The following is a 72,089-nucleotide window of genomic DNA, read 5'->3' as shown; positions in this document are numbered from 1 at the left end:
ACCTATTTATAATTGAGATCTGGAAAACTGACCATTTATAAACCTATAGTATTAAAGAGGCCGAGAGACATGAAGGAAAATGTAATTATCCACATTATCCTTCTGCAGTGAGAAAAATGCTTGAGTCAAGCAAAGGCAATCTTGCTTGATCTAATAATAATCAATCGATCGCATTTATTGAGCGTTTACTGTGTGCAGAGCACTGTACTAAGCGCTTGGTAATAATAATAATCAACCAGTGGTACTTACTGAGTGATTTTTTTACCGTATTTCCTAAGTGCTTACTATGTGCCAGGCACTGTACTAAGTGCTGGGTGTTCTCTGTCTCTTCTCTGTCTCCCCCTTTTAGACTGTGAGCTCACTGTTGGGTAGGGACTGTCTATATGTTGCCAATTTGTACTTCCCAAGCGCTTAGTACAGTGCTCTGCACATAGTAAGCGCTCAATAAATACGATTGATGATGATGATAGAAGTTAATCAGGTTGGACACAATCCCTGTCCCACACAGAGCTCACTTTATTAATCCCCATTTTTACAGTTGAGGTATCTGAGGCACAGAGGAGTTAAGTGACTGGACCAAGGTCATACAGCCGACAAGTGGCGGAGCCGGGACTAGAACTCAGGTCCTTCTGAATCCCAGGCCTGTGCTATTTCCACTAGGCCATGCTGCTTTCTCAGTGGCTACTATATGTTGAACAATCACAGTCTTTATTAAGCATTTACTATGTGCCAGGCACTGTACAGATACAAGATTATCCGGTTGGACAAAGTTCCTCCTTCCACATGAGGCTCACAATCTAAGTAGGAGGAAAATTCATTCATAGGGAACCCAACCAACATCCAAAGCATTACTGGGCATGTCTAGAAGCAAGAGGAAATGATTTTTGTGCTTTGTGGCCATTTTTCCTTTGGATTCTGGGGGACCAGTCTGAGAGACGCTTGTTCCCAACATTTCCCTCAGCTGTTATTAAAACTCCATGTGACTTTCTGGCCCAAGGAAAAGCTGACAGTAGGAAGTATGGGAGCAGCAGTTGGCTTGTAGACACATTTGCCAAAACATTTGTCTGTCTTAACTGCCCCAAAACATTTGTTTATTTAACGGAAATGACTGAAACAAACATCTCCAAATGGAAAATATTTGCTGGCAAAACAAGCGATGGCTTTGAAATTCCCCACTTGAGCTGTTGGGGTGGTGACAGATTTTAAAGGTAGGTTGCCAGAACACACACACAGAATCATCTACACTATGAATGTAAGGCCATATCCACCCACTCCTAATTATCTGAATAAGTCAGGCAAAAAGCCATACTTTGCTTGAACTACTTGGAACACGAAGGAAAAGTGGGATCGTGGCCAATCCAGTTTCACAGTTGAACTACCACCTACGCTTATGTGCAAGAGTTTAATCCTTCTCATGTTCTCATCCGTGTAGCCCTGGCTTGATTCTACCTTTTCCTTCCAAATTTAGCTCAGCCCTTAATAGTAATAATAATAATAGTGGTATTTAAGTGCTTTCTATGAGCCAGGCACTGTACTAAGCGCTGGTATGGGTGCAAGAAAATTGGGTTGGACACAGTCCCTGTCCTAAGTAGGGGCTCACAGTCTCAGTCCCCACTTCACAGATGAGGTGACCGAGTCCCGGTGAAGTGAAGCGACTTGCCCAAGGTCACAAAGCAGGGAAGTGGCGGAGCCGGAATTAGAACCCACTACGCCATGCTGCTTCCCAATAGTAATGGTAATAATTGTGATATTTAATAATGATGGTATTTGTTAGGCACTTAAAGTAGCTACAGGATAACCAGATTTAACTGAGTCCATGTCCCATAAGGAGCTCACGGTCTAAGAAGGAGTGAGAGCAGATATTTAACCCCCATTAAACAGGTGAGAAAACTGAGGCATTGAGTAGTTAAGCGACTTGTCCAAGGTCATACGGCGAGTGGGAGAGTCAGGATTAGACTTTTAGACTGTGAGCCCACTGTTGGGTAGGGACTGTCCCTATATGTTGCCAACTTGTACTTCCCAAGAGCTTAGTACAGTGCTCTGCACACAGTAAGCACTCAATAAATACGATTGATTGATTGATTAGAATCTGGACTTTCAGATTCCCACTCCTGTGCTCTTTTCACTTCCTTAACTGGTGGGTACCCAGCCCACCTCCAATTTCAACCCTCCAGTTCTCTAGCCCTGACTGAGGGCATCAACTGGACCGTAGCTGATACAAGCACTTATTACAGTGCTCTGCCCACAGTAAGCGCTCAGTAAATACTATTGACTGACATAGCGAGCCTCTGCATCACTTCTCCATTATTTAGACCCTAGGAAGAGTTGAAGAGTTACCATAAATTAGGCACGAGTCCCACCTGATTGGGAATTTAAAATTCATTCATTCATTCATTCAATTGTATTTATTGAGCACTTACTGTGTGCAGAGGACTGTACTAAGTGCTTGGGAAGTACAAGTTGGCAACATATAGAAGCGGTCCCTACCCAACAGTGGGCTCACAGTCTAGAAGACTGTGAATTCAAGTCTGAGCCCGGAGGAAGTTTCATAGCCACCTGCAAATCTCTTCCTTTTTGGCATCCCATCACCAGTTGGGTATGATCCTTAATTTGATCTGCTATCACAACACCGATTTCTAAAAGCCTTCTTTCTGACTGAGTTCCTATGTACTGTTTTGTTTTGTTGTCTGTCTCCCCCTTCTAGACTGTGAGCCCATTGTTGGGTAGGGACCATCTCTATATGTTGCCAATTTGTACTTCCCAAGTGCTTAGTACAGGGCTCTGCACACAGTAAGCGCTCAATAAATGCGATGGAATGAATGAATGAATGCAAGGTTCTGTTGGTTCAATAAATCTTTCGCAGAAAGTAAGCTCTTAATTTCAAGTCTCATTTGCCCTGAACCAGTCTTGGTGATGCCATATCCAATGTCTGGATGAATAGTACACATCATTGTTACTTCCCAAGTGCTTAGTACAGTGCTCTGCATACAGTACGCGCTCAATAAATATGACTGAATGAATGAATGAACTCAGTTACATTGTACTCTCCCAAGCGCTTAGTGCAATGCTCTGCACACAGTAAGTGCTCAATAAATATGACCGATTAATCGATCGATAACTATTACTGCGACCACTACTCGTAACCCATTTGTCAATCTGCAGGTTCAGTCACTTCACAAGAATTTGAATGCCCGCAGAGAGCACGGCGAATTCCGAGGTGTCTATATTATTTGGTAAATGGCCAAGCTCCTGTCCTTCCTTCCTTAAATCATATTTATTGAGCGCTGGCTGTGTGCAGAGCACTGTACTAAGCGCTTGGGAGGTACAAGTTGGCAACATATAGAGATGGTCCCTACCCAACAATGGGCTCACAGTCTGGAAGACTCATGGACTCACTCCTGCCCTTCCCAAGCACTTAGTACAGTGCTCTGCGCATAGTAATCAATCAATCAATCAATCAATTGTATTTATTGAGTGCTTACTGTGTGAAGAGCACTGTGCTAAGCGCTTGGGAGGTACAAGTTGTAAGCGCTCAATAAATATGATTTAATGAATGAATGTTCCTTTGAGCAGCTTCTAATAACAGGGTGGAACTATAAAATGATAATCGTGAAAGTTTAGTCATTCCATGAATGAGTTGAGGTAAAGGATTGACTCCAGATCACGCGGGAGGGTTGAAAAATGGGTTGGGTCACCAGGAAAAGGTTCAAGTTTTTAAAAAGGGAAAAGATTTTGTGGAAGAAAGGAGGTTTATCCCATCCCTAATCTTGGGGTATTCATGGAAATCAGGATTATATTTCCCCTTTTTATACATTTAAATAGAGGAGGTCTCTGGAAAGATTCAGTTCCATAGAACAATGTGTAGGGTTGATTTCTCGTGCATTACTGGTCCTATCTATCTTTCCCAGCCTGAAGATCATTTGGCTTCCTGTGGTATGTAGGGAGCTCATATACCCTCTGATCAAGGACTGGTATTGGCTCAATACGTAGAGGGTGGCAGGATTCCAGATATCCCTATCAAAGGAGCTAAGGAATACTACACCCACCCTCCCACATAGGGAGAACACATTTGATCTATTACTCGATAAACAATATGGGAAATGAACCAAGTGTCACTAAATAGACGGGAACGGGTTTCTCTACCACTTGTATGGCGTCTTTCAATTTCATTCTTTCATTCATTCAGTTGCATTTATTGAGCGCTTACTGTGTGCAGAGCACTGTACTAAGAGCTTGGGAAGTACAAGTCGGTAACATATAGAGATGATCCCTACCCAACAACGGGCTCACAGTCTAGAAAGGGGAGACGGACAACCGAACAAAACGTGTAGACAGGTGTTAAAATCGTCAGAACAAATAGAATTCAAGCTATATGCACATCATTAACAAAACAAATAGTAAATATGTACAAGTAATAGAGTAATAAATCTATACAAAAATATATCTCCTCCCCCTCGTCCCCCTCTCCATCTCCCCCATCTTACCTCCTTCCCTTCCCCACAGCACCTGTATATATGTATATATGCTTGTGCATATTTATTACTCTATTCATTTATTTATTTATTTTACTTGTACACATCTATTCTATTTATTTTATTTTGTTAGTATGTTTGGTTTTGTTCTCTGTCTCTCCCTTTTAGACTGTGAGCCCAATGTTGGGTAGGGACTGTCTCTATATGTTGCCAATTTGTACTTCCCAAGCACTTAGTACAGTGCTCTGCACATAGTAAGCGCTCAATAAATACGATTGATGATGATGATATATATATATATATTCACAGGTGCTGTGGGGAGGGAAAGGAGGTAGGGCCGGGGGGATGGGGAGGAGGAGAGGAAAAAGGGGGCTCAGTCTGGGAAGGCTCTCATTAGGGCTTTGAAGGGAGGAAGTATAAGGGATGAAGATTGCTGCTGGGATGAAACAACCTGGAATAGTGGATATTAATCATGGAATGTCTTCTGGAGGTGGTGATTTTGGGGAGGGCTCTTGAAGGTGGAGAGAGGAATGGTCAGGGGGATTTGAAGTGGGAGATGATTTCAAACAGTATAACCAATCAATCATTGAATGGTGTTTATTAAGCACTCCTGGTGTGCAGAGCAATGTGCTAAGCACTTGGAAGGATGCATACATTTATCCACTTTTGCAGGCGTTCTTTGTGGGACAGGTGATAACTTCAGCTGAAGGAGGACTGCAGAAAGGATTAGGATGGCTGACTGGGCTAAGGTGCTGCGTTCAGATCACAGTCTCCTCTGGAGGCGTGGGTTCGAATCCCACTCCTGACATCCTGTTTTAGAGAAGCAGCGTGGCTCAGCGGAAAGAGCCCGGGCTTGGGATTCAGAGGTCATGGGTTTTAATCCCGGCTCTGCCACTTGTCAGCTGTGTGACTGTCAGCTCTGTGCCTCAGTGACCTCATCTGTAAAATGGGGATTGAGACTGTGAGCCCCACGTGGGACAACCTGATCACCTTGTATCTCCCCCCCAGTGCTTAGAATAGCGCTTAACAAATACCATCATTATTATTAAATGAGCATTATGCTCTGTAAAAAGCCACTGCATGAGGTCTTTAGTGGGGGTTTGGTTTGTAAAAATGGCAACTGCTTATTTGTGAAAACCTTTAAATTTGGCAAGTCAGCCATGAGATACATGAGATCCAGGTATAATAAGTAGTTTGGAATTGGAGGAGTGATGTGTGCGGGCTGAATTATAGTAGGAGAGCAGAGAGGTAAGGTAGGAGGGGGTAGGGTGATTGCAGCAAGGAGGAAAAAGCCATTGCATCCTTACCTATGACTACTATCTATGAGAAGCAGCCTGGCTCAGTGGAAGGAGCCCGGGCTTTGGAGTCAGAGGTCATGGGTTCAAATCCCGGCTCCGCCACTTGTCAGCTGTGTGACTTTGGGCAAGTCACTTAACTTCTCTGGGCCTCAGTTACCTCATCTGTAAAATGAGGATTAACTAAGACTGTGAGCCCCCCGTGAGACAACCTGATCACCTTGTAACCTCCCCAGTGCTTAGAAGAGTGTTTTGCACATAGTAAATGCTTAATAAATGCCATTATCATCATCATCATTACTTTGATTGATTTCATATTCGAGTTCCAATACTAGAGTCAATCAATCCGTTAATGGTACTTACTGAGCACTAACTGAGTGCAGGCCACTGTACTGAGAACTTAAAGCAGCATGGCTCAGTGGAAAGAGCCTGGGCTTTGGAGTCAGAGGTCATTGGTTCAAATCCCGACAGTGTGACTTTGGGCAAGTCACTTAACTTCTCTGCGCCTCAGTAACCTCATCTGTAAAATGGGGAGGAAGACTATGAGCGCCCCATGGGACAACCTGATCACCTTGTAACTTCCCCAGCGCTTAGAACAGGGCTTTGCACATAGTAAGCACTTAATAAATGCCATTATTATTATTACTGGGAGGGTAGAATATTACAGCGTGGGTGGAAACGTTCCCTGACCACAAGGAGCTTACAGTCTAGAGTCTAGACTTCCATCCGGAAAAGGTTATAACGCTCACCTTTCACTTATTTTGAAGGACAGTGTTGTCACGGCTTTGGAGATCTCTTCCGAGCCCTTCCTCTTTCAACACAAAAGTCTTTGAAAAATATGTAGTCTTCCACCTTCTCATCTATTTACTGCTCAATTTACTGTTTTAGCTGGGTCTCTTAGAGACATTGATGTGCACAATCAAACTCCTTTTAGCTGTTTCTTTATTGCCCTAATGTCTAAGTAAACATTTACTCATTTAAGTAATTAAACTATTAATTACTAATTAATACTGTGATTATTTCATTATTTAACAATTTCCGCTAATATGTACGATGAATCATCCTGCAACAGTATACAGGGCGTGTTGCCGGCTGTCCAACTAAGAGAAATCAGAAAACCATTCGCTTTTTAACCAGTGTTTTTATGCTAAAAATGAAATGGGTCAGAGTTCACCAGTGCCTATTTAAATCACATAATGGAGGGTATTCAGGGGAAATAACCAAATGCATGCATATCAACCATGCCATTCAGAACACAGAAGCGTTCACATGTGTGTGTTGTTGATACATCACTGTGGAGTGTAAGCACGAAGACCTTTGGTCACGTAATTGAATAATTGCAGCTCAGTCTCTGCCACAATACATCCTTACATTATGGAATAATCAACCAGGGGTTGTCTGTAGTTCAACTAAATCTTAGGCATGAGGTTACGGCCTTGGCAAATTAAATTATTGCTTCAGGCAACCTCTGGCTACTCTATAATTAAGCTATTGCATTAAACTGTATACTTTAGTTTTTCAGTGACTGAGATTCCAGACTGACATCTCCCAATAAATTAAGATTTATTGTGCTAGCCACACTTATTTGGAGAAAGTCACCCCAGAAAGAGCGATTCGATGCAAGAACGTTTCCTTTATATGAAAAGCTTTGCAGTGCAGTTTTTTTTAATACAATATTCTTAGAAAAATCAGTTTAAGGGGCAGCACTGGGGCCCAGTGGAAAGAGCCCACCGGCCTGGGAGTCAGAGGACCTGAGTTCTAAACCTAGGTCAATCAATCAATCAATCAATCAATTGTATTTATTGAGCACTTACTGTGTGCAGAGCACTGTACTAAGCGCTTGGGAAGTAGAAGTTGTCAACATATAGAGACGGTCCCTACCCAACAGCAGGCTCACAGTCTAGAAGGGGGAGACAGAGAACAAAACAAAACATATTAACAAAATAAAATAAATAGAATAAATATGTACAAGTAAAATAAATAACTAGAGTAATAAATATGTGCAAACATATATACACATATACAGGTGCTGTGGGGTAGGGAGAAAGTCACCCCAGGAAGAGTGATTCGATGCAAGAACGTTTCTTTTATATGAAAAGGTCTGCAGTGTGACCTTGGCAAGTCATTTAACTTCTCTGTGCCACAGTTACCTCATCTGTAAAATGGGGATTGAGACTCTGAGCGTTAAACAACAACATAAACAAACCGGGTTTATAAAGCAAATCAAGAAGGTATAAACTTTCGCCTGGGGGAAGGAGAGATTGGAAGTGTTTGAACAACATAAAGCTAGTGATGCTACACTAGCTTGGGAAAAATATGCTGTCTTCTCTCTCCCTGAATGTATGTGGCTCTGGGTAATAATGATGATGATGATGGTATTTGTTAAGCACTTACTATGTGCCAAGCACTGTTCTAAGCACTGGGGTAACCCCTGATTTGGCAACTGGGATCGCTCCCTATTTTCTCTAAGCTGCTTCAGTGACTCACATTTTCACAGCCAAAAAATCCTGCTTTCTAAGACAGATAGGATCTTAACGGGGACCGGTGTGGGAGGAATTTTTCAGGATGCTGGGGTTCCTCTTGGTTTGCGAGTACATTAATTCATTAATTAATTCATTCAGCCCTATTTATTGAGCACTTACTGTGTGCAAAGCAGTGTACTTCAGTGTACTTCTCGCTGCTTCAGTGAGAAGCAGCGTGGCTCAGTGGAAAGAGTATGTGCTTTGGAGTCAGAGGTCAGGGGTTCAAATCCCTGCTCTTGGGTAAATCACTTCACTTCTCTGTGCCTCAGTTCCCTCATCTGTAAAATGGGGATTAAGACTGTGAGCTCCACGTGGGACAACCTGATCACCTTGCATCTCCCCAGCACTTAGAACAGTACTTTGCATGTAGTAAGTGCTTAACAAATATTATTATTATTATTATTAGTATTAATATTAGTATTAATAGTATTATATTATTATTAATAGTAATAATAATAATAATAATATTACTAAGTGCTTTGAAAGTACAATTCAAGTGTACTGGAGTAGACCTAGGGAATGCTGTTTGGGGGTGGGGACGGTGTGTCCTTTGTTGGTCACTGGCTCTTTTCCAAAGGGCTCAGTTCCTAGTGGAGACACCATTTGTTCTATTCAATTGTATTTATTGAGTACTTACTGTGTCCAAAGTGCTGTACTAAGCGCTTAGCTGGAAAACATCTACTGCTGCTATTACTACGAGAAGCAACATAGCCTAGTGTCAAGAGCTGGGTGTCAGAGGACATGGGTTCTAATCCCAGCTCTGCCATTTGTCTGCTGTGTGACCTTGGGCAACTCACTTCACTTCTCTGGGCCTCACTGACCTCATCTGTGAAATGGGGATTAAGACTGCAAGCCCCATGTGAGATAAGGACTGTGTCCAACCCGATCTGCTTATATCCACCCCAGCATTTAGTACAGTGCCTGGTATATAGTAAGTTCTCCACAAATACCATAATTATTATGGAGAAGCAACATGGCTCAGTGGAAAGAGCCTGGGCTTTGGAGTTAGAGGTCATGGGTTCAAATCCTGGCTCCGCCACTTATCAGCTGTGTGACTTCGGGCAAGTCACTTAACTTTTCTGGGCCTCAGTTACCTCATCTGTAAAATGAGGATGAAGACTGTGAGCTCCTCGTGGGACAACCTGATCACCTTGGTAACCTCCCCAGCGCTTAGAACAGTGCTTTGCACATAGTAAGTGTTTAATAAATGCTATTATTATTATTATTATTACAAGTAGTACTACTACTAATAATAATGATTGTTCAATGCTTACGAAGTTCCAATCACTGTACTAAGCACTGGGGTAAATAAAATACAATCATATTGTATTTTGTACAATACAATCACAGTCTTTGTCCCATGTGGGGCTCACAGGCATTTATTTCCCACTTTACAGATTAGAGAATCAATCAATCAATCGTATTTATTGAGCGCTTACTGTGTGCAGAGCACTGTACTAAGCGCTTGGGAAGTACAAGTTGGCAACATGTAAAGACAGTCCCTACCCAACAGTGGGCTCACAGTCTAAAAGGGGGAGACAGAGAACAAAACCAACCATACTAACAAAATAAAATAAACAGAATAGATATATACAGGTAAAATAAATAAATAAATAAATAGAGTAATAAATATGTACAAACATATATACACATATACAGAACAGAATCCCCCCAAAATTGTGTTCGCACAGCAGACAAAGGGAAGAACCAGGAGTGGGAAGCAGTACTCCCAATCCTGTGCTCTGCATAAATACTTCGCTTACCATTTGAAGAACACAGTACTATGTACTTGGGAGAGGGCAAAATAATAGAGTTGGTGGTCAGTCCCTGACCACAACAAGCTTACACTCTAGAGGAGGATTTGGTAAATCCGTGCATTGGCTTTAGACTCTACTCAGAGATATTTAAAGTCCTCGTCGAGGTAGCTATTAGATGCCGATCTCATGAGGGAAGAAACTGTGTCTGCTTAACGCATCGCACTGGGTTCAACACCTTACCAAAATACCTGGAAATTCTCTTTGACTTCCAACTGACTCCTTCAATGAGTCCCATCTATTTTCCCCCAGCAGGTGCTTGAAGCATCCAATCATTCAACTTCTCGGGATATTCAATAGGCATAAAAGCTAGCATTTTTCTATAACTCCGAGTCACTCAAGCGAATTACCGGTAGTGGGTCCCAGGATCCCCAAGCTATGGCCCATACAGGTTTTCACCAATGAGGCATACAACCTCAAGAGAGAAGCCGTGACCCCAATCATCGACTTTAGGGGTGGGGATGTTGGTGGAATCTATTACTCTGCTATCCTTGGTGGGCAGCATAGCTGACTAGAAAACACAATGCATGGTGTTCGGTTTCCTTTATTCATTCATTCAATCATATTTATTGAGCTCTTACTGTGTGCGGAACACTGTACTAAGCGCTTGGGAAGCACAAGTCGGCAACGTACAGAGACGGTCCCTACTCAACCACAGGCTTTAATGATCCAGGCGTCAAACAATTAATGATTTTTTTTCCCTCTTTGAATTCAAGTCTGGACCATTTTATTCAAGGAGATGTAGCAATCAGTGCAGCGGGAGAAAGATAACCAGTGATCGGGATAGTCCTTTATAGTAATAATGGTGGCATTTGTTAAGCGCCTACTATGTGCCGAGCACTGTTCTAAGCGCTGAGGTACATACGAGGTGATCAGGTTGTCCCATGTGGGGCTCACAGTCTTCATCCCCATTTTGCAGATGTGGTCACTGAGGCCAAGAGAAGTCAAGTGACTTGCCCAAAGTCACACAGCTGATCAATGGTGGAGCTGGGATTAGAACCCACGACCTCTGACTCCCAAGCCCGGGCTCTTTCCACTATGCCACCCTGCTTCTCACGCTGCTTCTATGTGCCCGGCACTGTGATAAGCGCTGGGATGGTTACAAGGAAATCGGGTTGGACGCAGTCCCTGTCCCACACCAGGCTCACAATCCTAGTCCCCATTTTATGGATGAGGTAACTGAGGTCCAGAGAAGTGAAGTGACTTGCCCAGGGTCACACTGCAGACAAGTGGCGGAGTCAGGATTAGAACTCAGATCCTTCTGAATCCCAGGCCCGTGCCCTCTCCACTAGGCCGCACCGCTTTCTTAGAGGTAGAACTTCAGATAGTCGATTATATTCCAGATGCTTCCCAGCAACATATACTAAATAATTTCACAATAATGCGTGGAATTAGGATCTCGAGAAGCGACGTGGCAATGAGAGATCAGTGTCAAATAAGGAAAATACTTAAATGCTTTTCTGACTCAGAAGTGCTGAAGTGGAAGTAATGGAGGCTACGAGCCGTTAGAAATTAAGATAAATTAAATGAGAAGCAGCGTTGTTTAGTGGAAAGAGCCCGGGTTTGGGAGTCAGAGGTCATGGGTTCTAATCCCTACTCCACCACTTGTCTGCTATGTGACCTTGGGCAAGTCACTTCACTTCTCTGGGCCTCAGTGACCTCATCTGTAAAATGGGGATTTAGACTGGGAGCCCCACGTGGGACAACCTGATTACCTTGTATCTACCCCAGCGCTTAGAACAGTGCTTGGCACATAGTAAGCACTTAAGAAATACCATGATTAATGAATTAATTCAATAATCGGGGAAGGCCTCCTGGAAGGTGATTTGGACATGGGGGAACAGTGATTAAAAAGCAATGCATCTCTGTACTGATCGTGAAAAATTTCAAATTTAATTTTGTGGGACAAAAATGGAAACATAACACGCTATGAGCTCATTTTAGGTAGGGAATGCACTCTGTTGTATTGCACTCTCTCAAGCACTTAGTCCTGTCCTCTGAATACACTAAGTGCTCAATAAATAACACTGATTAACTGATGAGCCCCGGGTTATGTCCAAACTGATTATCTTGTAACTAACCCGGCATTCAGCAAAGTACTTGGCACTTAGTAAGCACACAAAAAATACGTTTCAGCCATTATTTTTATTATATTGCTTAACTTCCAAAATGTTGTTTTCAAATCTTATTCAGCAATAAGGCATTTTGGGGCTAACAAGCTAGAGATCTGCCATTATCTAATGCTAAATGAAAATGAGCCATGATTATTCTGTTCAAGCCCATCAAAATGCTTTAAAGGGAGAGGAGGTGTTTAAGCTAAGGTCAAGTTTGCAGTGCTATCTCAAAGAGCAAGAGCACGCTGAGTAATTCCGTCATTAAAATTCAATAACATTATCTCAAAAGAGTGCTAAAAGAAGAGCGTTAAAATGTGGAATTGCTGTAATCATTTCTTACCATTAACTGAGGCTTCCTCCTGATCTGAGAAACGATAGGTTTTCTTTATATTCTTTTATTTCCATCTTCCTGTGGGGGGATAAAGGGAGATTTTTTGGCCTTCAAGGATTTGGTCCCCTTTACTTTAAATGACCTCTGGTTTCCTCTTCTATCTAATACACTCTCCTTTTGTTCGCTTCACTTATCAAAACATTCCCTGAGCTTTCACAGCCTCCAACTCTGAACTCTGTTCCCGAGAGATTACTGCCTTGGGTCAGTGAGTTGCTATTTTCTCAGCAGGCTAGGATTTTCCTGGTTTTCCAGTCTTTCCCTACAATAGACAAGAGGAAAGCATGCCCCACTGAAATCATTTCTGCTCATATTTCTCCTTTTGTGAATTCTCCAGATTATTAACTCTTTTCTGGTATCTGTTAAGATCTTACTCTGGGCTAGACACTGGTGTAGGTATAAATTAATCAGATTGGGCTCAGTCCCTGTCCCACGCGGAGCTCACAGTCTTAATCTCCATTTTGCAGATGAGGTCACTGAGGCCCAGAGAAGTGAAGTGACTTGCCCAAAGTCACACAGCTGACAAGCGGTGGAGGCGGAATTCAAACCCAGGTCCTTCTGACTCCCAAGCACGTGATCTATCCACTAGGACATGCTGCTTCTCTCAATCTTCAAGAGAAGCAGCGTGGCTAAGTGGAAAGAGCCCGGGCTTTGGAGTCAGAGGTCATGGGTTCGAATCCCCACTCCGCCAATTGTCAGCTGTGTGATTTTGGGCAAGTCACTTCACTTCTCTGGGCCTCCGCTCCCTCATCCATAAAATGGGGATTAAGACTGTAAGCCCCCCGTGGGACAGCCTGATCACCTTGTAACCTCTCCAGCACTTAGAACAGTGCTTTGCACATAGTAAGCGCTTAATACATGCCATCATTATTATTATTAATTAGGGTAAATAATAATAACTATATAAATGATAATTACAGTATTTGGTAACTGCTTACTATGTGCCAGGCACTGTTCTAAACACTGGGATAGATGCATGCAAATCAAATTGGACATGATCCATGTCCCATCATTTTGTCATGGTACTTGTTTTGGGCTTATTATATAATAATAATAATGATAATGGCATTTATTAAGTGCTTGCTATACATGAAACACTGTTCTTAGTGCTGGGGAGGTTACAAGGTGATCAGGTTGTCCCACGGGGGCTCACAGTCTTAATCCCCATTTTACAGATGAGCTAACTGAGGCACAGAGAAATGAAGTGACTTGCGCAAAGTCACCCAGCTGACAAGTGGTGGATCTGGGATTAGAACCCATGACCACTGACTCCAAAGCCCGTGCTCTTTCCACTGAGCCACGCTGCTTCTCTATAGTGCCAAGCGCTGTTCTAAACACTGATGTAGATACCAGATAATGTCAGACAAAGTCCCTGTTCCACATAAGGCTCAGAGCCTAAGTAAGAGGAAGAACAGCAACGTGGCTCAGTGGAAAGAGCATGGACTTTGGAGTTAACGGTCATGGGTTCAAATTCCGGCTCCACCGATTGTCAGCTGTGTGACTTTGGACAAGTCACTTAACTTCTCTGTGCCTCAGTTACCTCATCTGTGAAATGGGGATTAAAACTGGAGGCCCCCCGTGGGACAACCTGATCACCTTGTAACCTCCCAGCACTTGGAACAGTGCTTTGCACATAGTAAGCTCTTAACAAATACCATCATCATCATCATTATTATTATTATTAACAAGCATTTCATCCCCATTTTACAGTTGAGAAAACTGAGGAAGAGCTAATTTCAGCTTTTGTGTCAGAATTAGAACTCAGGTCTCCTGACTCCGAGGACATGCTCTTTCCACTAGGCCATGCTGCTTCCCTTCATTACCACAAGTCCACTCTCTGTTTATGTTTCTGGTTTGAGGAGTTTCGAAGACTCCACTGAACTCCTTCTTTCTGGCTTTAAACATAATCTTTCTTTATAGCTAGATGTATAAAAACATGCCTAATTGCAATTTAGCCCTCCATCTGACCTCCTAACCGGTGACAAAATAGATTTCCCCTGAATAACTCTTCTATAGATTCTTCTGTTTTTCTGTGGTGGCTTTTCGGGTATTTTTACATTCCTCTGGGGTGATGTCAGTTCATGGGATTACTTTAGTTCCCTTAGATGTCTTTCCAAAATGCAGGAATTTATACTGGTGACCTCACCCACATGAGTGGACACTTGGAATGCCTAATAAGTTTCCTGCCTGCTTAGTTCAACCGTTCCATGATATGTTGCATAAGTCTCATAGTAACTGCTGATGTGGGAAAAAAAGCAATGCCAGAAATCTGCACTCCAGCCCGGCCGGGATCGTAAAAAATCCGTTTTTCTAGCGGCATTTAATTAGCTCTGATATTAGTCGTGGCAACTGGTTTTAAATATAAAACGTGTTAGGACCCCCAATGTTTCTATTCATTTTCACAATTTTCAGGACTAGGATAGAAGGAGGGGCTTGGGATGAGGAATCGGAAGATTGGGTGCTATTCCTACTTAGACCGTGAGCCCCATGTGGGACAGGAACTATGTTCCATTTTGATTATCTTGCCTCCATCCCAGCATTTAGAAGAGTTTTCTGGATCATGGTAAATGCTTGACAAGTACCATTAAAAGAAGAAGGAATCACTTAACTTCACCATTGTGCGCCTCAGTATCCTCATCTGGAAAATGGGATAAGATCTCTCCCTGCTTTCCCTCCCTCTTCGAGGGCGGGCTGGGATTTTGTCCAATCTAATTACCTTGTGTCAACCTCAGGGCTTAACACAGTGCTTGGAAAATAGACTGAAGATTGTAAGCTCATTACGGGCAGGGAACATGTCTGCTAATTCTGTTGTTTTGTAAGCGCTTAACATAGTATAGTAACTTAGGAGTAGCCTAGTAACTACTCCTAGTATCTACTACAAGGAGCAGCGTGGCTCAGTGGAAAGAGCATGGGCTTTGGAGTCAGAGGTCATGGGTTCGAATCCCAGCTCCGCCACATGTCTGCTGTGTGACCTTGGGCAAGTCACTTCACTTCTCTGAGCCTCAGTTACCTCATCTGTAAAATGGGGATTGACTGTGAGCCCCACATGTGACAACTTAATCACTTTGTATCCCTCCAGCACTTAGAACAGTGATTTGCACATAGTAAGCGCTTAACAAATGCCTGTATTATTATTAGTAGTAGTAGTAACATAGTAGCAGTGTGGCTCAGTGGAAAATCCCGAGCTTGGGGGTCAGAGGTGATGGGTTCTAATCCTGGCTCCGCCGCTTGTCAGCTGGGTAACTTTGGGCAAGACACTTAACTTCTCTGTGCCTCAGTTACCTCATCTGGAAAATGGGGATGAAGACTGTGAGCCCCACGTGGGACAGTCTGATCACCTGTATCCTTCCCAGTGCTTAGAACAGTGCCTTGCACATAGTAAGCGCTTAACAAATGCCATCATTATTATTATTATAGTAACATAATAAGCGCTTACCAAATATAATAATTATTATTATTACATTGTACGCTCTCAAGTGCTTAGTGCCATGCTCTACAAATAGTAAGTGCTCAGTAAATTGATCGATTTAAAGAAATCACATAGTTAATATGATTATTACTGCTGTTATTGCTATTGTTATTATTTTTATGATATTTCTTAAGCCCTTACTATGTGCCAAAAACTGTTCTAAGCACTGCGATGGATACAAGATAATCAAGTTGGACACAGGCCATGTCTCACAAGGGGCTCCCAGTCTTAATCCCCATTTTACAGATGAGGTAACTGAGGCAGAGAGAGGTGAAGTGACTTGCCCAAGGTCACACAGCAGACAAGTGGTGGAGACTGGACTAGAACCCAGGTCATTCCGACTCCCATTCAGTAGGTCACACTGCTTCCATGCTGCTTTCTTATCTGGGTTTCAGAGAGCACAGAATCCACAAACTGATGCCAAAATGGAAGAGTTCTGGTAAACATTTTAAATAAATTATCAGTACTTATAAGACCCAGTTGATAGCACATGAAGGAATGATCACTCTGAAGCTTTGCTGGGTGGGGAAGACAGTCCACCTCACAAATTGTAACTGCAAATTTGTAGTTTTGTAGTAAAACAGGAAAACTCCCTCTGAACCAGCAGTTTCAAGGACAAGTTCCTTTCCCCATTACTTCATCTCCTTTTTAACCACATCGTTACTTAAAGGGGTAACTACGAAGCACCGCAAAAGTTGCTCTCTTTGCTGTTTGGGAAAAGAAAATGGCATTTGAGTATGAAACTTGAAATTCAAATGCTGAAAGACTGAAGACTCCCCCTTTTAGACTGTGAGCCCACTGTTGGGTAGGGACTGTCTCTATATGTCTCTATATGTTGCCAATTTGTACTTCCCAAGCACTTAGTACAGTGCTCTACACACAGTAAGCACTCAATAAATACGATTGATTGATTGATTGAACAAAAAAAGTAAAACATGTTGTTACCTTAAATACATGTACAGTCCTCTGCACATGGTAAGGAAACAGGATTGAAACTTGTCCTCGTCCCTCACCTTCTGGTATTTGTTACGTGCTTACTATGTGCAAAAGATTGTTCCCGGCTCCATCAATTGTCAGCTGTGTGACTTTGGGCAAGTCACTTAACTTCTCTGTGCCTCAGTTACCTCATCTGTAAAATGGGGGTTAAGACTGTGAGCCCCACGTAGAACAACCTGATCATATTGTAACCTCCCCAATCAATCAATCAATTGTATTTATTGAGCGCTTACTGTGTGCAGAGCACTGTACTAAGCGCTTAGGAAGTACAAGTTGGCAACATATAGAGACGATCCCTACCCAACAGTGGGCTCACAGTCCCTACCCCAGCATTTAGAACAGTGCTTTGCACTTACTAAGAGCTTAATAAATGCCATTATTATTATTATTATTTCTAAACTATGGGTTTAGATATATTGGGTTCACAGTCTTATGGGGAAGGGGTGCCAGTATTTAATCCAAATTTACAGATGAGGAAAGTGAGGCAAGGGGAAGTTAAGTGTCTTGCCCATGGTCACACAGCTGGGATTAGAACTCAGGTCTTCTGACTCTCAGTATTGTGCTCTTTCCATAGGGGCTGCCATAAACCTCTTTTTACCCCCAGTTAGACTTGCTTGCTGCACAATTCCTTCCATGAAGGCGGTGTCCTACAATACTCACTTTAATTAAGAGCATTCCTCCGATTTCATTTTACAGTCCGCTCAAGGTAGGTATTCTTCCACATGCCGTTTCCTGAACTAAGAGCGAGTAGTATCTCTTTAAAACACGTGTTTTAAAAATCCCCGCCTTGCCATCAGTCCCCACCTCACCATAATTTAGCAATTGCTTTTTTTTTTTCATTTTCCGTACATTCAGGCATGAACTAGAGACCCAAGTTAGATGTCAGTTTAATAATGCTTGGGTTGTATAATGGCTTGTAATAGGCTTCAAGAGGTTTTTACTATGCACACACCCTCCCTAAAGAATTGAAGTACAAAATGTAATTATCAGTTACCAGCGAAATCGCTGCTATAAACTCTCCAGCCTTCAAAGGTACTGCTTTGCTGATATACTAATAGGGAAGCGCAATTTCTTACAGAGAAGATTTAGCTGTCCTGTACCAACCTTGAGAGTTTACCACATAAATAAAAGATAAAGAGGGTATCTGCACAGCAAGAATTGAAAAGAAACTAACAATATTTGGAATTGGTATTTGAAAAAAGCCTTTTGGTATATAATTTTAAAAGTACGATTTCTAGTGTAATTTAAAAATTCAGAGGACATATTTTGGAAACTCATATTCTCTGTAATTGGGAAATGATGTAAATACCACACATTTTATATTGCCTACATGCAAAAGATGGCAATGCAAGATTCTGAGTTTATTATCTATTGGATGCACGCTGTCTTCATAAAATTGTTTCCTGGTGATTGTTCTTTGCTGATTTTAGAAGGAAAATACCTCAATAAAACAATAAATAATAGACACAACCACATGGAAAACTTTCATTAGTGGTAGGAAATAGTTTAGAATGGAAATGTATAGCTTGGACAAGGTACATTTTCCAAAATTGATCCAATAAATTATGATTGCTTACTACATTGGGATGTTCCAACATGCTCAGTAGTATCCTGAAGTACAAAGCGGTAACTTGAAATTGGCTTGCTTTTAAGGGACAACGACTTGTCTGGTGGTGCAATAAGAACCGATGTATGGGGTTCACAGGTTGTCAGCGCTGAAAAACTGTTGCACAAAATGGGGAAACTGAGGGAGTTATGGACACCAAATGTGGCTTTAAATATATTTGGTAGTTTTCTGAAGGTCTTACCAAAGACTGAGAGAAAAAAATGGAAGGCTTCCCTTCTGTGACACCCTTAACTTGGATTTGCAGTCTTTATTCATCCCTCCCTCAGCCCCATAGTTCTTTTTTTATGCTATTTGCTAATAGGTACATATGTACTGATGTACATATCCTTATTATCTGTATTTATATTAATGTCAGTCTCCCGCTTTAGGCAGTAAGCTCATTGTGGACAGAAATATGTCTACCAGAGAAGAGACCTTCCCAGATATAGCCCTCCTTTCCTCTTCACCCTCTCCTTTCTGCATCACCCTGACTTGCTCCTTTCATTCATCCCCCTCATCCCAACCCCACAGCACTTATGCACATATCTGTAATTTATTTCTATTAATGTCTGTCTCCTCCTCTAGATCGTAAGCTTGCTGTGGGCAGGGAATGTGTCTGTTTATTATCTTGTACTCTCCCGTGTGCTTAGTACGGTATTCTGCACACAGTAAGCCCTCGATAAATATGATTGAATGAATACCAACTGTTATATTGTACTCTCCCAAGCAGTTAATACAGTGCTCCGCCCATGATAAGCACTCAATAAATGAAATTGATTGATTGGCTGACTGACTGATCAATACGTTTGTCCAGTGACACACCTAAAAAATCCTTAGGTCAGGGATCTGTTTATATCATTGATTAGGAACTAAAGATTTTTCTTCGGGTCTCATTCCGTGGCAATTTCTTTCTCTCAAGCCTGTAGTCGTTTAGTCAAATCAATGGCCTCATCATGTTACCACGCAACCAGTTGGGTTTCAAATCCTTTTGTGGTATCTTTTGCAGTTTAGAGAAGCTTATTTTCAGGTCTGTCTGTAATCTTCAGATCTTTTCAACACAACTTAATGGATCCATCCGATATTGATTTGCAGTCTGAAGCGAACAGTAAAATCAGGACTGTGTATCCCACAAAACAGTATTCACATCACCTTGATTCTAATGGATGGTTAAGCAGAGTTTGCCATCACAGAGAGCATTTTGGAATCTTGGCACCCATTTCACTTCTTTTAATCCAAAATCCTTTACCATTTTCATAATAATAATAATAATAATAATAATATTGATAATAATAATGTTTTTAGTTGAGCACTTTCATAGTAGCTATGTCACTGCTAGAGCACTAAAATTTCAACTTTAGGGGGAATTCCCCATTATAATACTTCTGAAATACTATAGCCCCAGTTTCTTAATTTTTATTCTTTCCCTTAATGCTTTAGTCCAAACAAAGTGAATACTGTCATTTATTTTTTTTAGCCCTTATGGATATGATAATTACTTGAGATTTTTATTAAGTCCACTACTGTGGCATTGAAGCTTTACAAGACTTATTCTGCATCATTGGGTCATGGAGAAGCAGCTTGGCCTAGTGGGTAGAACAGAATAATAATAATAATAATAATAATAATAATAATAATAATAATAATAGCATTTATTAAGCACTTACTATGTGCAAAGTACTGTTCTAAGTGCTGGGGAGGCTACAAGGTGATCAGGTTGTCCCACAGGGGGCTCACAGTCTTAATCCCAATTTTACAGATGAGGGAACTGAGGCACAGAGAAGTTAAGTGACTTGCCCAAAGTCACGCAGCTGACAATTGGATTTGAACCCATGACCTCTGACTCCAAAGCCCGTGCTCTTTCCACATGGGCCTGGAAATCAGGAGGTCATGGATTCTAATCCCAGCTCTATCACTTGTCTGCTGTGTGACTTTGGACAACTCGCTTCACTTTTCTGGGCCTCAGTTATCTCATCTGTAAAATGGGAATGGAGACTGTCTGCCCCACGTGAGACAGTGACTGTGCCCAACATGATTTGCTTGCATCCACCCCAGTGCTAAACTAGTAAAGTAAATGCTTAACAGATACTATTATTAATATTATCATCATCAAAAATGTCTGAAATTAAAGGCATTATTTCACTTTCTTCAGCAATTATTTTGTACTGTTCATCAAAGCTTTATGAAAATCAAATTTTGTTCTCAAATGCAGAAACAGGGACAGCTTGAAGAGAGTTGATTTGCATGAAGAAACAAACTCAAATTTAGAATTTAAAAGTTTGATGCCTTTTGTTTTTCTCTAAGAAAATGGCATCATCATCGTCATTATCATCATCATCATCATACTTAAGATCACCAAAAATGAGCTGAGCCCTGACTTAATTCTGAACCTAATATTCTTCACTAGGGAGCTTTTAAAGCCGATCAACAGGGTATTCATGGGAAAGGGGCCCAGGCCTAACCACTAGCTACAAATTTGTCTCTACTTCTGAGTCACTGCCATCAAAGATATGTGTATTTCTTCCTTGAGAGAGTGGGGAAATGGAGAATTTAAATAACAGCAGTTTACCAACAGTGAAAACTTACTGCATTGAAAAGCAGATGGAAAGAATTCATTTCTCAAACCAATTATATATTTTTTGATTATGACCCACCAAAATGTGAAACTAGCTAGACAACTGCCAGTACAAACTTTTCTCCCACCTAATAGTAATAATGATGGTATTAGTTAAGCTCTTACTATGTGCAAAGTACTGTACTAAGCGCCTAATGTATAGCTGTTTGCATTTTTACCTTGAGTAGATTCCAGACAGGTGTTGGGTATAGAAAGCTGTGGAGGAGGGGATAATAATAAATAATAATAATAATGATAATGGTATTTGTTAAGCGCTGATTATGTGCCAGGCACTGTTCTAAGCACTGGGGTGGATATGAACAAATTGGATCAGACACTGTCCTTGTCCCACATGGGGTTCAGAGAAGAGACCCCTAAAACCGACTTTCCTTCCAGCATCCTGGATACGTTGGGGTAGGGAGGAAGGACTTCATATTAGGGAATGAAAAGGACCAGCCACATAGGTAGCAGATAAGCAGCATGGCTCAGTGGAAAGAGCCCAGGCTTTGGAGTCAGAGGTCATGGGTTCAAATCCCAGCTCCGCCAATTGTCAGCTGTGTGACTTTGGGCAAGTCACTTCACTTCTTTCTACCTCAGTTACCTCATCTGTGAAGTGGGGATTAAGACTGTGAGCCTCACTTGGGACAATCTCATCACCTTGTATCCCTCCAGCGCTTAGAACAGTGCTTTGCACAAAGTAATCGCTTAATAAATGCCATCATTATTATTATTATTATTGCATATTTGGAATCATCCCCTAGACTATAAGCTCCTTGTGGGCCAGGAATATGTCTGCTTACTCTGTTGTATTGTAATCTCCCAAGTGCTTAGCATAGTGCTCTGCACACAGTAAATACTCAATAAATTTGGTTGATTGTCATTCAGCTGAGTGACATTTGGCTGAGGGAATAGACGGCTCCTCCCAACAGGACTAGGGTTTATGGTGACACCAAGACACCTCACTGTTTGCAAATCAAGTGTACCCTTCTGCAATCAACCCCCTGAATGATACACCTAATGGAATATGGATGTTTAAAATAGTGTTGCTAAGTTTTTTTCAGCTTGCTTACCAGGATCATGTGGGTCCTTTCTTGAAACCTTCATGGCCAGGATTCCTGTAGGATTTGGGGAACCATTTTGAGTGTCATGTGGGAAGCATCCGACTGAATACAGTCTGCTACACTCTCTTTTTACTTGAAATTTGACTTCTAACACATCCAAATGATTACTTCGCCTGCCCATCTGTCAAGCCATCTCTTTTGCCTCCTTAAAATATCTTTTCAGAATCAATTTCTGCCTAGAAGCCTTCACAGGCGCTTGTTAGATGCAGACATTTTCAGGCTGACGTCTCCTGTCACTCCCTGGCCTACATATGAATTCTCTCTTTCCATCCTTTCCCCTACACCTAATCTATTTTAATGTCCATGTCCCCCTGTAGACTGTAAGTTCCTTGTGGGGTGGGATCACGTCTCCCAACTCTGTTGTAATTTCCCAAGCGCTTAATACAGTGCTCTGCATACACAGCATGGCATAAGGGATAGAGCGCAGGACTGGGAACCTGGGAGTTATGTTGCTGACTTGTACTTCCCAAGCGCTTAGTACAGTGCTCTGCACACAGTAAGCGCTCAATAAATACGATTGAATGAATGAATGAATGGGAGTCAGAAGGTCATGGTATGGCCTTGAGCAGGCCCCTTCACTTCTCTGTGCCTCAGTTACCTCATCTGTAAATTGGGGATGAAGAATGTGAGCCTCGTATAGGACATAGACTCAGTCCAAGTGGATTTGTCTGTATTCACCCCAGTGCTTAGTACAGTGCCTGGCATATAGTAAGCACTTAACAAATACTGTAATTATTATACATAGTAAAGCCTTCAATAAATGCCATGGATTGATTAATTTGATCCTGAGCTCTTGACTGCTTTTTATTTTTCTTTGTCAATTTAGAATAAGCAACCTTCAGCTAGAGACTCTCTCTTCATCCATTGTCTGGAAGGAGGTGTAACTCAGTAGTTTGTGATGAACGAGATCTCAAAGATTTCAAAGTCTCCAGGGTGTAATGAGGAGTTCAGGTAGTTAATAATAATAATAATAATAATAATAATGATAATAATAATAATAATGGTATTTGTTAAGCACTTACAATGTGCCAAGCACTGTTCTAAGTGCTTGGGGAGATACAAGGTAATTAGGTTGTCCCATGTGGGGTTCACAGTCTTATTCCCCATTTTACAGATGAGGTGACTGAGGCACAGAGAAGTTAAGTGACTTTCTCATGGTCACACAGCTGACAAGTGGCAGAGTTGGGATTAGAACCCATGACTTTGGACTCCCAAGCCCGGGCTCTTTCCAATGACCCACATTGCATACCATTGCCTCAGGGAGAGCACTACAAGGTTAGATGCTTCAATAACTGTCCTCCAAATAATAGTAATAGTAGTAGTGATATTTGTTAAGCACATACTATGTACCACAGAATGCTCTAAGCACTAGGGTACATTCAAGATAGATTGGATCCTCTCATAGGGAGCTTCTAAAGGGAACTCTCAGTGTGGTATTTATTGAGCACTTACTGTGGGCAGAGTATTGTATTTAGCCCTCAGGAGAAAACAACAGAGCAAGTAGAAATGAGCCTCCCTGCCTCCTGTCTCACCCCACTCCATTCCATACTACACTCTGCTGCCCAGATTGTTATTCTACGAAAACATTTGATCCATGTTTTCCCAGCCGTCATCCACCTCCACTTCAAACCAAAAGCCCCTACCGTCGGCTTTAAAGCACTTAATCGCCTTGCCCCCTCCTACCTCACCTCACTACTCTCTTACTACAACTCAGCCTGAACGCTTCCCTCCTTTAATGGCAACCTACTCACGAAATCTCCGATTTGTGTGTCTCAGTGCCGACCTCTCACCCGTGTCCCACCTCTGGCCTGGAACACCCTTCCCTCTTCATATCCAACAGGTAATCCCTCTCCCCCACTTTCAAAGTCTTATTGATGGCACATCTCCTCCAAGAGGCCTTCCCTGACTAACCCCTCATTTCCTCATATCCCACACCCTTCAGCATCACCCTGATTTGGCCCCTTGATCTATCACCCACCTCAGCCCCACAGCACCTGTTTATTCATTTATATAATGAATATGAAGAATATGAATAAACCAATCTGTTTATTCATTTATATTAATGTTGGTCTCCCCATCAAGAGCATAAGCTCGTCATGGGCAGGGAATGAGTCTACCAACTCTGCTATATTGTTATACTGTTCTCTCCCAAGTGCCTAAGCATTACTCTGCACACAGTGCTAAATAAATACGATTGATTGATTGAGGAGCCCCGCCCTCATGGCTTACAATTTAGTAGTGGAAGCATATATTAAACTAAATTAGAGGAACAGGAAGCCTAGAATTCAAAGATAAGTGCAGCTCCCCTCCCAACTTGCTGTGGGCAGGGAAAGTGTCTACCAAATCTGTTGTACTGTACTTTCCAAAGCCTTTAGCCCAGTGTTCTGTACACAGTAACTATTCAAATACTGTAGCAATAAATACCATACCAAGAAATACCAGTGATGGATTGATAAGTGCTGTTATGGGGTGGAAAGAGCTGAGTAGCATACAATTTTGGCTCTGTGGATTTAAATGCTTGGATAATGCAGAAGGGATGTCGAATGTAATGGGGAGATGAGAGAAAAGGCAATGAAGGCTTCCTGGAGGAAATGCAATTTTAATAAGGCTTTGACGATGGGGAGAGTGGTTGTCTATAGGATGTGAAAGTGGTGGGAGTTTCTGACATGAGCCTGGGTGTGAACAAGTATAATGGCATTTATTAAGTCCTTACTATATTCCAGCCAGGGAATGTATCTATTATATTATTGTTGGTACCCTCCCTATGTGCTTAGTACAGTGCCCTGCCCACACTAAGCTTTCGATAAACATGACTGATTGATTGAAAGAGTGGGATGGATAAAAGATAATCAGATAGGACATAATTCCTTCCCCTCCTAGGAAAAGGATAACGACTGGAGGTTTTTGAGGAGCAGGGAGGCGTAGGCAAAAAGACATTTTAGGAAATGAATCGGGCAGCAAGGCGAATCATGGCCTGGAGAGGGGAGAGACCAGAGGCAGCCAGCAGAAAGATGTGTTTTGCCATCCATTTCTCTTAGGCTTCAGCTGGCAAGCCATCTAGTAAGTACTTGCTGCTGCTTTGGCTGGTGACCCTGACCTTAGCGGCATTGGGAACGACAAATTGACCTGAGTATCAGAATCGATGACCACCTTAACCACTTGAACGGTAATCTTTACACCCTCTCACCTCACCTGGTCAGGTCCCCACTAACCAAAAGCAAGGCGATGTGGAGAATTAGCAGGGTGAGAGCCTGGGCCTGGAAACTAGAGCACCTGGGTTCTATTCCTGTCTCTGCTATTGGCCTGCTGTGTGACCTCAAAGAAAACATAGATCTCTGTGCCTCAGTTTCTTCATCTGTCAAATGGGGATTCCATACCTGTTCTTCCTCCCCCTTAGATTGTGAGTACCACATGGGAGGGGACTGTCTGCACACTAATTATACTGTATCTATCCCAGTGTTTAATACAGTGTTTGGCAAATAGTAAGCTTAACAAATCCCACTATCATCATCATCATCAACATCATGACCGAATTGCAGGTGGTTGCCATGGGAACCTGGCTGATAAGAAGGCTCAGCCTTCTCCCCAGAATGTGGATTAACCTCACTCCCTAAACTAGCAAATGAATGTACTTTATTCTTAAAAGTGGATGCTCCCAAGAGGGTCATAGATAAGGAAGCATTTGGAGGTTTATTGCCATTCAAGCCTTCAGGCCCCTTGAGGTATCTCCATTAGCTCTAATTACAGGTGTTTTAAGATGACTTCATAGGACAAGGCATTTTTGTCCTTCCTTTGGCAATTTCAACCCTAGGGAATTCATGAGGATAAAAAACCATGGATCAATTGTTTGTAGGCAATAAAATGGATGAGGAACAATTCAACTCTTCTGTTTACACCAAAAACCCAAAACTCAGTGAAAGACTATCAAAAACGTTGTTTTTGCTGTCTAGATACGTTCATTCATGAATGCTATTAAAGTGGAAATAGACTATTGGAATGAAAATTGTTTTACTAAAATTAATTTTAGATGGACAAGGGGAATTGAATGAGTGGATGATACCTGAGTCAGTCAAAACTTTTTTAATACCACTGGAAGCATGTTGGAGACTTTAGTCTAAAATATGGTACTCATTAAGTGCTTCTTATATGCCAAGCGTTGTTCTAAGAGCTGGGGTGCACACTAGTTAAACAGATTTCCATCTAACTGGAGCAGGCTAAAACCCCATCAAAATGGATTCAGACTATGCTAATTCATGTGCCTAGTTTTACCAAAATATTTGTCTTAGCCATTCAATTACTAAAAACAGCCATTTTCTCCTCAAACAACAACAACAACAACAACAAAATATCAGGGAATTAGGGTTGGATGACATCGCATCCAAATATTTCCTGCAGGCATTTTGTCTAGCTTGGAATGAGCATGGACTTTTGAGTCAGATGCCATGGGTTCAAATCCTGGCTCCACCAATTGTCAGCTGTGTGACTTTGGGCAAATCACTTAACTTCCCTGTGCCTCAGTTACCACATCTGTAAAATGGGGATTAAGACTATGAGCCCCCCATGGGACAACCTGATCACCTTGTAACCTCCCCAGTGCTTAGAACAGTGCTTTGCACAAAGTAAGAGCATAATAAATGCCATTTTTTTAAAAAAAAGTTCCCTACTTCTGATCTCACCTTTGTCAACCTTCAGTGAGAGGCTTATGACTCATTATGTCTTCCCGCATCTCTGTCTCTCTATCTCCTCCAGAATATCTCCATCTCCCTTTTGTCACATTTTAGGTCTCTTTTTGTCTCTCACTTCTGTCTCTCCATCTCTCTCTATCCCCTGCCTGTGTGTTTCTATCTCTTTTCTCCAGTGTCTCTTTGCCTCTCTACCTTTCTGCCTTTCCATCTCCCCCATAAGTCTCCACCCCTCTTCTGTCTCCTGCTTCTCTCTCACTCACTCCCATCCTCCCGATCTTCAAATGTGACTTCTCCCTCTCTCTCTCTCTCTCTCTCTCTCATTCTTTCTCTCTCCTTCACCCTGTGGTTATCCATTGCTCTTCTCTACCCCTTTGTGTCTCTCTGTCTATATCCCCATATGTGTAATGAAATCATTGGTCTCCCATTGAGTGGCAGTGACCCTCATAAATTCTTATTCATTCATTCATTCATTCATTCATTCATTCAATCAATCATATTTCTTGAGTGCTTACTGTGAACTGGCCTAAGTGCTTGGAAAGTACAATTCAACAACAAATTGTCTCTGTTGTCCCTACCCAACAATGGGCTCACAGTTCTTATCGCAACATGGTCAGAAGTTGCTCCATAGAAACATACCCCATCCGGTAGAAGATTTCCAACCAAGACTGTGAAGCTGAGAAAAACTCTTAGCTGTCAAAACATGTAAATGAGAATATCGATCAATCATTCAATGATATTTATTGAGTGCTTACTGTGTGCAGAGAACTGTATTAAACACTTAGGAGAGTACACAATAACAGAATAGATACATACCACTATTATTATACTCCCTGCTCAAAAGCATCTTACAATCTAGAGAAGGAGACAGACATTAATATAAATAAATAAATTATACTTATGTACCTAAGTGCTGTAGGGATGAGGGAGGGATGAAGAAAGGGTGCAAATCGTAGTTCAAAGGTGTCACAGAAGGGGGAGGGATATGAGGAAATGAGGAACAGTTAGGGAAGGCCTCTTAGAGGGCTTTTAATGAGCCTTTGAATGGTTGGGGGAGAGTGGATGTCTATTAGATAGGAAGTGGGAGGGAGGTCCAAGTCAGAGGTGAGATGTGGGAAAGAAATCAGCAATGAGATAGATGAGTTTGAGGTCCAGTGAGTAGAATAGGATTAGAGGAGCAAGGTATTTGTAGAAATCTGGGGGTTAAAGTTGATAAGGTAAAACAATGGTAAGGAGTTTTTGTATGATGCAGAACTAGATGGGAAAGCCCTTGAGGTTCTTGAGAAGTGGGGAAACATGGACTGAATGGTTTTATAAAACAGTTATCTGGACAGCAGAGTAAAATATGGAATGGGATGGAGAGAGACAGGAGGCAGGGAGATCAATAAGGAGGCTGATGCAGTAAATAAGGCAGGAGAGACTAAGTTCTTGAATTAATGTGGTAGCAGTTTGGATGGAGAGGAAGGAGCAGATGGTAGTGATGTTGTCAAGGTTGACTCTACAGGATTTAGTGACAGATTGGATATGTGAATTAAATTAGAGGGATGAGGCAAGGAAAATGTCATGGTTACGGGCTCATAAGTCATGGAGATGGCAGAGCTGTCTGCAGTGATGGGAAAGTCAAGGTGTGGACAGGATTTGGGTGGAAATGCAAAGAGTTCTGTTGTGGACAGATTGAGTTGGAGGTGTCATTGGGACATCCAAGTAAAAACATCCTGAAGGTAGGAGGAAATATGAGACTGAGAAGAAGGGGAGAGATCAGAGCTGGAGATGTGGATTGGGAAATCATCTGCCGAGAGGTGGCAGCTGAAGCCATGGAATCAAATGAGTTCTCCAAGGAGGAGGGCGAAAAGGGAGAATAGAAGGGAGACCCAGAACTAAACCCTGAGGTTTAGAACTAAACCCTGAGGTTTCCCACCCCATTTAGGGGGTGGGAGACACAGGAGGAACCCTTGAAGGAGACTGAGAATGAGTGTCCAGAGAGATAGGAGGAGAGTCAGAAGAGCGTAGCATTGGTGAAGCCTGGATTGGATGTTTCAAGGAGAAGGGGGTGGACAACAATGCTGAAGGCAGCTGAGAGGTCGAGGAGGAAAAGGATGGAATAGAAGCCATTGAATTTGGCTAGAAGGACATCATTAGTGACCTTTGAGAAGGCGGTTTCTGTGGAGTGAAGGATGGAGAGGATTGGAGTCTATCAAGGACAGAACTGGAGAAGAGGAAGTGGAGGCAGCTCACTCAAGGGATTTGGAGAAGAATGGTAGGAGAGATATTGGGTGATAATTGCATACAACAACCTTTAAACATGGAAATGTGAAAGCACCCGAGGACCTTCAAAACAATGAGAAATTCTACATCCTGGTCCTTAAAGTGAGGACTGATGGTAGAGGTCTCTGGTTTGAGATGTGGAGTTCGTGCTGCTGATTGATGGAGTTTGTTGGTTGTTCTGGAGTGAAGAGGGAGGGGATGAAGCAAGTGAAGGATGAGATTCTTGGGCTCCACCGTTACCCAGGGGAGTAAGGGGTGTTTTTTTTGTTGCTGTGGTTTTGTTTTGCTTTCTTTTCCCTTCCTTCTGGTAGCCCAAATAATTGTTTCATCTTCCCGAGGCTGGTTAAATAGCGTTCTTTCCCTTTCACTGCACGGCTGTGGTGTGTGAATAAAGCAGACTCTGGGTGTAATGACCCAGTCATCCATGCTGTGTGCTGGCCTGCTGTGTGTCTGTCTGCTGTTTCATCCGCGGGTGTCACTCATCTAGCCATTTGGTGTGATAAAAACGTTCCTTAAAACACAATTAAAACAGCTGCTCTTAGTGAGGGGTTCATTCTCACCTTCAATGCTGCTTGCATGGCATGTAATAAGGAGAAGCAATTTCTGGGAATTAGAAGGCTATGAATGGAAAATATTGTTTGCAAGGCACAACGCTCTATGCACAGACACACATGCACACACACAAACACACACACACAATCCAAACTATCACTTTATGTTTTGTTGCATCAAACTCCAATCAGTTCCCAATCTCTTCAGAGGTTTAGAAAGGATTTAGAAACATAAGAATTGGACTAAAAGGACCCCTTAACAATCACTCAATTGAGTCGATTTTTTTTTCCAAACGGGTATTTTATTTGAGATTTCCAAGTATTTTTCTTTCAAACAAATAATCACTTTCAAAGTATATCATAAAAGCGTTATGGCTCCTCGCTGGCTCGTACCTCTATTCCTCTGAAAGCTATTGAGACTTACATATAGGAATTATTTTTAGAAGGAAATGGCCTCTAAGGCTTGGAGTTTGCTCTTATTCTAAAGACACAATGGAATTTTGTCACATCTATTAAGTGAACTTTGAATAAGATCAGAGAAGCTGACTGGGAGTGGATTATTTCCCATTTTAAAGCAACTCCCTTTTCCCCTTTCACTCTTTTCCCCGCCTCCTCTATTCCAACCACAAATATCTTCGCTTTTCTCTGCCCCCTATTAACAATTCTGGGTGACCAATGTCATCAACACCATCCCAGGAGACGGGAGGTGAAACCCTTGAAAGCTCTTGGCAACAATGACATTTCTTGTTCTGTTCCATCCAATTACAGTTTCTGCAAATACTTGATGAGAGCAAAGCCCGAATTATTTCCGTAATCAGTTTGGGGAAGTGAGTTCTCTGTTCATCAAAATGAATTAATCTTCTGATTTCATTTCTTTGATTCAAGAGGAACAGAAAGCAAAGCTAACTCAGATGTGTTAGCTTGTACCGAATTAAAACCAGAAATGATCCAAGTCCCTGCTCAGGTGCTTAACAATATACTCTATCTAACCATACAAAAATAATTAATACAAATTGTGATAGTTGTTAAGTGCTTACTATAAACCAAGCACCTTTATAAGTTCTGGAGTAGAAACGAGGTAATAATAATAATAATAATAATGGTATTTGTTATGCACTTAACCTTGTGTCAAGCACTGTTCAAAGTGTTCTAAGACACCAGATTATCAGAATGGAAACAGTCTCTGTCCCACATGCGACTCACAGTCTTAATCCCCGTTTCACAGATGAGAGGATTGAGCTACAGAGAAGTGAAGTGACTTGCCCAAAGTCACATGGCAGTCAGGATTGGAACCTAGGTCCTTTGACTCAATCAATCAATCAATCAATCAATCGTATTTATTGAGCGCTTACTGCGTGCAGAGCACTGTACTAAGCGCTTGGGAAGTACAAGTTGGCAACATATAGAGATGGTCCCTACCCAACAGTGGGCTCACAGTCTAGCAACCCAGGCTTGGGTTTTTTTCCACCAGGCCACACTACTTCTCTATAAACTAATGGTACATATTGCTATGCATAATGTATCAATAGATACCTTGTATTAGTTTATATAAAATACATTATATCTACTAAATATATTTTTAAAATATGTGATATAAATTAAATCCATTGATATATGTCATTCATATGGTATAATAATAATAATGATGATGGCATTTATTAATCGCTGCAAAGCACTGTTCTATGTCCCGGGGAGGTTACAAGGTGATCAGGTTGTCCCACGGGGGCCTCACAGTCTTAATCCCCATTTTGCAGATGAGGTAACTGAGGCACAGAGAAGTGAAGTGACTTGCCCAAAGTCACACAGCTGACAATTGGCGGAGCCGGAATTTGAACCCATGACCACTGACTCCAAAGCCTGTGCTCCTTCCACTGAGCCACGCTGCTTCTCAATATGAATATAATATGATAATATGAATTTATCAATAAATCTTTTAAAATGAAGCAGCATGGCCTGGTGGGTAGAGCAGAGGCACGGGGGTCAGAAGGACCTGGGTTCAAATCCTCCCTCTGCTACTTGTCTGCTGGGTGACTTTGGGTAGTCACTTCACTTCCTGTGTCTCATTTACCTCATCTGTATGTCTCATTTACCTCATCTGTAAAATGGGGTTTAAGACTGTGAGTCCCATGTGGAACATGGACTGTGTCCAACCTGATTTCTTTGTTTTTATGCCAGTGCTTAGGACGTTGTCTGGCACATAGTAAGTGCTTAACGAATGCCATTAAAAAAAATGAAGTTAGAAGTCTGTTCATTTCTTCTGGAGAAAGGACAGTCAGTGCAGCTACAGTTAATAGCTTTGAATTGATCAGGATTTGGTGTGATTGGAAGGAGAGGTTGGCTTTAGTGAGTGCTTTTTCAGCAATTGTTTTTAACTGGAGAGGTGACAGACAAAGAGAACAGGCTCAAGTAATGTTAATGAACACAGCAGGACAGAAAATACCTTGTGCTGGTAAAGGAGGGAGATGGGTTTTAAAAGATAGCCCTCCAGACCCTTCTGCTCCAGTTCTGAAGATGAAAATTATGAGAGATTTTTATTGCCACATCTCCTGCTCTCCCTGGCTCAATAGCTACGGGCTGGAAAGCGACAATTCTGTCATCTTCTTGTTTGGTTAAAAAAAAGCGCCTCTGTCATACACGTTATATCAAGAGTGACATGCTGTGTCCGTCACACTTAGATAACCATCTTAGAACCAATAAACTACTCTGGGAATCTTTAAAGAAAATATAATGAGCATACGATGAAATAATAGGAAAACGGAAGGAGTGTAAATACACGTGTGTGCGCACAAGATAAGGAGTGACTTCGGGAAGAGAAATTAAGGAATATGTGTCCCTTAATTCTTTATTTCCAGCTAGTGACATGAATCCGACACCAGCATTCTGCTCCCATTCCAATCTAGGCTTCTGCTATTAACATGGAGTGTCCTCTTGAGTTTAAGGTGGAAAAAGATAAGGATTGACTGAGTACACTCACCGTAACTGTGATAATTACTGTGGTTTTTGTTACGTACTTACTATGTGCCAAGCACTGTGGAAAGTGCTGGAGTAGATAAAATGCAATCAGATCAGATTCAGTTCCAGTCCCACACTCTCAGGAGAAGGGAGAATGGGAATTGAATCCCTGTTTTATAGATGAGGATCCTGAGGAACAGAGAAGTTAAGTCACACAGCAGGGAAGTGGCAAAGCCAGGATTACCAGGCCCTCTGACTCCCAAGCCCATACTCTGTTTTCTAGGCCATGCTGCTTATAATAATAATAATAATAATAATAACAATAATAATAATAATAAAAAGGCACAATTGCTGTTGCTAACTATTTCTAGATTTGAAATCTGGATACCTAGAAGCAGCACGGTGTAGTGAATACAGCACAGGCCTATGAGTCAGAAGGTCATGGTTCTACTTATCTGCTGTGTGACCCTGGGCAAGTCACTTAATTTCTCTGTGCCTCATAACCTCATCTGTAAAATGGAGATTAAGACTGCGAACCCCACATGGGACAATCTGGTTAGCCTGTATCTACTCCAGCGCTTAGAACAGTGCTTGGCACATAGTAAGCATTTAACAAATACTATTATTATCATTATTATTATTAATAATAATCCCAACTCCACCACTTGTTTGCTGTATGACTTTGAGCAAGTCGCTTCACTTCTCTGTGCCTCAATTGCCTCATTTTTTTAAATTGGGGATTGAGACTGTGACCCCCACCTGGGACAGGGGCTGTGTCCAACCTGATTTCCTTGCATAATAATGATGGCATTTATTACATGCTTACTATGTGTAAAGCACTGTTCTAAGCACTGGGGAGGTAACAGGTGATCAGGTTGTCTCACAGGGGGATAACAGTCTTAATCCCCATTTTACAGATGAGGGAACTGAGGCCCAGAGAAGTGAAGTGATTTGCCCAAAGTCACACAGCTGACAATTGGCGGAGCCGGGATTTGAACCTATGACCTCCGACTCCAAAGCCCGGGCTCTTTCACTGAGCCACGCTTGTATCCACCCCACCTCTTAGTATAGTGCCTGGTACCAAGTAAGCACTTAACAAATACCCTATTACCAAGAGAGGGGCATTTGTCCTGAAAGTCCTTCCGTGACATGTTTCTGCTGTCCTATTTAACAGTGATAATGATTGACATTCAAGATCAGTAGGTCTATTTAAAGAATAGCCTGGTAGAACAAGTTGGCTGGGTTGCTTTGGAGTATCGTATTTTAATTTTTTTTTTCTGTACAAGTGTTATTGGCATGCCAACAAGCTTCCCATTCATTATCAAGTGCAATTTTAGAATGAAATATTTGACTAACCCCAGGTAAATGGGGTCTGTTGCTGCAGAGCCTGCTTAGAGAGACCCATAGGTTCCCATCAGGTGCCTTAAATTGCCAGAAAAATCATGGCATAGGCAGCGTTAAGCAAAGATACGTTCAGCTCTAACTGCCTGAAGGCTGAGTTTGAGTTAAGAAGCCATGTAGTTTGACACACCATACTTTTAACAGAAGTTGGCAGGTGGGGTTCACTGGGAAGGAGATCACGGAAGCCCACTGTTGGGTATGGACTGTCTCTATATGTTGCCAACTTGTACTTCCCAAGCGCTTAGTTCAGTGCTCTGCACACAGTAAGCGCTCAATAAATACAATTGATTGATTGATCTGATAAGCCATGATGGAGGAGTCAAGTGGGAAGAAGCTTTAGAGAGGGAGGAGGAGGAAATGGGAGGTGGGAAGAGGCAAATTTATCCCAAGGGTGAATCACTACTTAAGGTTGACGAGTCCTTGAAGCAGCCAGAGAAGACTAGAGAAGCAGTGTGGCTCAGTGGAAAGAGCCCGGGCTTGGGAGTTAGAGGTTGTGGGTTCTAATCCCAGCACCACCACTTTTCAGCTGTGTGACTTGGGGCAAGTCACTTCACTTCTCTGGGCCTCAGTTACCTCACCTGTAAAATGGGGATGAAGACTGTGAACCCCACGTAGGACAACCAGATTACCTTGTATCTACCCCAGTGTTTAGAACAATGCTGGGCACACAGTAAGTGCTTAACAAATACCATCATCATCATCACTGAAGTCACAGTAAAGTTAAAGTCAGTGACTCTCTAGTTAAAATAACTACTGCTTATCTGTAGGGATCCTTCAAAGGGTAACTATGTGTAGAGCAGTGTGCTAAGCATTTGGATGAGTCGTGTGAATATAGAGTTTGGGGATATATTTGTAAAATAATAAGAGTGTCATTTGCTAAGCACTTACTCTGTGGCAAGCAGTGGGGCAGAGGTTATCCAATCAAAACAGATTCAATTTGCTTCACATGGAGTTCACAGTCCTTGATGGAAGAACAGTTATTCAATCCCCATTTCACAGATCAGGAAAGTGTTAGTAGACTATTCATTCATTCAAACATATTTAATAATAATAATTATAATAATTATTATGGTCTTTGTTAAGCATTTACTATGTGCCAAGCACTGTTCTAAGCACTGGGGTAGATACAAGGTTTATCAGGTTGTCCCACTTGGGGCTCACTGCTTTAATCCACATTTTACAGATGAGGTAAGTGAGGCACAGATAAGTTAGGTGGCTTGCCCAAGGCCACACAGAAGACAAGTGGCAGACCTGGGATTAGAACTCACATCCTCTGACTCCCAAGCCTGGGATTTCCATTAAGCCATGCTGTTTCTTGAGCCCTTACTATGTGCAAAGCACTGTTCTAAGTGCTTGGGAGAGTACAATATAACATCAAATACATTCCCTATCCACAAAGAACTCACAGTCTAGAGGGGGAGACAGACATTAATATTAATAAATAAATAACAGAAATATACAGATAAGTACATACGTGCTTTGGGGATGGGAGGGAGGATGAACGAAGGAGTGGGAGAACAGAAGAAGGAGATCTCAGTCACGGAAGGCTTCCCGAAGGAGATGTGTCATATAATCTATCAGCCAGTCAATCAGAGGTACTTATTGTTCTCTGTTGGTCAGCAAGTGTATTTATTTATTCATTCATTTATTCATTCAATCGTATCACAGCTCTGCCACTTACCAGCTGTGTGACTTTGGGCAAGTCACTTCACTTCTCTGTGCCTCAGTTACCTCATCTGTAAAATGGGAATGAAGCCCGTGTGAGCCCCACGTGGGACAACCTGATCACCTTGTATCCTCCCCAGCACTTATAACAGGGCTTTGCACATAGTAAGCGCTTAACAAATGCCATTATTATTATTATTATTATTATATATTGAACACTTACTATGTGCAGAGTATAGTAGTAAGCACTTGGGAGAATCTAGTATAACAATAAACAGACAAATTCCCGGCCCACAGTGATTTTACGGCCTAGAGGGGAAGACAGACATTTAATATAAATAAATTACAGATTTGTACAGAAGTCTTGTGGGGCTGGGGGCGGGGGGAGGGAATCATACTAAGCACTTAGGAAAGAACAATACAAAAGACTTGGAAGAACATTGTCTGGAAGGAGTTTGTAGTCTAGAAGGAGGGACAGGCTTAAAATGAATTACAATTAGGGGAAATGGCAGAGTGTGGCTGAGAGGGAATGAGACGTGCGGTAATCAGCCTAGCTTGGAGAGTAGCACTGGGAAGAGAAGATGGTCTCCTTGTCAAACACTTGACGAAGGTCAGGCTTCAGTGAGAAAGGAGAAAGGTTCAGAAAGGAGATAGAATCTGTATAGGGGAAACTTGTTTGTACGGAAAGTGTCTATATTCTCCTGTCACGGTCCTCCCTCCCCAGTGACCCCCATCCAATCGACCAGTGTTGTTGCGAATGTTGCTACCAAACTGATGAGATGACTTCATACCAGAAGTCATCAGTGATTATAGGTCATATTTCGATGTCGGGTATGCGACACTGGTGACACTTTTCAAGCCTGGATGCCCCAAACCCTGGGCAGGTAACCAAATTTATCCCCCTTTTAAGTAGGGTATTCCTAACTGACCCTCTCAGAATGGTACCTGGAGAGTTTCCAGTCCTCTACCAGTCTCGGCTACTGGAGGGAGAGTGAAGCAGAGACCTGTCCATTCCATTCCTAGCTTGGGCAGAGGCTAGTGAGTGGAAGGCAATCTGCTACAAGTTAAAACTTACCCGTGCTGGGAAGTAGCGGGATGGGAGAGAGTCGAGGGAGGAGACTCCAATTTCCCAAGCGGAAGGAGGCAATGGAAAACCGCTTCCACATTTTTTACAAAGAAAACTCTCTGGATCTACTACCAGCACGATTACAGGTGGAGGTGGGGCGTACTGGGAGAGACGTGTCCATCGAGTCGCTATGGGTCAGAAATGACTGGACAACATAAGACAAGATAATTGCTAACAGTGTGTTGTTTCTTGAGTGTAGCCTGGTTCATCTTTGTTTTTATGTAGTCATGTTGCCGGTCGATAACTTTGACATTTATGTGCAAAGTAATTCAAAATTGTGCATAGCAACAATAATGATAATGGTATTTGTTACGTACTTACTTTGTGCCAGGCACTGTTCTAAGAATACAGGCAATGTTCCTTTTCCCCCCACCTCCACACCCTCCTCATTGGAAATATCAGATTGAGAGGCTGAAATACTAAAATATCCTCTGAACAGGAAGGCCTAGTGACAGAAAGAAATGACTGTAACTTTAACTTCGTAGAATCCCCCCTCCCACATAAGCACCCTAATCTGCCCAGCAGGAGTATCAGTAATACTTGGTGGATAAAAACTGAATTTCATATGTGAAATGAAGGATCTGGGGAAATATGGTATTCGTTATACCAATTGACATTTGATTAAATTAGCCTAACATGATTAAAGAGTAAATGATTCCCATGAAAGATATGCAATGCATTAACATTTCAAGTTTATTATATCAACTGGAGCTTCAACTGGAGCTCATTCAGGAAGGCAGAAACTTTGGCCCATACAATACAATCTTTCCACCTTGTAGTGTGAGGAAAATTGCTGTAGTTGGTACTTAAGGAAACAATCTTGACAATTATTAATTGGCATCCACTACTATAAAAAAAATCTGGAAAGACATATTCAAGAGATACTGTTACCCTCAACGAGCTAGATCTCATGAATTTAGTAGAAGATGGGGAAAATGTCTAAGTGTAGGTAGGCAAGATTAATGATAAGATGAGGAAAAAAAACCTCAGAACAGAAACAGTACAACATAGAAGAAAGAATATCGGGAATAGCACAATAAATCCTGCTCAAAAGAAAACTAAGGTAATTTTGGTACTTGAACTGTCTGCCACATTTGAAATTAAGACACTTTAGCCTGGAGTAGAACTCAAAATACCTTACAGGAAATAACAACAGCAGGTTTTATTTAGAGCAAGAGCTTTATATTTAGAGTTTAGTAAAAGCTATTTTAGAAATAGAGATATGATTCCCAAGATGTATTTTTCTCAGAAGGATTCAGTTTCCTCATGACCCCCCAAAGTTTAACATGTTTTTAGGGTGCATGATGAGTTCCCAAGATAAATGGTACCTATTCTTTTCCCTATGGAAAAAATAGCACGGACTTGGGAGTCAGAAGTCATGGGTTCTAATTCCGCTCCTCCGCTTGTCAGCTGTGTGACTTTGGGCAAGTCACTTAACTTCTCTGTGCCTCAGTTGCCTCATCTGTAAAATGGAGATTAAGACTATGAGCCCCATGTGAGCCCCAGAGTAGCAGCGTGGCTCAGTGGAAAGAGCCCAAGCTTTGGAGTTGGAGGTCATGGGTTCAAATCTCGGCTCCGCCAACTGTCAGCTGTGTGACTTTGGGTGAGTCACTTCAATTCTCTGTGGGCCTCAGTTCCCTCATCTGTAAAATGAGGATGAAGATTGTGAGCCCCCCATGGGACAACCTGATCCCCTTATAACCTCCCCAGCACAGAGTAAGCGCTTAACAAATGCCATCATCATCATCATCATGTGGGACAATTATATCCACCCCAGTACTTAGAACAGTTCTTCACACATAGTAAGCGCTTAACAAATGCCATCATTATTATTATTATTATATATCTCTTTTAATTTCACCTCTCTCAGGTTAACAGTTCATCACTTCCCTAACTGAAGCAGAAGAATAAAGAGACGGAGAAGGAGAATTCAGAGAAAGGGAGAATGGAAGGAAGATAAGGGAGCAGTGAGCAAATGGTGAGAAGTCTTGGTCTGTGCTTTTCATTCAATCTCATTTATTGAGTGCTTACTGTGTGCAGAGCACTGTACTAAGCGCTAAGGACTTGTGTATCAAACCCATTTCAGTTTCCTTGTCATTTGAGGAAGGCTGGTCATTCAGTCTTTTCCATGACTCTCTCCCCAAGGCTGAGTTTGTGTCTGATGTGGTTATAGTTGTGAAGACTAAAATCTCCTCTCAGTGACCCACATCTCTGACCCCTCACATCATCTCCCTGACATTCAAGTAGATGCCACCATCTTTCCTGAACCTACTGTCCCCCCAGAGCTCTGTTTTATTTGGGAAGCTGCGCACAGAGAATTATCAGGGACAGGTATGTGAAATTGTTAGTGCCTCCTACCAAAAAGGGGAAGGAGTTGTTTTGGCTGCAGGAGGAGGAACTGAAGAGAAGTCGCACAAAGGCCACGCACTTACTGTTCCCGTTTCTCACCAAGTCTTCCCCTTCCCGGAACTTTTCCTTTCATGCCTCAAAGTTGCTTACGTGACCTTAGGCAAGTAATTTAACTTCTAGAAGAACTCATTTTCCTCATATTAAAATGGGAATAGGCTACATTGTCAGACCATAGTAGAACAAGAATTGTATCTGATTACTCCTGTTTCTATTTCAGTTTAGCACATTCATCAGTCATTTGTATTTTCTGAGCACTTACTCTGTGGTGAGAATGGTACAAATGCTTGGTAGAGTTCAATATAACCAAGTTGATGGACATGTTCCCTGCCCAAACCAGCTCGTAAATAAATGCTTAATAAATACAATAGTTCTTTTCCTTTTAATGCTGATGATGATTACCAGAGAATTCCGAACTATAATCCACTGGCGAAACAGCAGAACTTGAGAATTTTTCTTTGTAGATAACTTCTGAAATCTCCCTGCAAAGACAAAATTCAAACAGTTCATGGAATTAACCAGAACGATCCACTATAGGATAATGCAGAAAGAGATCCTAGGCATATCACACCCTCTTCCCATATGCATCTCTTCTCCAAGTTATTGCAACGCATCAATTATTCATCACCACATTGAAGGCTCTGTAAGTGCTTTTGAATTCCTAATAATGCTTTGAAACTCATTCAGAGTTTGTTACTTTCTAAATGTAAACTGCAGTGTCCTCACAGTGACCCGGAATCGACCTACTGTGCATTCATTTTTGTTATTCATTGAGCACCCAATTTGGGCAGAGTACTGCACTAAGTAGTTGGGAGAGTATGAGAGCATTTTGACTTCCCTGTCCTCAGGTGGCTGAGAGTCTAATGGGTAAACAGGCAGACACACCTTGTGTTCTTGGTATGGGAGCAGGAGGAAAATCAGACACAAAACAGTAACACAAATAAAGGGAGGGAGAAATTGAAATAAACAAATCCCTTAGTGGCAAAATAAATTAAGTAAGCAAATAGATTCATGCATCTAAATGTGATGGAGTATCTATTAGGATTATCTCAATGGGGAAGGAAGGAATTCTAGGACACTGCACTGTATTGTATTGTACTCTCTCATACAGTAGAATTTGAGAATCTTAATCTTGTAAATTTCTTATTTCCCCGTGAAACGTTTCTAGACACTCAATGCACATCATTCATTCATTCATTCATTCATTCAATCATATTTATTGAGCGCTTTCTGTGTGCAGAGCACCGTACTAAGCGCTTGGGAAGTACAAGTTGGCAACATATAGAGGTGGTCCCTACATAATGAACAAAGCCATACCCAGACACAAGACCGGTCCTCAAAGCTGAATGCAAACTGGTGACAGTGATAGCAGAAATAGTCCTTCTTTTATTAGGACCTTATTCAATCTAAACTTCCATCTGCTCTCCGTGCAGAAGGCTTCAGAAGCTGAAAAAATACATTTATTCTAGCTTGGGTGGGCTGCTGCTGTGGAAAACTCCAACTGGGTATTTATTGTACCTGGCATTCATATTCATTTTGGTTGGATGTTTGCATGTCGTTTTATTAATTCAACTTTTACTAGATTCCAATATTTTCGGTTTGCATGGGCCTTAAAATTAGTGGGCCATCTGCTTTCAATACTGTGTGATATTTGTAGCCGAAGATTTGGAATATGCAAAAGTGTGGAATCTGCATAAATAAATAAATAAAATTATTAGAGGGAGCATTAAAAATTTTTCCACCTGATTTTCAAGGCCTCCATTTTCAATTTATATGAAAATAAGTCCCATGAGCATTTAATTAAATCAAACCAAGAATATTTTGATGCATACATATGTGGAAAGTTGAAAGAAGTCTATCTGTGTTTTCCTAAGTTCTCCAGCATTGAGATTAATTCAGTCTTCTGGTTTAGACTGAATTTTATTTCTGGGGTGTTGAGTGTCGGCAACAGGTAAGGGAATGTGAGGTGTTCTCTTGTACTCCGCCAAGTGCTTAGTAAAATATTCTGCACACAGAGCTTTGAGGGAAACATGGCCTAGTGGATAGAGTGTGGTCCCGGGGGGTCAGAAGGTCATGGGTTCTAATTCCAGTTCTTCCACTTGTATGCTGTGTGACCTTGGGTAAAGCACTTTACTTCCCTGTACCTCAGTTACCTCATCTGTAAAATGGGAATTAACACTGTGAGCCTCGTGTGTGACAGGCACTGTGTCCAACCTGATTTTCTTGTATCCACCCCTGGGCTTACTATGGTGCTTGGCACATAGTAAGCGTTTAACAAATACCACAATTATTATTATTAGTGCTCAAAACATATGATTGATTGTTTGGGTGGAGGGAATTATCCAGCTCAGTCTTTCCCACTCTCTCCTCCTCACACCCCAAAGCTTGGCTGGATATCTGTGAATATATTATGTGCATGACAATCAATCAGGCAATCCTATTTATTTAGTACTTAGTTTGTGGAACTACTTAGTGGAAACTTAGTTTGTGGAACTTAGTTAATACAGTGCTCTGCACACAGTAAGCACTCAATAAATATGATTGATTGGAAAGCACTGTGTGGAGTACTAGTTATATTGTACTCTCACAAGCACTCTGCACACAGTGAGCAGTCAGGAAATACCATTGTTTGATGCACGTCTAGTGAATTGGTTGGCGTTAGAAGAATGAAGGTGCGATTTGGGTTGTAGTGGGAAAGGATACATAGTGCCGAGCACTCATGAATAGCTAACATTTTGGGACGATAAATGTTTGAACCACTATAATACAATTTATAGAGGTGCAAGTCATGCCATGAAGAACAGGGGCTAAGAATGCTACTGGCTTGTCCCTCAACCATGAGGTTCTCTGAGGGCAATCTTCAGCAGGCGGAAGAGGTCCATTGGGAGCCCCCACTTGACCGACTTTGCCCAACTATCGTGAATCAACCATGTCTGCTATCCAAGAGTTCGGGAAAGTGCCTGTTTCTAATGGACTATTTACCTAGGTGTCAAATAGTTTTGGTCTAAATGCTAAGGATGGTCATAAGGTCAAAGGTGAATGAGCACCGGGCTATCAAGGAGTTGCTTAGACTGTGAGCCCACTGTTGGGTAGGGACTGTCTCTATGTGATGCCAATTTGTACTTCCCAAGCGCTTAGTACAGTGCTCTGCACATAGTAAGCGCTCAATAAATAGGATTGATTGATTGATTGATTGCTGAGCAAATATGCCCGAAGGGCAGAAGGCATGTAGAGATGACTGGAAGTTGGATAACCTGAGCATTGAGGCTAGTGAAAAATGGAACGGAAACTAAAATCATTTCGAGTTTGCAAAGGAGCAGCGTGACTCAGTGGAAAGAGCCCGGGCTTTGGAGTCAAAGGTCATGGGTTCAAATCCACAGATCCGCCAATTGTCAGCTGTGTGACTTTGGGCAAGTCACTTAATTTATCTGGGCCTCAGTTCCCTCATTTGTAAAAGGGGGATTAAGACTGTGAGCCTCCCGAGGGACAACCTGATCCCCCTGTTACCTCCCCAGCGCTTAGAATAACGCTTTGCACATAGTAATTGCTTAATGCCATTATTATTATTATTATTAATAAAGGGAAGGATAACTAAGAAGACCTCCAAAATGGTCTGAAACATCCACACTCCAACGTTTTAAGTGAACAAAGCCTACAAAAGACTGACGAGGAATATTCACGGAAGTAGCCTGAGTCATAACCCGACTCTTCCCACTGGAATGCCAAGCATCACCAGAGGTAACTCCTGCTTCCTTCCCACTACACCTTGCTGCTGGCAGGCCCAGGGCATATTGGGCCTTGAGGAAGTAAGCTGCCACAGTGGGCGGTCTCTATTTTATTTTGTTAGTATGTTTGGTTTTGTTCTTTCTCTCCCCCTTTTAGACTGTGAGCCCACTGTTGGGTATGGACTGTCTCTATATGCTGCCAATTTGTACTTCCCAAGCACTTAGTACAGTACTCTGCACACAGTAAGCGCTCAATAAATACGATTGATGATGATGATGATGTCCTAAAACAATGGGAAGTTTAGGACTCCTGACCTATATTATGTGGCGGCACCTGAAGCCTCCAGAAGTCTCCTTCACCACCGACCTCTTTGAAATCTGGACTTTGGCTTTTAAGTTGTTACCTTATTCGTGTTGATTAGCTTTCCTACTGTGTCTCTAGCCAAACCCTCCCTGCCTAATTATCCTAGATTGCGAGCTTCATTCATTCATTAATTCAATCATATTTTTTGAGTGCTTACCGTGTGCAGAGCACTGTACTAAGCGCTTGAGAAGTACCAGTTGGCAACATATAGAGGCGGTCCCTACCGAACAGTGGGCTCACAGTCTAGAAGAGCTTCTGAAGAGTCAGGAACTTTGTCTAGCTCCCTCACTCGAGTATTTTTTGCAGTGCTGACACAGTGCTCTGCACACAGTAGGTGCTCAATGAATAATGATTGCTATTCCGACGACTTTTCCTACTCCAACTCCTACTATGAGAAGTGGCATAGCCTAGTGTCAAGAGCACAGGCTTAGCAGTCAAAGGACGTGGGTTCTAATCCATCACTTGTCTGCTATGTGACCTTGGGCAAGTCTCTTCACTTCTCTGTGCCTCAGTTACCTCATCTGGAAAATGGGAATTAAGACTGTGAGCCCCCCATGGGACAACCTGATTACCTTGTATCTACCTGTGCTTAGAACAGTGCTTGGCATGTATAAGTTCTTAACAAATCCCATAATTATTATTATTACTCCTCTTCCTCCTCCTCCGACTACTACTACAATTTCTATATTAGTTTTTAGAATCTTCAAGCTCTTTTCTGGCTTTTCCACTGCCTGGGCAGTGAGAGTTCTGCACAAAGTAAGTGCTTAATAAATACTACGTCTCAAACATTCTGTTCTTAAAGTTCTTTTTTTCTACCACAGAAAATGGACAAACTAACAAATTCACAATTGCGAATGTCCTTGCAATTAACCTCTTTTTTTCCCTTTCTCTGTCTCTCCCTTTTCTGCACGTATGTGTGTGGTTGGCATTATTAAACCACAGCTAAAATTGTGAGGATTTAATATTTCATAGTTAAGGTGGGCATGTGAATATTTCAAACCAACGGATATTTATTTAGCCTTTGAGGCTATATTATTTATGCGGTAGAATGTTTCTTCCTTCAATGCCATGCTCTGTCCTTGCCAACAGAATGGAAGACAGGATGACGAGGTTCCCATGAGCATTTAAAAAATCATTTCCATATTTATAATCCTGACAAAGAATAAATGCATCTATGTTCATTGTAAATAAGGAGTGTATGCACTATTCAACTCTTCCTCCTACTAAATGAAAGAATCAATATGCAAAAATTGATGACTTTCAAACATGCTAGAAGTACTTTCCTGCCTGCCTGCTAAAATAGGACTTTAGCCTGAGTGTTTGCTGATGTTGCAATTTCTCCAGTGCCATGTTGACCGAATGGATAAATGAGTGGCTAGAATGTTTTTATGTCAAATTTTGGTACTTTTTCACCAGAATTCAGTTCAGTGTCTTACATTTTTTTCTTAATCTGCACACACTGTTTCCATCGATTTTCAAAGATTAGCTTACTAATCACGAGATCTTATCTTTGCCAACAAGTGCTGCCACATTTATGAAACTGCCTGCATCATTTTGGTTACAAAAATTAAGTAAACGTACATTCATGGTTCCTGAGTGTGTGCAATTGAAACTACGTGTTTATTCTCTTCCTATAAAAGGGCCAATTAAAGCCCTTTCCCTCCATTCCTGTGGAAAATAGTAACGCATACTCTTTATCTGACTCCAGAGGATAACTAAGATCTGAGGAAGCAAGGAGAGAAATGGAAAGAACAGGTGGGATTTGTTTCGTTTGCAGTTTTTTTCACATAGCTCAGGGTCAGCAGCTCCACATATTTTTCTTACTCCCATTTCAACCAAGAGCAGTTGGGCTGCAGGATAGAACTGCTGCTAGGTTTTATTGTAAGGAAGAGGGATAACCAACCAGTACCGATAGGTCTTAAAACAGGAAGGAAATAAGGAAGGGAAGAGAACTCTATAATGATCTGAATGTTTTCTTAATGTGGGTAAAAGTCCAAGAAGGGGGAAAATTGGGGGTTGAGAGAAAGAGAAAATAACTCATCCAACTAAAAAAACCCCCTAAAAACCAAACCAAAAAAAACCAAAAAGCCAGCAGGCTCTAATATTGAGCTAGAATGAATGATCACCCTGTTTGTCACCGAGGGGAGTCTGGGATTTTTAGCCCATAGTGCATTCTTGAAAGCTCTATCCAAACCAGTATTGATCTGATGTATTGATTTTGAGAAAGAGAAATTCCACGGCCTCTTAGCCATTCTTCCCATTGACATCGGGGACAATTAGGTACCAATATAAGTTGAAGAATTTAATCCTAGTGGGAGGATGTTTTGATGACATGCTTAGTCATTTTATTAAGCAGTGCACTTCCTGTTCTGGACTATATTGATAGCCGCTTGGGTTTCTAATTAGTTAAATAGTGCCATTATTCTAAACTGTGAGGTAGCAACAAATTTGAAACATGAAACTGGGACAAAGAAACAAATTATAGTGAGTCATCAAATCGCACAAATAGAAGACTTCTGCAGAGTTCATGTAATCCAGCCCAATGCCTTCAGACAGAACTACTCAAGACCCAAGTAGATGCAAATCTCCCTTATGTCTAGGATAATCTGCCATTTTACATGGGAATCCAATCCACCTTCTGAGAGTCCTGTGCAAAGAAAAACTTAGTCTATTCATCAAACTCTTGGAGATCATTTAGTAATCTTCCAGCCATGCTCCTGATATCATTAATAATGGCATTTATTGAGCATTTACTATGTGCAGAGCACTCTATTTAGTTCTTGGAAGGGTAATAATAATGATGATGATGGCATTTGTTAAGCACTTATTGTGTGTGAAGGCTGTTCTAAGTGCTGGGGGGATACAAGGTGATCAGGTTGTCCCATGTGGGGCTCACAGTCTTAATCCCAATTTTACAAATGAGGGAACTGAGGCCCAGAGAAGTGAAGTGACTTGTCCAAAGTCACACAGCTGAGAAGTGGTGGAGCTGGGATTAGAACCCAAGATCTCTGACTCCCAAGCAATACAACAGAGTTGGCACAAACGTTCCCTGTCCACAGTGAGCTTAAAATCTAGAGGACAATACCTGTGGTATTTGTTGAGCTCTTACAGTGAGCCAAAGCCTGGAATCAATGCAGTCAGATCAGTTACATCCCAGTTGCACTCTGGGCTCATATTCTGGATTCTGAACTGGATAAGGGAGAACAGGTATTGAATTCCCGCTACCCAGATGAGGAAACTCTAGGCTCTAAGCTCGCCTCTAAACTGTAAACTCATTGTGGGTAGGGAATGTGTCTTTTAATTGTTATGTCGTGCTCTCCCAAATGCTTCATACAGCACTTTGCACACAGTAAGCACTCAGTAAATTCAAATGAATGAATAAATGCACGAATGAAACCAAGGCACGGAGACATCAAGTGGATTTCTCAAGGTCACACAGCAGATGCGTGACAGCATCTGGATTAGAACGCAGTTCTGCAAATTCCCAGTCCTGTGTCCTTTCCATTAGGCAACACCACTTCTCTTTGTGGGCCCCTCCAAGATCTGGCCCTCCCAGCTGCAAGAATGATGGAATGGTTCAGGTGATCAGGACTGGGGCAACAAGGAGCCAGAGAGCGAGCAGGAACCAGCTGCTTCCACGCTGTTGTTCTTGTTGACTGGCTGTTTTTCATTGAGTTTTCGCTGTTATTCTTTCCCCTGTATATGCCCTCCCGCCACTAACATCTGAAACCCCTATGGCGCAGGGACAAGGTCAGAATCAATTTCTTTGTATTTCTTCTCCACATCTAACAGAGGGCCCTGTCCGTTATAAACGCTTAATCAATGCCACCTCTACTTCTGCTACTCTCTTACTGCCTAAATAATGCCGGTTTCTTTAGCCTTTTCTCTGAGGTACTGTTCTCCAATCCATTAATCAGGTTTAGAAAGAATCAATTAAAGTTTCGAGGTCTAAAAATAGATTTATCACGTTACCTTGGTCCTCCTATAGGGCTTCTGGTGAATGGATGAAGTTTTGTTCCCAAGGACTCTATACAGATTGCAAATCCAGAGAAGACTGCCTTGTTGGAAAGAGAAGCCGAGTAGCCTAGGGGATAGAACACAGGCTCAGGAGTCAGAAGGACCTGGGTTCTAATCCCAGATCCTCCACTCATCTGCTGTGTGACTTTGGGAAAGTCACTTCCCTTCTCTGGGCCTCGGTTCCCTTACCCTTTAAGATGAGGGCCCTCATGTGGTCCACGGACGGTGTCAAAACTGATTAACCTGTGTCTATCCCAGCGCTTAGAATAGTGTCTGGCACGTAGTAAGCTCTAAACAAATACCATCAGAAAGAGAGCAAGATCCTCTTTTGGAGCATTACACAACCAGAGGAAGGCTTGGGTTTCCTCTATAGTGACCCCCTCGGCATCAACTGTGACTATTGTTTCCCCTTATGTTCATGATGTCTTTAATTGAAAATGCAATGTCTAGCTCGTACATGTTTGCACAGCTAATTAGAATGAGCTAATAATAATAATAATAATGGCATTTCTTACTATGTGCTTAGCACTGTTCTTCCCAAGTGCTTAGTACAATGCTCTGCACACAGTCAGCGCTCGGTAAATATGATTGAATGAATGAATGAATCCCCCCGCCTCACCTCCTTCCCCTCCCCGCAGCCCCTGTATACATGTTTGCACAGGTTTATTACTCATTTATTTAATTGTACATATTTACTATTCTATTTATTTTATTTTGTTAATATGTTTTGTTTTGTCGTCTGTCTCCCCCCTTCTAGACTGTGAGCCCGCTGTTGGGTAGGGACTGTCTGTAGATGTTGCCAATTTGGACTTCCCAAGCGCTTAGTACAGTGCTCTGCACACAGTAAGCGCTCAATAAATACAATTGAATGAACGAATGAATATCAATGGAATACAAAAAGTCCAGCATGGCTCCCAGCAGAAATCAAGACAAAACGGGAACTCCAGGCATTCATTTATTCATTCAATAGTATTTATTGAGCGCTTACTCTGTGCAAAGCGCTGCACTAAGCACTTGAGGTTTAGGTCATCGAGGTCCCTACCAAGTTGAAGGGCTTCAGGGGTGTTGGGGAGTCCAACCTCCATATAGCTGGAAGACTTGAACTTGCAAAAGAAAATATAGCTAGCTTCCTGACCATCTCTGAACTAGACTCAACACTCATTTCTTTTTAATGATATTTGTTAGGTGCTTCCTACGTGCCAGATACTGTTCTAAGAGCTGGGGTAGATACAGGCTAATCCTGTTGGATGCAGTCTATGTCACACATGGGGCTCACAATCCTAATCCCCATTTTACAGGTGAGGTAACTGAGGCACAGACAAGTGAAGTGATATAATAATAATAATAATAATGGCATTTATTAAGCACTTACTATGTGCAAATCACTGTTCTAAGTTCTGGGGAGGTTACAAGGTGATCAGGTTGTGCCACGGGGGGCTCACAGTCTTAATCCCCATTTTACAGATTAGGGAACTGAGGCACAGAGAAGTTAAGTGACATGTCCAAGGTCACTCAGCAGATGATTGGCGGAGCTGGGATGGCAGGCCAAGATCACCATTAATGAAATCCTGAAACACAACAGTTCACCCATTCACAATACAGTTCCTCTGGGCAGGATATGGCAGGAGAATGATTTGAACCCATGACCTCCGACTCCAAAGCCCGGGCACTTTCCACTGAGCCATGCTGCTTCTCCACCACCTCCAGGAGGCCTTCCCAGACTGAGCCTCCTCCTTCTTCTCCCCCTCGTCCCCCTCTCCATCCCCCCGTCTTACCTCTTTCCCTTCCCCACAGCACCTGTATATATGTATATATGTTTGTACATATTTATTACTCTATTTATTTTACTTGTATATATCTATTCTATTTATTTTATTTTGTTAATCCATTTGTTTTTGTTCTCTGTCTCCCCCTTCTAGACTGTGAGCCCACTGTTGGGTAGGGACTGTCTCTATATGTTGCCAACTTGTACTTCCCAATCGCTTAGTACAGTGCTCTGCACACAGTAAGTGCTCAATAAATATGATTGATTGATTGATGACAGCAGAATGCCCAATCGGTCTGCCGCTGAATGGAGCCCTTAAAGAGGGCACAGTTAACCAGTTGAGCAGAATAGACAGTTACCCTCTCTCTGTCCTTCTCCTCTTCCTTCTCTTCCTCCTCTTTCTTCTTCCTTCTTTTCTCTCTCTTCCCCCCCAACCCCAAACTCTTTTTCGCTTAAGGCAGATTAGAACATGTATGTACATAGACACATTTAAATATCTACGTATACATTTATAGGTACATATGAATGAATACATTAATTTGTAGACTGTGAGCCCACCATTGGGTAGGGACTGTCTCTATATGTTGCCAACTTGTACTTCCCAAGTGCTTAGTACAGTGCTCTGCACACAGTAAGTTCTCCATAAATATGATTTATTGATTGATTGTTCTTTATTTTGAAGATGATACTGCTGATGGTAAGATCGTATCCAGTCTGATTTGTGACTGGGAAGACTGATGCTCCTCCTCTAGACCATTAGTTTCTTGTGGGGAGGGATCATGGCCACCATTTCCATTGCACTGTACTCTCCCAAGGGCTTTGCATAGTAAGAAGCACACGGTAAGCCCTCAGTAATTACCATTGATTGATCTGAGACTGACTTTAAAGAGGTAATGCAGTATAATTACAATTATTCTAACATCGCAATGTACTGCAGCAAGACCACGGCAATAGAGAGACCAGCCTGTTGGATGGAATTGTGTTAGGGGGTTGCCCTCTGACCAAAGGTTTTGCCAACTCCAGGATACCAAGAGGTCTTAGCAATCAGTCAATCATATTTATCGATCGCTTACTATGTGCAGAACACATCTGATCTCAGGCAACAACCTTTTCAGCTAGAATTACAGCCTTGGATCTTATTGTCAGTAGCTGGTTCTTCAAAAAGAAGTGGGACACACACATGTGTACAAGCACACATATGCACACACACATTATCAATCAATCAATCAATCAATCGTATTTATTGAGCGCTTACGGTGTGCAGAGCACTGTACTAAGCATTTGGGAAGTACAAGTTGGCAACATATAGAGACAGTCCCTACCCAACAATGGGCTCACATTCATAAAGGTTCTTTGAATTATAAGCACTTCTCAATATGCCAGAGTTGATTAAGATATTTATGTCAGAGAAACCCAGGTGGCAATCGTTGGCTCATCCCCGATCACACCGAAGTGCTATATTTAGAAAGTTACAGCGTGAAGATGTGATTTGATGATTTTCATTTGGAATTTCAGGTTTTGAGGAAAAGAACTGGATTTTTCACAGGTTACAAGAGGAACATTTTCTGGAAGAATAGACATAGGTTGCTGCTAGAAATATGACTCCAAAATGATTTTCTCTCTATTCCTTTAATCGCATTGACAGAAGTCACTGGTGTCAGATTAAAGAACTCTGTCAGACGTTATTATCTCATGGCACTCGCCTCCTTTAAAAGCTCACCTGCCACTAAGTCTCTCCCTATTCATTCATTCCATCGTATTTATTGAGCACTTACTGTGTGCAGAGCACTGTACTAAGCGCTTGGGAAGTACAAGTAGGCAACGTGCAGAGACGGTCCCTACCCAACAATGGGCTCACAGTCTAGAAGGGGGGGACAGACAACAAAACAAAACACGTACCAAACACTGTTCTAAGCGCTGGGATAGATACAAGGTAATCAGGTTGTCCCACGTGGGGCTCACAGTCTTAATCCCCATTTTGCAGGTGAGGTACCTGAGGCACAGAGATGCTAAGCAGGTTGTCCCACGTGGGGCTCACTGTCTTAATCCCATTTTACAGGTGAGATATCTGAGGCCCAGAGAAGTTAAGCAGGTTGTCGCACGTGGGGCTCACTGTCTTAGACTGTGAGCCCACTGTTGGGTAGGGACTGTCTCTATATGTTGCCAACTTGTACTTCCCAAGCACTTAGTACAGTGCTCTGCACACAGCAAGCGCTCAATAAATATGATTGATTGATTGATTAATCCCCATTTTATAGGTGAGTCATCTGAGGCCCAGAAAAACTAAACAGGTTGTCCCACATGGGGCTCACTGTCTTAATCCCCATTTTACAGGTGAGGTATCTGAAGCACAGAGAAGCTAAGTGACTTGCCCAGGATCACACAGCAGACAAGTGGAGCAGCCAGGATTAGAGCCCACAACCTCTTATTCCCAAGCCCAGGCTCTTGGCACTAAGCCACTCTGCTTCTCTGGAGTAGATGCAAGTTAATCAGAATAGACCCAGTCATCATCATCATCATCATCATCAATCATATTTATTGAGCGCTTACTGTGTGCAGAGCACTGTACTAAGTGCTTGGGAAGTACTTCTAAGTAGCAGGAAGAACAGTTATTTCATCAACAGTCGAGGAAACTGAAGCACAGAGTAGTAAATAATAATAATAACAATAATGACATTTGTTAAGCACTTACTATGTGTCAAGCACTGTTCTATGTACCAGGGGGATACAAGGTAATCTAATCCTAGACTCCACAAGTTGTCTGCTGTGTGACCTTGGGCAAGTCACTTCACTTTCTGCCTCAGTTACGTCATCTGTAAAATGGAAATTAAGACCGCGAGACTCATGTGGGACATAAACTTTGTCCTAAACTGTGCCCAATCTGATTAGCTTGTACCTAAGCTATTAAGCACTTAGTTCAATGCTTTGCCCACAGTAAGCTCTCAATAAATGTGACTGATTGATTGACTGATTTACTCCAGTGTTTAGTACAGTGCCTGGAACATAGTAAGCACTTAAAAACACCATAAAAATGTAGAAAATTGTTTGTTTGCCTCTATGCTGTTTCTTACTATTTCTTAATATTCCTCCATCTGCACCGCAAGATGTCACACCGACTTTACATGAAACATCCTATTCGATAATAATTATAATAATAATGGCATTTATTAAGCGCTTACTATGTGCAAAGCACTGTTCTAAGAGCCGGGGAGGTTACAAGGTGATCAGGTTGACCCACATGGGGCTCATAGTCTTCATCCCCATTTTACAGATGAGGTAACAGAGGCCCAGAGAAGTGAAGTGACTTGCCCAAGATGACACAGCTGACAATTGGTGGAGCGGAATTGGAACCCATGACCTCTGACTCCAAAGCCCTGGCTCTTTCCACTGAGCCACACTGCTTCTCTAAGCATTGATCTATTGATCAATTAATTCATACTAGTTATTGAGTCCTTATAGTGCAGAACACTGTACTAAATGCTTGGGAGATCAAAGTGTTTTTTCAGTGGCATGTGTTAAGCACTTCTTGTGTGCTAGGTACTGCACTAAGTGCTGGGGTAGACAAGCTAATCAGGTTGGGCACAGTCCGCGTTCCACATGGGGCTCACAGTCTTAATCCCCATTTTACAGATGAGAGAACTGAGGAACAGAAAAGTTAAGTGACTTGCCCAAGGTCACGCAGCAGCAGACGAGTGGCAGAGCTGAGATTTGTACCCAGCTCTGACTCGTTGGCCCTTCTTTTATCCACGAGGCTACAGTACATCCCAAGTTAGAGTTAGAAGATGTGCTTCCTGCCCTCAAGGAGCTATTTGAAACTCTTAAGCTTCAGGCCTGATTGGGTTCGTCTGGATTTTTGACGCACGCCTTACAACATATCTTAGTTTGAAGCAGGGTGGCTCAGTGGAAAGAGCCCGGGCTTTGGAGTCAGAGGTCTTGGGTTCAAATCCCGGCTCCGCCAATTGTCAGCTGTGTGACTTTGGGCAAGTCACTTCACTTCTCTGGGTCTCGGTTACCTTATCTGTGAAATGGGGATTGAAACATACGAGCCCCACCATAAGACCCACCATGAAGGTTCCCTTCAAAACCCTACTGAGAGCTCACCTCCTCCAGGAGGCCTTCCCAAACTGAGCCCCCTCCTTCCTCTCTCCCTCCTCCCCCTCCACATCCTCCCCGCCCTACCTCCTTCCCCTCCCCATAGCACCTGTATATATGTTTGTACAGATTTATTACTCTATTTATTTTACTTGTACATATTTATTCTATTTATTTTATTTTGTTAATATGTTTTGTTTTGTTGTCTGTCTCCCCCTTCTAGACTGTGAGCCCGCTGTTGGGTAGGGACCATCTCTAGATGTTGCCAACTTGTACTTCCCAAGCGCTTAGTACAGTGCTCTGCACACAGTAAGCGCTCAATAAATACGATTGAATGAAGGAATGAATGAACTTCCCTGGGCCTCAGTTCCCTCATCTGCAAAATGGGGGACTGTAAGCACCCCGTGGGACAACCTGATCACTTTGTAACCTCCCCAGCGCTTAGGACAGTGCATTGCACATAGTAAGCGCTTAATAAATGCCATTATTATTATTATTAGGTGTTTTGTTTCTGAAAGAGGCTAAATTTAGTCTCCTCCTTTAATATTTGATATTCACTCAACTCTCAGCCCCACTGCACTTATGTACATATCCCTGTACTCTCCCATTTCCCTTATCTCTAATTTATTTTACTGTCCATCTGCCCTTCTATTCTGTAAGGCTTTTGTGGGCAGGAATTCCGTCTACCAACTCTACAGCCTTGTACTCTCTTAGGTGTGCAGTAAAGTGCTCCGCACACAATAGGGACTCAATAGATACCATTGAAAAAAAAAAAGATAAAGTTATTGTTGCCGACATAATGCTTACATCAGTTCTGTATTTGCTCAGTGTCATATACTGTGTGCAAGAAAGAAATGAGCTGTAAAAGTAGAAATGATCCTTTTAAAATGACACAATCAGATAAAATGGCTAGAAATAGAAGCCAAGACTCCTAAATTCCAGTGCCATTCCCTGTTTACTAAACCACACCTCAGGCTTTTCAAATAATATTAACCTCCAAATGGCCTAATTTTTAAGCATGGTAATATTCTCAGGTGATTGCTGTGCTTTGTCACCAATATCCTGATTACCAACCTAATATTCATTTCTAACAGGTTCAGGCACGCTGCCTGCAAGCCAAAGAACAATGAAACGATATTGTTCTCTGGAGATCCATTGATAACCGTGTCCCTGGATTCCCCGCTGGTTATTTGGTCTGAAGGAAAAGATTTAAAAAAAATGTTGAGAATGAGTCTGTAGCTAATATAAATAATTGTGCTGAATTCTATGAGCACAATTTAATCTTAAACCCACGCTAAATGTCCTTGGCAATGCTTCACTAAAATAGTTTTTGTCCTTTTCTCTGTTTCACCATCCAGTCATTCAGATGTCTATGGACCAGTGCTAGAATTATTCTCAGGGATGACTAAGAGCCACAAAAAATGAGGACAGAAAGAATAATAAAAATAATTATGGTATTTGTTAAGCAGTTACTATGTGTGCTGGGGTGAATTGGGTTGGACACAGTCCTTGTCCCACATGGGGCTCCCAGTCTTTATCCCCATTTTACAGATGAGGTAACTGAGACCCAGAGAAGTGAAGTGATGTACTCAAGGTCGCATAGCAGAGAAGTAGCAGAGCCGGGATTAGAACCCAAGTTCTCCTGAATCCCAAGCCTGTGCTCTAATGACTAGGCAATGCTGCTTCTCTAAGATGAGATAGTTAAAAAGCAGTAGACCTCACCTTTCTCAATTTGGTGGGTGGCACAGTACAAGACAAATAATAATAATAACAATAATAATAATAATAATAATAATAATAGTATTTGTTAAGCACTTACTATGTGCAGAGCACTGTTCTAAGTGCTGGGGAGGTTACAACGTGATCAGGTTGTCCACAGGGGGCTCACAGTTTTAATCCCCATTTTACAGATGAGGTCACTGAGGCATGGAGAAGTGAAATGACTTGCCCAATGTCACACACCTGATAGTTGGTGGAGCCGGTATTTGAACCCATGACCTCTGACTCCAAAGCCCGGGCTCTTTACGCTGAGCTTAAATAATATTATTATCATTATTATTACTCTGAGGAAGACTCCAGGCTGTAGCTTCTCCAGTGGCCGAGGAATGTCCCTGAAGAAGAATCAGGTCCTGGAGTTTTATCCGTAATTCATTTATTTCTATTAATGTCTGTCACTCCTTCTAGACTGTCAGTTCAGTGTGGGCAGAGAGGGTGTCCACCAACTGTTGATTTGAACTGTACCCACCCAAGCCCTTAGTACAGTGCTCTGCACAGACTAAGCACTCAATAAATACCACCGACTGATTGATTGATGAGGTACTAGGGACTTGGCTGTGTGAAGAGCATCCTGTACTGTGAACCAGCTCTGGGGTACAGAAGCAGGCTGGATGTAGTTTGGAAGAGGTAATAATAATAATAATAATAATAATAATAATAATAATAATAATGGCATTTGTTAAGCGCTTACTCTATGCAAAGCACTGTTCTAAGTGCTGGGGGGATACAAGGTGATCAGGTTGTCCCACATGGGGCTCACAGTCTTAATCCTCATTTTACAGATGCGGTAACTGAGGCTCAGAGAAGTTAAGTGACTTGCGCAAGGTCACACAGCAGACATGTGGCGGAGCTGGGATTTGAACCCATGACCTCTGACTCAAAAGCCCAGGCTCTTTCCACTGAGCCGTGCTGCTTCCAAGAAGTGAGAGAGTGACTGAGGCTGCTAAACTCGGCTGATTCACTTTGCCAACTTCTAAACCCGAATCTAATTGTCGGGTTGCAGATATTGCTATTTCATCATCACCATCATCAATGATATTTATTATTATTCATACTAGTTATAATAATAATGATGATGATGGTGTTTGTTAAGCGCTTACTATGTGCAAAGCACTGTTCTAACCGCTGGGGGGATACAAGGTGATCAGGTTGTCCCACATGGGGCTCACAGTCTTAATCCCCATTTTACAGATGAGGTAACTGAGGCACAGAGAAGTTAAGTGACTTGCCCAAAGTCACACAGCCAATAAGTGGCGGAGCCGGGATTAGAACCTGTGACCTCTGACTCCCAAGCCCGGGCTCTTTCCTCTGAGCCAGGCTGCTTCTCTGTTATAATTATAATAATAATAATAACAACTGTGGTATTTGTTAAGTGCTTACTATAGGCCAAGCACTGTACTAAGTGCCTGGGTAGATTCAAGATATTCTGGTTGAACACAGTCCCTGTCCCACATAAGGCTCACAGTTATAATAATAATAATAATAATAATAATAACAATGACAATTGTGGTATTTGTTAAGTGCTTACTATATGCCAGGCACTGTACTAAGTGCCTGGGTAGATTCAAGATAGTCTGGTTGAACACAGTCCCTGTCCCACATAAGGCTCACAGTTATAATAATAATAATAATAATAATAATGACAATTGTGATATTAGTTAAGTGCTTACTATATGCCAGGCACTGTACTAAGTGCCTGGGTAGATTCAAGATATTCTGGTTGAACACAGTCCCTGTCCCACATAAGGCTCACACTTATAATAATAATAGTAATAATAATAATAGTAATAATAATAATAGTAATAATAATAATAATAATAATGACAACTGTGGTATTTGTTAAGTGCTTACTATGTGCCAGGTACTGTACTAAGTACCTGGGTAGATTCAAGATATTCTGGTTGAACACAGTCCCTGCCCCACATAAGGCTCACAGTAATAATAATAATAATAATAATAATAATGACAATTGTGGTATTAGTTAAGTGCTTACTAAATGCCAGGCACTGTACTAAGTGGCTGGGTAGATTCAAGATAGTCTGGTTGAACACAGTCCCTGTACCACATAAGGCTCACATTTATAATAATAATAATAATAATAATAATAATGACAATTGTGATATTAGTTAAGTGCTTACTATATGCCAGGCACTGTACTAAGTGCCTGGGTAGATTCAAGATATTCTGGTTGAACACAGTCCCTGTCCCACATAAGGCTCACAGTTATAATAACAATAATAATAATAATAATAATGACAATTGTGGTATTAGTTAAGTGCTTACTAAATGCCAGGCACTGTACTAAGTGCCAGGCCCTGCTGAGAGCTCACCTCCTCCAGGAGGCCTTCCCAGACTGAGCCCCTTCCTTCCTCTCCCCCTCGTCCCCCTCTCCATCCCCCCATCTTACCTCCTTCCCTTCCCCACAGCACCTGTATATATGTATATATGGTTGTACATATTTATTACTCTATTTATTTATTTATTTATTTATTTTACTTGTACATTTCTATCTTATTTATTTTATTTTGTTGGTATGTTTGGTTCTGTTCTCTGTCTCCCCCTTTTAGACTGTGAGCCCACTGTTGGGTAGGGACTGTCTCTATGTGTTGCCAATTTGTACTTCCCAAGCGCTTAGTACAGTGCTCTGCACATAGTAAGCGCTCAATAAATACTATTGATTGATTGATTCTGGTTGAACACAGTCCCTGTCCCGCCTAAAGCTCACAGTTATAATAACAATAATAATAATAATGACAATTGTGGTATTTGTTAAGTGCTTACTATATGCCAGGAACTGTACGAAGTGCCTGGATAGATTCAAGATATTCTGGCTGAACACAGTCCCTGTCCCACATAAGGCTCACAGTCTTAATCCCCATTTTACAGATGTGGTAAACGAGGTCCAGAGAACTAAAATGACTTGCCCAAGATCACACAGCTGATCTTAAAATTGTGTGAGCCCCCCATGGGACAACTTGATCACCTTGTAACCTCCCCAGCGCTTAGAACAGTGCTTTGCACAAAGTAAGCACTAAGCAAATACCATTATTATTATTATTATTATTATTATTATTAAGAGTCAGAGCTAGGATTCGGTCCAAGGTCCTTCTGGCTCTCAGGTCCTTGCTCTATCTGCTATACCACACTGCTTCTCCTGTACTAAATACTTGGAAAAGTACAATGCTACAGAGTTGACAGGGACATTCCCTTTCCCCCTGATCCCCAGGGGTGGACAGCAGACCAGGACAATATTTATCGGGTCATATTAGGTCTGCGGGCAGCAGCTATTTGACTGAACCACTAGCTATTTAACCACCAGCAGAGGCAGGCAGGTGGGAAGCGGAAGAACGTAGAACCACTGCACCCGAAGGGTCCAATCAATCAATCAATCAATCATATTTATTGAGGGCTTACTGTGGGCAGAGCACTGTACTAAGCGCTTGGGAAGTACAAGCTGGCAACATATAGAGACAGTCCCTACCCAAAAGTGGGCTCACAGTCTAAAAGTCCAGTGATGATCCTTTATACAAAGCCCCCAAATCCATATGTAGCAATAATAATTACGGTATTCATTAAACACATACTATGTGAGGATTGCATTACCATCCTTTCCGTCTCACAAGCCCGCAACCTTGGTGTCACCCTTGACTCCACTCTCTCACTCACCCCACATATCCAATCCGTCACCGAAACCTGGCAGTCTCACCTTCACATCGCCAAGATCTACCCTTTCCTCTTCCACCAAACCACTTCCACGTTAGTACAATCATCATCAATCGTATTTATTGAGCGCTTACTATGTGCAGAGCACTATACTAAGCGCTTGGGAAGTACAAACTGGCAACATATAGAGACAGTCCCTACCCAACAGTGGGCTCCAATCTCTCATCCTATCCTGATTTGATTACTGCATCAGCCTCCTTTCTGATCTCCCAACCTCCTGCCTTTCCCCACTTCAGTCTATACTTCACTCTGCTGCCTGGATTATCTTTCTAACAGTGTTTTGCACATAGTAAGCCCTTAATTGCCATCATTATTATTATTATTTCTAAAGATACTTTACTTGCTGCAAATAAAACCATCACAGCAGAAGGGAGATTTGTGCCTTTCAGATTTGACCCCTAATTCTACTTCCTCTCAATTTGAAATCACAAATCACTACCTCACACATTTTGATATGTAAAGAGAAGCAATATGGTACTATAACTGATCACTGTGATTTTCTGTCGGAGAAAATTCCTTCAGGAAAGATAATTATTCTTCAACCACAATCATATTGGTTAAAAATCAGTGTCAGTAGTTTTTATTGAGAGCTTACTGTGTGCAGAGCACTGTACTAAGTGCTTGGGAGAGTACAATATATCAACGTAACAGACCCATTCTTTGCCCACAACGATCTTATAGCCCATCTTACAGAATAACAAGAGAAAATCTGAAAATACTGGAGAAAGGAAGTTAAGATCCAAAGTACCCGATTTTCAGATTTTTTTGCACCTGCAGGTATTTCCTGCTTTTTCCACTTCAAATCACTTGAAGGTTTACCTGAGAGAGGGGAGATTATATCAGCGTAGTTCAGAGTATGTGAGAACAGCGTGGTGTATTCACAGTGGAAGGTATCAGGTTATCATGACTCTCCCCAAGAAAAGTTCTTGCGCATATAATCCATTATGAAGACATAGGTTTCCACCATTTGTTTTGACAGCCAAACCCTTAGGCATTTAGAGTTCGGAGCTCCCTTTTGCCTGCTACTATGAGCATTCAGCCCACCTGAACCACCGAGTCATTTTGAGATTATCTTCTCCTCTTCTAAGGATTCCCTCCCCCGTCTTTTCTCTTATTCACCACAAGCAAGGAGCTGAGGGGTTTCCCTTCCCCCTTTTTCCCCCTTTTTCTGTTTTCACGCCAGAAGCAGGGAGCTGAGGGGGTTCCCTTCCCTCTTTTTCTGTTTTTACACCAAAAGCAGGGAACTGAGGGGTTTCCTCCTCCCCCTTTTTCTATTCTTACACCACAAGCAGGATGCTCTCCTGTATCACCTATGCACCTTCGGGTATTCACCAGCCCCATGGCACTTACAAACATCTCCGCATCTTATTTATTTACAAACATTATTACAGTCCTTCTCCAGACTCTAAGCTCATCATAGGCAGGGAATGTGTCTACCAACTTGCTGCATTGTAATAATAATAATAATAATAATAATAATAATAATAATAATAATAATAATGGCATCTGTTAAGCACTTACTGTTCTAAGTGCTGGGGAGGATACAAGGTGATCATTTTGCTAATATGTTTTGTTTTGTTGTCTGTCTCCCCCGTCTAGGAAGTGAGCCCGCTGTTAGGTAGGGACCGTCTCTATCTGTTGCCAACTTGTTCTTCCCAAGCGCTTAGTACAGTGCTCTGCACACAGTAAGTGCTCAATAAATACGATTGAATGAATGAATGAATAAGCAATTGTCACGGAAAAAATGCTGTTCCAGCTGTAGAGTGACCGAAAACAAGTTTTCAGCTGCAATGGGTCACTCCCGCCCCACTGAACCGGTGTTTAATGCGGAGATCGATTTAAAGTCACAAACAATTAATGAGGACATGCCTCTTCTTTTCTACTGGCTAATATAGAAATGTGTCTTTAAAATATATATCTGGTCTGTCTAGGTGGACAGAGGAGAGTCCCTTAGTAATCAGTCGACATGATTAAGACTGGAGCCCCACATGGGAGAGGGACTCTGTCCAACCAATCATTCATTCAATCAAGTAACAAGGACTTAGTACAGTGCTCTGCACACAGTGAGTGCTCAATAAATGTGATTGAATTGAATGAATGAATGAACCTGATTAATTAGAACAGGGCTTGGCACATAGCAAGTGCTTAACAAGTACCATAATTATTATTTCTGGAGGGCCTACTGTGTGCAAGAGCCCTGTGCTAAGCACCTGCGGGGGTGGGGGGGTAAAATAAGCTCAGTAAACATAATCCCTGTCTTCTAGGAGTTTATCAATCTACTTTAATCAGGTTGGATACGGTCCCTGTCCCACATGGGGCTCGCACGCTCGTAATCCCCATTTTACAGATGAGGTAACTGAAGCCCAGAGAAGTGAAGTGACTTGCCCAAGGTCACACAGCAGCCATGTGGCGGAGCTGATATTAGAACCTAGGTCCTTCTGATTCCCAGGCCCACGCTCTTTCCACTAAACCACACTGCTAAATGCTTAGACAAATGGATGGGATGGCAAATTGGGAAAATGAGGGGTGAAGGGGGCAGAGATGTGATTTAAGGATAATTTTGAATGAAGAAATTGTATTTATTGAGTGCTTACTTTCTGCAGAATATTGTACAAAGTGTTTGGGAGAGTATAATATAAAAGAGTTGGTAGACACGTCGCCTGCCCAGTAGGAACTTTTAATCTAACAGATATTAATATGAATTAAAGATATGCACATAATAATAATAATAATGATGGCACTTGTTAAGCGCTTATTATGTGCAAATAATAATGATAATAATGATGGCATTTATTAAGCACTTACTATGTGCAAAGTACTGTTCTAAGCACTGGGGAGTTTACAAAGTGATCAGGTTGTCCCATGGGGGGCTCACAGTCTCAATCCCCATTTTACAGATAAGGTAACTGAGGCCCAGAGAAGTTAAGTGACTTGCCCAAAGTCACACAGCTGACAATTGGCAGAGCCAGAATTTGAACCCATAACATCTGATTTCAAAGCCCGTGCTCTTTCCACTGAGCCATGCTGCTTCCCTAGCACTGTTCTAAGTGTCGGGGGTGAGGGGGAGATACAATGTGATCAAATTGTCCCACGTGGGGCTCACAGTCTTCATCCCCATTCTACAGATGAGGTAACTGAGGCTCAGAGAAGTTAAATGACTTGCCCAAGGCCACACAGCAGATATGTGGTGGAGCGGGATTCAAACCCATGACCTCTGACTTCAAAGCCCAGGCTCTTTCCACTGAACCAATAAATGCTGGGGTGGGGGGGGGGGGGGTTGTTTAAAGGGTAAAGATTGAAGTATGTAGGTGATGTAAAAGGGAGATAAGGGGTTAGTAGAGTAGGTCTTTGGGAGGAGCTGTGATTTTATTAAGGCTTTGAGAAGGTTTTATTAAGGCTACTGCAGCCTAGTGAATAGAGCACAGGCCTGGGAGTGAGACGGACCAGAGTTCTAATCCTGGCTTTGCCACTTGCTGCTGTGTGACCTTGGGCAAGTCGCTTCACTTCTCTGAGCCTCAGTTACCTGGGTAGGTCACCAGTCGGCTGAGAGACGTTAAGTCAGTCACTTCCCTCCTTATACGGCAATTTCCTATCTATAAAATGTGGCAAAGAGCCCTATCTCACTTAGTGGAATTGTGATTGTAAATAATTAGTATTACCTCGAGTATAAAAGTGCTTTAGAATGATGCAAACGGAGCTGCTGTTTAGAAGGGCCTACTATACAAATTGGGAGATGTTTTGCTGAATTCTCTCTCTCACTATCAACCTCTGACTCTCATCCTCCTTCTTGACTGTTACTCCCTCCCCCATCACATCTGGCAATTTTCAAAGCCCGACCAAAATCACATCTCCTTCAAAAAGCTTTCCAGTCAATCAATCAGTCCATCGTATTCATTGAGCACTTACTGTGTGCAGAGCACTGTACTATGCACTTGGGAGAGAACAATATAGCAGCAGAGTTAGTAGACACATTCATTCATTCATTTATTCCTTCAATCAAATTTATTGAGTGCTTACTGTATGCAGACTACTGTACTAAACGCTTGGAAAGTCCAAATCGGGAACAGAGACAGTCCCTACCCAACAATGGGCTCACAGTCTAGAAGGGGGAGATGGACAACAAAGCAAAACAAGTAGACAGGCATCGATAGCATCAAAATAGATCAATAGAATTATAGATAGATACACATCATTAATAAAATAAATAGAATAACAAATATTTACAAATATACACAAGTGCTGTGGGGAGGGAAAGGGGGTAGGGCAGAGGGAGGGAGTGGGGGCGATGGGGAGGAGAGGAGGAGCAGATCAATTCCCTGACAGCTTACAGCCTAGAGAACTGATCTCTTTTTCCCCAACATATTTCCCTTTCTTCCAGACTGTGAGCCCACTGTTGGGTAGGGACCGTCTCTATGTGTTGCCAACTTGTACTTCCCAAGCGCTTAGTACAGTGCTCTGCACACAGTAAGCGCTCAATAAATACGATTGATTGATTGATTCTGCATCACTTATGCACCTGAAAATGTCATCCTTAAGGACTTTGATATTCTCCCCACAGCTCCGAAGTGCATGTGTCTACGCTTGGTTGCTTCTCTTACCTGTAATTTACTTTAGCTTCTATCCCCTGCAAGACTCGAAGCTGATTGAATAATTGGTTATAGTATTGATCAAGACCTTACTGTTTGAAGAGCATAGTACTCACTGCTGTGAAAAAAATACACAGGGAGAAATTAGACATAGTGGGGGTTCCACAAAGAGCTGTGTCATTTTGAACAACCTGTTTGTTTCAAGATGACCCAATAAACAGCCAGGTTAACTGGACGCCTCCTCCATTGATTAAGTGGTCTAAACTACATAGTGGGAAGCTTAGCAAGAAACGGGTAGAGGTGGGGAAGAGGAAGTTGGAACAGTCCATTATTTCCGCTCCTGTCCCCTCACCTGGGAGCCACGTGGTAGCCCATTGTGAAGTGGATAGAGACTGGGGGTCAGAAGGTCATAATAATAATAATGATGGCATTTATTAAGCGCTTACTATATGCAAAGCACTGTTCTAAGCGCTGGGGAGGTTACTAGGTGATCAGGTTGTCCCACTGGGGGCTCACAGTCTTAATCCCCATTTTACAGATGAGGCAACTGAGGCATAGAGAATCAATCAACCAATCAATCGTATTTATTGAGCACTTACTGTGTGCAGAGCACTGTACTAAGCGCTTGGGAAGTACAAGTTGGCAACATATAGAGACAGTCCCTACCCAACAGTGGGCTCACAATCAATCAATCAATCAATCAATCGTATTTATTGAGCGCTTACTATGTGCAGAGCACTGTACTAAGCGCTTGGGAAGTACAAATTGGCATCACATAGAGACAGTCCCTACCCAACAGTGGGCTCACAGTCTAAAAGGGGGAGACAGAGAACAGAACCAAACATACCAACAAAATAAAATAAGTAGGATAGAAATGTACAAGTAAAATAAATAAATAAATAAATAAATAGAGTAATAAATATGTACAACCATATATACATATATACAGGTGCTGTGGGGGAAGGGAAGGAGGTAAGACGGGGGGATGGAGAGGGGGGACGAGGGGAGAGGAAAGAAGGGGCTCAGTCTGGGAAGGCCTCCTGGAGGAGGTGAGCTCTCAGCAGGGCCTTGAAGGGAGGAAGAGAGCTAGCTTGGCGGATGGGCAGAGGGAGGGCATTCCAGGCCCGGGGGATGACGTGGGCCGGGGGTCGATGGCGGGACAGGCGAGAGCGAGGTACAGTGAGGAGATTAGTGGTGGAGGAGCGGAGGGTGCGGGCTGGGCTGGAGAAGGAGAGAAGGGAGGTGAGGTAGGAGGGGGCGAGGTGATGGACAGCCTTGAAGCCCAGGGTGAGGAGTTTCTGCCTGATGCGCAGATTGATCGGTAGGCATTGGAGGTTTTTGAGGAGGGGAGTAATATGTCCAGAGCGTTTCTGGACAAAGATAATCCGGGCAGCAGCATGAAGTATGGATTGAAGTGGAGAGAGACACGAGGATGGGAGATCAGAGAGAAGGCTAGTGCAGTAGTCCAGACGGGATAGGATGAGAGCTTGAATGAGCAGGGTAGCAGTTTGGATGGAGAGGAAAGGGCGGATCTTGGCAATGTTGCGGAGCTGAGACCGGCAGGTTTTGGTGACGGCTTGGATGTGAGGGGTGAATGAGAGAGCGGAGTCGAGGATGACACCGAGGTTGCGGGCTTGTGAGACGGGAAGGATGGTAGTGCCGTCAACAGAGATGGGAAAGTTAGGGAGAGGACAAGGTTTGGGAGGGAAGACAAGGAGCTCAGTCTTCGACATGTTGAGCTTTAGGTGGCGGGCGGACATCCAGATGGAGATGTCCTGAAGGCAGGAGGAGATGCGAGCCCGGAGGGAGGGGGAGAGAGCAGGGGCAGAGATGTAGATCTGGGTGTCATCAGCGTAGAGATGATAGTTGAAGCCGTGGGAGCGAATGAGGTCACCAAGGGAGTGAGTGTAGATTGAGAACAGAAGGGGACCAAGCACTGAACCTTGGGGAACCCCCACAGTAAGAGGATGGGAGGGGGAGGAGGAGCCTGCAAAAGAGACTGAGAAAGAACAACCGGAGAGATAAGAGGAGAACCAGGAGAGGACGGAGTCTGTGAAGCCAAGGTCAGATAACGTGTTGAGGAGAAGGGGGTGGTCCACAGTGTCAAAGGCAGCTGAGAGGTCGAGGAGGATTAGGACAGAGTATGAGCCGTCACAGTCTAAAAGGGGGAGACAGAGAACAAAACCAAACATACTAACAAAGTAAAATAAATAGAATAGATATGTACAAGTAAAATAAATAGAGTAATAAATATGTACAAACATATATACATATATACAGGTGCTGTGGGGAAGGGAAGGAGGTAAGATGAGGGGGATGGAGAGGGGGATGAGGGGGAGAGGAAACTAATCTAAGACAATAGGAGAATTAGATTTTTTCTTTTACCAGAAGAGTGTTATTCACATTTCAAAATGAAGGCTACTGGACATTAAGTGATTGAGATCAAACTGTTCTCCAGAAAAGGTTTTTCCTTTGGCCTACTGGCATTTCAAATGGGTGGAGTCTCAACACCTATCAACGTCATTCATTCAATCGTATTTATTGAGCGCTTACTGTGTGCAAAGCACTGTACTAAGCGCTTGGAAAGTACAATTCGGCAACAGTTAGAGACGGTCCCTACCCAACAATGGGCTCAAAGTCTAGAAGGGAGAGGGGGCAGAGAAACTGATGAGAGAGGGGAGAGAGAAAAGAATGAGAGGGGGTAGAGAGATTCATTTAATCGTATTTATTGAGCACTTACTGTGTGCAGAGCACTGTACTAAGCGCTTGGGAAGTACAAGTTGGCAACATATAGAGACGGTCCCTACCCAATAACGGGAGATGAGAGAGGGGAGAAAGATGGGTGGGGGAGAGAGATTCATTCAGTCAATCGTATTTATTGAGCGCTTTGTGACCCTGGACAAGTCACTTCACTTCTCTGTGCCTCAGTTCACTCATCTGTAAAATGGGTATTGAGACCTTGAGCCCCATGTGGGACAGGGACTGTGTCCAACCCAATTTGCTTGTATGCACCCCAAAGGTCAGTACAGTGCCTGGTACACAGTAAGCACTTAACAAATGCCAAAATTATTGCTATTATTTTTAGATTGGGGGGTTAAGCTGGCAGACACGACGCTCCCCTGAGGAACCAGGGCAGAGCTTTCTGAGACTCCTAAGGGGCATATGAGACTCGTGAGGAAATTGACCACTTTCCCCACATCCTATCTGTGTCATAGAGCAGCTGTTCTGGATGAATCAGAGCCCTTCTGCAGGAAATCTGGGATGCAACTCATTAGCCGGACACAGATCAATCTCTTCGACTGGGTGGAAGATGATTAGGTAGGGGTGCCCAGACATGCCTGTAATCCAATCAAATACACCTTAAGTAATTCACACCCTGGTCATGCCCCCCTCCCAAGTGTGTAATACAGTGCTCTGCACAGATTAAGCACTCGATAAATACTATTGATCAATCGATCGACTCTATGTGAGAGCTTTCACCTGGACTCGGGACACACAATCCTATCAGAAGCTGGGTTGAAAATCCAAGTGTTATCTGTGTACTTATTTCCATTTTTGTTGCCGTTTTACAATTTTTCAGAAGGTTATTGGTGAGGCAGGTAAGTGAATAAGGAACATGCATATATAGCGCATCATCCTTTGAGATCTCTATGCCGTAGGCTGTCTTGAACCTCACTAATGACCTCAAAAGAAAGAAAGGAGAACTCAGCAATACCACCATCCCCTCCCTGAGGCTCCAGATGGTGAAAGGATGAATTTAAAACCAAAGGCTAATCCTTCTCCTCCGGCTGCAAAGCTCACACACCCTTTCTCCTTAAGGAAACACATTTTTAAAAAAGGAGTCCTAACCTACAAGATGGGTTTCTCTTTGCCTAAACCTCAGGATTAAATTGGGGTAAATAGTGAAACATTGGTGTTGACAGAACGGGCAGTATGGGGCCTTAACAGTAATTTGCTCTCTCAAAATAGCTCCAAAAATGGAAATCCAGTCGCCGTTTTTAATTGCTCTGGACCTATGAGCCATCTACAGAAATATTTTTAATGATCAATCGACCGTAAAACTCAGAACTCTCACTGCATGGCCCTCATCAACAAATTGATCCCTAATTTCCATATGATTAAGAAACGAGTCTTTCCATTGGGGAAATTGTATTAAATCTTTGGGAAATAGAAATATGGAAAATAGACAAACACATTTGCCATGAGAAAAATTAATTTAAGCAGCTGTAGTAATGAAATATGGGTTCAATTTAAAAATTCTGCAGTAGTTCGTGTTGTCCTTTGAGCAATATCATTCGTTGGGAGCTAATGGGATGGGAAAAATGTGCTCACCTGGGTCAGATGCCCAACTTTTCATTTCAAATTCTTCACTGGCATTTCAAGGAAACAAAACTGTGAAGATGATAGCTTAGATTTTTCTAGTTTAACAGGCTATTCCCAAAGAATGTCACATGTCCTCTTATTTCTAGAATTGGGTAGAAAAAGCAGACTGAGGTAGAAGAGGCATTGCTCTCGTTTTCACCCTGAGGGTTTGTGTCTTTTTCAGCAACACACCCTGGTTGCTCAAATTGAAAACAGAACCCATAGCTCCTAAGTCTCTCAATCAATCAATTAATTAATCAATCATGGCAGCGTGGCCAGACCTGGGAGTTGGAAGGACCTGGGTTGTAATCCCGGCTCTGCCACTTGTCTGTTGTGTGACCTTGGGCAAGTAACTTAACTTCTCTGCCTTAGTTACCTCACCTGTAGAATGAAGATTAATACTGTGAGCCCCATGTGAGACGTGGACTGTATCCAACTGATTATCTTGCATCTAACCCAGAACTTAGTACAGTAACTGGAACATCATAAGTCATTACAAAATACCATTAGAAAAAAAAAGCAGATTTTCTGTTTTTGTCATTTGGAACTGGCACTCTATAACTATATCCCATGTATGGTTTATTAGTGCGTAGTCTCTCGGGCGTGTTATTTAGCAATTTGTTTCTCTAACTTTCAGAACAGCCCGTTGTTGGGTAGAGACCATCTCTATATGTTGCTGACTTGTACTTTAAGAGCACTTAGTGCAGTGCCTTGTACAAAGTAAACACTCAATAAATACGAATGAATGAACAAATTCATTCATTCATTCATTCAATCGTATTTATTGAGTGCTTACTGTGTGCAGAGCACTATACTAAGCGCTTGGGAAGTAATGAATGAATGGAATTGGGCAACTCTAACTCAGTACAGGATTAACAGAGCCTCCTATTTCTGCACAATCAGTGAAGTCCCAAGAAGGATGCAGTTACTGGCAGAATATTCTTTTTTTTAAGGCAGGAAACGATAAGGGGCCACAAAGCCAAGCCAGTCCATTTACTATGAGGGCTGGTTGTTGGGGACAAGGGCAGAGGGATTCATCTAGCTCCCTCATTTTGAGTTTCAGGAAAGAAGTATTTTCCTCTGGCTTCTGACAGTGTTTGTGTAGAAATTGGACTTAATGGATAGAATTTATATTGGGGACAGGTCTCAGGTTTGGGTTTCTTGCATGACTACCGTTGCATTTTTTCCTACTGATTCTGCCCCGGAGGAACTCATTAAAGATGAGATATAGGGAGAAAGGGTATATGGATCGGTTACATTGCTTTTAACCACCCTCAGCTTTAACCAAAATAAGGAATGGAACATTTCTATAGAAGCAGGCAGAAGCGTACCTTGTAAATACTGTCATATAATGAGAAAAGATAGCATTGAGAGGAATTCTCTTATTTGGAGTTATTTACTCTTGAGGATGCGAAGAGGTTAGGTGCACTGGGGTGGCACTGAACAGAGAATAATGGGGATTGTTTGGAGAAAGAGACAGCTCAATACGAAACGGCCACTCAGACCTGGAACTCCCATGGAATTGCAACTCGAGATTTAATATTTCCTAGAGATTGTAAACCGCTTTGATGAATTACAGAGGCATGAGTGTCATATACTGCTAAGAGCTTTCTAATAGCAGCTCTCAGGAGTGTCTAAGTTGGAAGCCGAGGTTGTGAAATGTTAACTTGGCATGGGGAAGAAATTTGGTTTCAAGCACAAGGAAGCCAGCTACATGTGTGCTGCCTTTCTAACGACTGTCTTCTCACCCCTGTAGACTCCTTATGTTCTTTATGGGCAGGGATCATGGCTACCAATTCTATTGCATTGTGACTTGCATTGTCAGCTGTGTGACCTTGGGCAAGTCACTTAACTTCTCTGGGCCTCAGTTACCTCATCTGTAAAATGGGGATGAAGACTGTGAGCCCTACATGGGACAACCTGATCACCTTGTGTCTACCCCAGCACTTAGAACAGTGCTTGGCACATAGTAAGCGCTTAACAAATACCAATATTATTATTATTTTTTTTTATTACTTTTTTGCAGGGTAAGTATAGTGTTCCACACACAGTAAGTAATCAATTAATCCCATTAATTGATTATCTCAGAAATACAGGCCAACTTCCTGGTGCAGCTGTGATGTATTCCTTGAAAATGTGACTGTGTCACGCATAGGTGTATCGTGGGGTATGCTTTGCGCAAACTCATGAAAAATTTGTTACCAGGACCTAAAAGTGAGTGGGAATTAAAGAAGATTATGGATAATGGAAGGAGTAGAGTTTGAGAATATTTAAGTACTATAATAATAATAATGATAATAACAATAATAATGGCATTTGTTAAGCGCTTACTATGTGCGAAGCACTATTCTAAGCACCGGGGGGATACAAGGTGATCAGGTTGTACCACGTGGGGCTCACAATCTTCATCCCCATTTTACAGATAAGGTAACTGAGACACAGAGAAGTTGTTACTTCATCATCATCAATCATATTTATTGAGCGCTTACTGTGTGCAGAGCACTGTACTAAGCGCTTGGGAAGTACAAGTTGGCAACATAAAGAGACGGTCCCTACCCAACAGTGGGCTCCCAAAGTCACACAGCTGACAAGTGGCAGAGCCGGGATTAGAACCCATGACCTCTGACTCCCAAGCCCCTGCTCTTTCCACTGAGCCATGTTGCTTCTCTATGTGGTTGGGGTGAATATCAAAGTTCTTAAGGAATATATAAACAAGTGTATAACTGATGTGCAAGTGAGAGGGGGAGATAGGGAATGTGAGAGATTAGTCTGGTAAAGCCTCTTGGATTTTAGGAGGGTTTTGAAGATGGTGGGAGGATGGCGGATCATCAGATATAAAGAGGAAGGGAGTTCTGGGCCTGAGGGAGAATGTGGACAAAGGGTCAGGAGTTGGATGGACTAGATCTAGGTATAATAATACTAATAATGATAGCATTTATTAAGCACTTACTATGTGCAAAGCACTGTTCTAAGCGCCGGGAGGTTACAAAGTGATCAGGTTGTCCCACAGGGGGCTCACAGTCTTAACCCCCATTTTACAGATGAGGTTACTGAGGCACAGAGAAGTCAAGTGACTTGCCCAAAGTCACACAGCTGGCAATTGGCAGAGCTGGGATTTGAACTCATGAACTCTGACTCCAAAGTCCGTGCTCTTTCCACTGAGCCACGAGTAGGTTACAGAGGATTCCTGCTTCCTCTAGGAATGTCTCTTGAAACCTGTGAAGTCCTACTCTATGAATTTTATAAACTCATCCTCTTGCTTGAAAACCAACACCAACATTCTGAAGCAGAGGGACCATAACTTCTTCACTGGATTTGGCATCTTGTAAGGATGTATTCTTTTGTCAGGGTGTCAAACAATAAAGAGTGCAACCCATGGTCATATGGATAATGGGTTGATTGTAATCTGGAGTAAGAGGTCAGCCATCATGGTTATATTTCTGAGCGGTATCATTAGATGCCTGTAACCTGGGAGTGCCTTTTCTTCTTTAATAATAATAATGATAATTTTGGTATTTGTTAAGCGCTTACTATGTGCAAAGCACTGTTCTAAGTGCTGGGAAGGATACAAAGTGATCAGGTTGTCCTATGTGGGGCTCACAATCTTAATCCCCATTTTACAAATGAGGTAACTGAGGCACAGAGAAGTTAAGTGACTTGCCCAAAGTCTCACAGCTGACAAGCGGAGGAGCTGGGATTTGAACCCATGACCTCTGATTCCCAAGCCCATGTTCTTTCCACTGAGTCACGCTGCTCATTTATGGTTCTTGGTAAATGCTTCCTATAATAATCATGATGATGGCATTTGTTAAGCGCTTACTATGTGCAGAGCACTGTTCTAAGCGCTGATCTGCCAACTTGTACTTCCCAAGCACTTAGTACAGTGCTCTGCACATAGTAAGTGCTCAATAAATATGATTGAATGAATGAATGAATGAAATGAATCTGCCAGGCACTGTACTAAGCACTGGGGTAGATACAAGATAATCACAGTGGATGCTGTCCCTGTCCCAGATGGGGCTCAGCATTTAAATGGAAGGGAGAACAGGGAAATCTGTCCAAGTGAACACTTTTGTTCAGTAACAAGATGGACAATCCTTTGGCTGTTCATTCAAAACAACGGTCCCATTACTCAATGCATGATTTCTGAACATGCGCTTAGTACAGTGCTCTGCACATAGTAAGCGCTCAATAAATACGATTGATGATGAACACGATTTCAC

The 72,089-nt window shown here is 42.2% G+C and overlaps 1 non-coding gene across 1 annotated transcript; it reads left to right on the top strand.

Annotated features, from left to right (window-relative positions):
- The first annotated feature begins 36,851 nt into the window (after positions 1-36,851).
- Positions 36,852-36,989, top strand: LOC119920373. The gene has a single exon (XR_005448124.1). It is a non-coding gene; the product is annotated as a small nucleolar RNA SNORA7 (small nucleolar RNA).
- The last annotated feature ends 35,100 nt before the right edge of the window (positions 36,990-72,089 follow it).

This window comes from Tachyglossus aculeatus, chromosome X1 (assembly GCF_015852505.1).
Source record: "Tachyglossus aculeatus isolate mTacAcu1 chromosome X1, mTacAcu1.pri, whole genome shotgun sequence".
Taxonomy (NCBI): Eukaryota; Metazoa; Chordata; class Mammalia; order Monotremata; family Tachyglossidae; genus Tachyglossus; species Tachyglossus aculeatus.
The sequence above is the reverse complement of the archived record's forward strand: the minus strand, read 5'-3'. Positions and strand labels throughout refer to the sequence as shown.